Here is a 50,883-nt window from a genome sequence, read left to right on the forward strand (position 1 = left end):
TGTGGTTTTCCAGATTTCTGTTAAAATATTCGGTTTCAAAGTTACGCGATCTTAAAAATTCACATACAAATCTTTGAGCCCCTGTAATTTTAAAACTACATATTTTTAGAAAACTCTAAAACAACACAGACACAGATATTAGTTTCTAGAATATGTCTGCAAAATTTCATGGACTTTAGTTGCTTAATATTCAAATGAAATTGGAACTACGATTGTATGAAGCGAGTGACGGAGAGAGCCCTGTTAATCGAATTCGATTGCGAATGATTATTTTGCGAAATAGGCAATGATGAAAATTTTAAACTTTTATTATAATCATAACGGAGCGACATTAAAATGCCGTCTCGAGCTGCGGACCTCAGACTAATGGAAACATAGACATAAACGGGATACTAAATATATGAAATCCATACTTCATAATCTTATACATATACAAATAATTATGATCAATGGGAAAGTGTGTCTATGATTCTGTCAATTAGGTACCTTTCTACGGCTCAGGCACAAAGTAGATCCACGATAAAAGTATGAAGATCGATATAGGATACTTGTATCGAGGATACAATCTCTCTTCAAAATCTTCAAAACTTTTTTATAATCTACGCTTTCATATGAACCGGTCATAAGGTTGTTATTAAATCATGAGAATCATAAATGTGATATTAGATATAATGTTTTAGGGTCTTATTATTTTATTTTTGACGACCTTACAGCGAAGTATGAAAGTTCAGCTCTCGGCAATTTAAAATTTTGGACTGTCTCAAGCTTATTTTGATAGCAAATTTCAGTCATGTTTCTTCAGCTAACGATTTAATATTGACGTAGAAAATCGAGTAGAAACTAAAAAATTGTCATACCATTTTCAGGTTAATGTATTTCTAACAAGGACTAAAGGAAAACGAATGTGGCCTGCGGCCCTCTGGTTTCGTTTCAAGGGCTTTGCAAAAAAGCCCACTGAATATATTATCATTTTTCTCTCGAAGTCTCCGTCTATCATTTCTTTTAGTCTGCGTGTAAAACATATTTGTACTAATGAACGTTGTTGAAAAATTTCCCATCCTGTTCATGGAGGTATATACCATTTTTGGCACCAATTAAACTTTCGAAATGACTTCTCTTTTATGGTGCGATGACAAAAAACCGGCCAAGTGCGAGTCAGACTCGCGCACTGAGGATTCCGTAGTCGGGTATTTTTTCCAACATTTTGCACGATAAATCAAAAACTATTATGCATAAAAATAAATAAAATCTGCTTTAGAATGTACAGGTAAAGCCGTTTCATATGATACCCCACTTGGTATAGTTATCTTATTTTGAAAATTGAAATCCTATACCCCACTTGGTATAGTTATCTTATTTTGAAAATTGAAACATATTTTTTTTTTTTAAATGATGTAACCACAAATTCGCGGTTTTCAGATTTATTTCTGAATAATATGTGCTATAAGACCTATCTACCTGCCAAATTTTATGATTCTAGGACAACAGGAAGTACCCTATAGGTTTCTTGACAGACAGACAGACAACAAAGTGATCCTATAAGGGTTCCGTTTTTCCTTTTGAGCCACGGAACCCTAAAAATCGGCCAAATGCGAGTCTGACTCGCTCATCGAGGGTTCCGCACCATGGAAGGATACGTGTAATTATTTTGTTGCTTGATTTATCTCTAAAGGTGCCCACGCACTCGAACTGAACTGCAGCTGAACTGCGCGTCGCGGCAGAGCGCCCCGCGCGATATTCTCTCCAGCCGCGCCGCGCGGCAGTGACGTACGCGCGTCGCGGCTGGAGAGAATATGGTGCGGGGTGCTGACGCGACGCGCAGTTCAGCTGCAGTTCAGTTCGAGTGCGTGGCACCTTAACACCAAAAATTAAGTAGGTCTGTAATCAGAAATAATATATTTTTTGTGATATACCTACAAATGAACGATTTTTGGATTTTTTCCTTATTTAAGCTGTTAACCTTGCTTCTTGCCAAATATGATTCTAGGTCAACGGGAAGTACCTAGCTAGGTAGGTACTTTATATTTGTGTTACTATACCTATTTGCAAAAGTCAAAATATGCGACATTTAAATGGTTTTCGATTGCTTTTTTTACACGACTCCCCAAAAAAGCAGTATGTGTGTTCATCATTTTGTGTGTGAGTTTCTTATTCCACCATAACTTCTAAAATCTAAATGCTTGAACAGATTTGTATGCATGGGGTATTGCTATGAATCCTTATAATATCGTCCCTATTGAGACTTGCTATGATTTAAAAAAAAACACTTTTATTCTATTTTTTGACCCCCCCCCCCCCCCTCTCCGACCCAAAAAGAGGGGTGTTATAAGTTTGATGTGTGTATGTGTATCAGCTCTTTCCTAGTTACTGTAACCTTCACTTGTCGGGGGTGTTATAAATTTTTAATTCACACTTGTTGACAGGGCCATCAAGTTTTTAATTTTTTTTTATTACAGCTTGATTCCTTTTGAGGTACGGATCCCTAAAAAGTAAAACCTCTTCGGAGAGTTTACTGCAGAGGTCTATAAAAGACCTGGTGCCCTGCTGCGCATCACGCCTATTACGTCGATGTACAGACGGCGCGTAATGCAGCTGAATAATACATACATAAGGGCGTCTTATATACAGGATGCTAGCAAAAAAATTTTTAATATAGCGTTATTATTATTATTATAGATATAACTTACTCTCACGCCCGGTTACAAAATAGATATATATAAAAGCCAAAGATAATATAATATACTTACATATATAAAAATAAATAAACCTACATACACATTTACATAAATACATATTTGTACCGGGCGGAGGATTACGCCCCGGCAGGGGAGACCAAACGGCCGGGGGTCAGGGCGACAGGTTGAGAAAGCGGCGGACTATCCTAGCCGAGTCTAGCAAGACCGCTTTTTGCATCCTGGCTGCGAGCGAACTGCCACGGAACCCCAGTCGCCTCAGATGGTGAGCGAGGCTGACTGGGATCAACCCGTTTGCAGATATTTATTATTATTATTATTATTATTATTATTAAGCCTTTATTTTCCTTATCAATTACAAGTATTTACATAGTTTATGTTTATAGTAACTAATTTAATCTATTCTAATGTCTATTCTATTTTATTTGTTAGTATGTTAATCGTTGTGTGTGTGTGTGTGTGTGTGTGTGTGTGTGTGTGTGAGTGTGTGTTGTGTAAGCGTATAAGCGTATTGTATAAAAGTATGCGTGTGTATTTATGTGTGTAAGTTATGTTTATTTATGTGTTAGTAAATTAGTAGTTATTTACAAATTTATTTTTTACATATTTACTTATATATAATTGTATTTATAATTCTGTTTTGATAAGGGCCCCTCATTGGGTATAGGCCTCCTCCAGTTCGCGCCATTTCTCTCTGTTTTTTGCTGTTTTAAGCCAATTCTTCCCTGCTATCTGTACTATATCGTTAGACCATCTCGATTTTGGTCTACCTACTTTCCTCTTGCCTTTTGGCCCTGGCCATATAGTTGTTTGTAAAGTCCATCGGTCATCCGTTATTCTCGAGACATGTCCTGCCCACTTCCATTTTAGCTTTAGAGCGTGTGTTAGAGCGTCCGTTAATTTTGTCTTTCTTCTTATTTCTTCACTTTTTACCTTCTGTATTTTCCGTAAATTTAGAATACTTCTTTCCATTGCCCTTTGGCATGTTACGACTTTATTTTTAATATTCTTAGTGAAAACCCACGTTTGACTGGCATAGGTGAGGCAGGGGAGTATACATGTGTCTATAACTGTTCTTTTTAGGTTTAGTGGATATTTCCCTTTCATTATCTCCTTTTGTGTCCAGTATTTATTCCAGCTTATATTTATTCGTCTCTCCACTTCTTCTTCTCCGCCTCTCAGTTTCAAGTTTACAAGTTTCATTCAGCCCTAGGAGCGGAGAAGAAGCGTTATTATTATACCACCTAAACACAATCCAATGCCAGTAACCTTAATAAATAAATTGCCTTATGTTGTAGTTTTCATCATCATCATCAGCCTGTGGATGTCCACTGCTGGACATAGGCCTTCCCTAAAGAGCGCCACCCCACCCGGTCCTCAGCCTTCCTCATCTAGCCACTTCCCGCCAGCCGCTTTATATCGTAGGTTTGTAATTTTAGTAATTTAGTATTTTTCAAACCAGCAATGTATAGCGTGCAAAGTATGAGACAATGCCCCACCTACGAAGTGGCATTGACTCCGAGTGGCCTTACGCAACGTTCGTTGACCTCTAGCGTCAGTCAGATGTTTTATTTGCAATATATTGTGAACTTTTAAAAAACATAGAATTTTTGATTTTTTTCGATTTTTTTGGTAATATCTTATCAGTAATCATCAGTATTATCACCTGTCTTCGTTTTTGCTCGCGTCCTGGTTACACCCTGTATGTTTAAATGTATTACACACTTGCAATAATGCAATTACTTTGTTGTAAGGTAACTTCACATATTATGGACGTAACAAGAGCGGTGTTTGGGTGTCTTTGTTCACACATATATAAATAAATAAACTTTTATTTCAGGCCATTAGACCCATAATTTTGTTAGTATGACAATTCACTTAAACTATGTTAGTAGGTACTTATTACTAGCTTAACAACTAATTCTATAACTAAAACTATAACTAAAAAGCTCGAGGGAGCCTCTTGACGCCTATTTGCGCACCCCCCCAGCACCTCCAGAGAGGACTATCTAGTTTTCTGGCCAATGCGCTGAGAAGAGTGTTGGTACTACTCATTAGCCTGCGCATCATGGACGCGGCACGCTTGCGCATGATCGCGTAGAAATCATCCACGCGAGCATCCGCAAACATTGCCGACGCACTGCAGTGTCGAGGCTTCCTCAACACCGCTCTCAGCACATTGTTATATTGAACACGCAAGGCACTGTAGGTCCGCTGCCTGTAGTCCGTCCACAGACTGCACGTGTAGAATGACTGGCAGTAAGCCCTGAATAAGGTCAGCTTTACCTGCCCAGTACAACGTGCAAATCTGCGAGCTAACATATTGCCTCGGACCGACAGAGCCCGGCGCTCATATACTTAGCCTCATCTTTCTTTTGAGTTTGTTAAGTATTGAGACGTCGGTTCTGTGTTCAGTCCACGATATAGGTATTGAACACGATTACTGTGTATTAAACACATTCGTACAACAATTCCCTTACTTAATTATTCCGAACGATAGCACAAAATAAAAGAGACCTACGCTTATCCCAAACTGGTCGGCCGACGAACGGGCCTTAATTGACTCCCAATTCTAAGAAAGTAATTTCACAAATTACTTTTAGCTACTGGATTTCACGATCGACACCGGACAAGACTTACAACCCTGTCACACTTACCCCTCAACACCAAATGTATAAAAATATAGGGGTATAGGTACACAGTTTAATGTGACAAGGTTGTATGGACACAGGTAGACACAAAAAACGAAGTAGCAAGTTGTCTCCAACCCGATGTTGTGGGTGTGTTTTGTTTCAGCCATTTTAAATAACTTCCCATTGTTCTTATGCTCGATGTTTATATACGGAGAGGGAATGCGTGGAGCGGTAAAATGACAAAAATATATTTTCATTAAATATCTAGACTATAATTTCCAAAAACTGTGAAACATGTGTTTCTTCATCTTTAACCGAAACTCTAAATAGCAAATTTCATCGCTGTAATTTGAAAAATGACGGACTTTTATACAAATTTTCATCTCCTATTTAAGGGGGGCTTAGGGGTGGAATTAGCAAGAAATCCTTTATACGTCATATTAAAAGAAATCTACTGTCAAAAATTCAAGTAAGTTACTAGGTTTACTCTCTAGAGTGAACGTAATAATGTTTCAGGAACTTTTCTAAAATGTCAAACACACGTTTGCGCTACAACATCAAACCTGACCGTATCGGAAAAAGGTATCACTTAAAATTTTGTACCCAAATTAAAATTCGTGAATTCTGTCGTGTCCGAAACGATGGAGAGGCGAGGGGGGAAGGGGGGAAGGGGGGGGGGGGGGCAAAGAATTTTCCAGCGACAGAAACCTGATAATTATACTTAATTTGTATGAATATCGCGGCCCGAAGCACATACCCACTTAAAAGTTAATTATGATATAAAAAATTGCCATTATTCTTCATTATGCATCTGTCCGCATGTCTGTGTAATGATCTTATATGCCTCCTTTTTAAGAGGGGTCTCTCCGTCACTCGCTTCATACAAACGTAGTTCGTCTCTCATTGGAATACTAACCAATCATACTCAATGGAATTTTGTAGAAACGTCCCGGGAACTAATATCTATGCCTGTGGTTTTCCAGATTTCCGTTAAAATATTCCGTTTCAAAGTTACGCGGTCTTAAAAATTCACATACAAATCATTGAGGCCTGTAATTTTAAAACTACATATTTTTAGAAAAATCTAAAACACCACAACAAACATATTAGTTTCTACAATATATCTGCAAAATTTCATGGACTTTGGTTGCTTAATATTCAAATGAAATTGGGGCTACGATTGTATGGAGTAAGTGACGGAGAGAGCCCTGTTAAGTTGGATCAATAAAAGTAGGTAGGTATAAAATGTATTATTCTGTTGGATCTATACTAATAAATAAAATTGGAGTGTCTGTCTGTAATTTCGAAATAACTACCTCATATTAAGCTCATATGGTTATTTGAACGATACCAACACTGAATCACACGTTTTTAAAATTTTTGTCTGTCTGTCTGTCTGTCTGTATGTCTGTCTGTCTGTCTGTCTGTCTGTTTGAAAAGGCTAATCTTTGGAACCGGCTGAACCGATTTTGACGGGATTTTCACAGACAAGTAGAGGATTGACCAGGGCGTAAAATAGGCTACTTTTTTAACCGACTTTCGAAAAGGGAGTTGTGTTTTTCTACCTATGTACACCGAAATCTCCGAGATTTCTGAACCGATTTGCGTAATTTTTTTTTTAATCGATAGAGGAACTTTGTGACATTGTTTCATAAAAAAATTGGATTCCAACTCCTCAATCCTGATGCTGCAGTGGACCCGACTACCAAAACTGATGGGATTTATTTTATCCTGGCAAATCAAAGAGTTCCCACGGGATTTTTAAAAATCTAAATCCACGCGGACGAAGTCGCGGGCATCAGCTAGTACACAATATACTTATTTTCCCTTGAGTGATTGGTTTTTTTAGGGCTCGCCTTAACTCTGTTCTCTATGGAAGCCATAGTTTAGCCATGTCCGCTCCATCTGTACCCACGTCCGCGTCTTAGCCACCTGAGTAAAGAGAAAGAGCACCTGAGCAAAGAAGTAACTTGACTCAATAACTCTTAAGCTGTAATTTGGCATGGGCATACATAATATACACAATATACAAAATATATACAGCTATGTACTTATGCTGTAAGTATATTGTAATCACGCCGACAAAGTGATAAGTGATAGGTGGTGAGGTCGAATTTTCTTTTCTGTCACGGTGTCGAGTGTCACTGGATAGATCTTTCAACAACTGTAAATTAAAAATTTATGTGTGAAGTGAAGGTTACAGTAACTAGAAAAGAGCCGATAACTTTCAAACGGCTAACCCGATTTTCTTGGATTATAGCTAAGAACTCTCTCGATCAAGCCACCTTTTAAACAAAAAAACTAAATTAAAATCGGTTCATTAGTTTAGGAGCTACGATGCCACAGACAGATACGCAGATACACACGTCAAACTTATAACACCCCTCTTTTTGGGTCGGGGGTCAAAAATAAAGCGAGAGTTTAAAGACCATATTTTGATTCCGGGGCCCATTTGATATCAAGCTTTAAATTGCTCGCTAGAACCAAGTCCACGGATCTCCTCCCAGAATGAGAAGGGTTGGGCATAATCTACCACACTGACCAAATGCAGTTGGCAGACTTCACACACCTTTAAGAACGTTATGGAGAACTTTGAGGCATGCCAGTTTCCTCACAATGTTTTCCTTTTTTGCATAAGTATGATGAACTATGAATATTATGTAAGGTGATGCGGGGCTATTCCGTCGGCGGGGTTATTCCAACTTTTGCCTGTAACTTTTATACTTTAATGATTTATCACTAGTGGCATCTATGAACGGATAGCGAAAACTCTTTTTCTAAAATTGACATTTCGATGGCGCTGCTAAAGCGTTAACTGTTTGACCGACAGTCATGTTTGTTTAGGACGCCATTTTTGACAAGTGTAGTGAAAATTAAGCTCCACGGATTTGGTATCAAAAGTGAGTAAAATTTATCATTTTCTATGGTTTCTATGGTTAAGGGACAATTTAAGAAACAGGAAATTATTTTGTGCTATTCAGTTTTATTTTGCGCTTTGTTTTTACGGAGATATTTGATGCGACATAATAACCCCTCAAATTCTAAGATGGGGGCTATTCCAACAAAAATGATATGACATAATAGCCCCACCATTTTAGTACGGTATTAAAAAAAGTCAGTGATGTGCTAGTGTCGATAAAATAATGATGAATGTTTATATGGGGCTCATACAATCTGATTTACAGTTATTAAATATTGCATTTTCTAAAATTTATAAAATATAATGTATTTTTTTTACTTATTTGGGGAGCACTGTAATGTATTAGCGAAATAAAGTGAGTCAGATTAATTTTATTAGACTACCTACTCCTTTACATATTTTTTTACCCGACTAAAAGAAGGGTATTACCCGTATTAGAGTTAGACATTTTCGGTTTATTAGACCACGATTTTTTCTGCAACTACTGATTCGATTTTGATAAATGTGGTGTCATTAGCTTTGTCTTAGCGGCCCGATGGTCCATATCTATATGATGTCATGACGAATTCAATATGACGGATATGACATTCAAAAGTATGACAAGAAAAAAAAAGTGAGAGTCGTTAGCATTGTCTTAGCGCATCTTGAGTGTTTTTTTATCTATATGACGTTACGACGTGTTCAATATGGTGGATATGACATTCAAAAGTATGAGAGCAATAAATTACGTATTTAAAAAAACTAAAAAAATTATTCAAATTATTTTTCTAGTTTAACGAATCCGTTATTATGCAAAAAATTACAAAAATAAGAATAGTAAGTATTTAGTCGGGTTTTAGTTTTTGAACTTTATCTTGTTTACTTACTGCAATCTTAGATACCTACTTACTAACCTATGTTCTCTTATTAAGGTGAACTAAACACCTCGACCTGACCCTTTTAGTTCGCCTTAAACTTAAAATTTAATTAGGTTTTTTATGTCTTAAGTTGGTAGAATTTAAGTAAGTACTTATGCTCAACAAATTAAATATACGAAAATCACTATGACATGGCTGTTAGTTACCTCAAATACTTTAAGATGTTTGTTCATTACTTCATGTCTCATAAAAGGTATAGTGTTATTTCGTTATTAAGAATATTAAATTTAAATTCAGAATATTGTTTTAAAGACTACGTAATTTAAGATAGAAACTATAAAATTAAGACTGTTTAGTAATTTAGTTACTATTTAAGTTACCCTGTTTTAAGCGGTACAGCGATATAAGTTCTGAAGACTACTTGATTTGCCTCATTAGATATTTAATAATAAATATATTAATTTTTACGTAACCTATCTAATTTTTTTTTTTTTTACTATCCTACAAACAATTAACACCGCTTTTTTAATACACTGACTATTGCTACAAGAGTACTTGGTGTTAAAACTCCTACTATCAGCCGTTAAAGTAAGATAAAACTTTAATTCAATAATTTGAAACTGATTAAAATTTATCGAGTTATTCGGCACATCACTAGCATGTATGGAGGCGCGGCGTAATAGCCCCATAATTTACAAAAAAAGATTTTAAAGGAATTTGAAACCTCCTACCTTATTTTAAAACTTAGAATAGTATGTATTCCGCTGTGATTCTTATGTACCACTAAGTATTACCTAAATAGAATCATAGATGGCAGAGACACAATCAAAAGTCGGAAAAGCCCCGCAGCGGGGCTATTCCGCCGTTTTCCAGAATTCAAATAAAAATTCCTGGTTGTTACATATAGGCATTGATTTTCTACAAAAGTAATACAGTGTAATCATTAACAGATAAATGATTTTTATGATGCACTTACTCATTTGTTGTTATTGCTTTCTTTAGTGAAATAGCAAAGATTTGTATTATACACGTCACTTTTTTTAGGCGGAATAGCCCCGCATGACCTTATTAATATATTTTTTAAAGAATATTAGTCATACTATTCATGACTAATACTCCCCTTGCGTAAAGCTTATGTCAGGAGTGGGTACGACAATAGTGCAACGGGTGGAGTTTGAACCGCCGACCTTTCGGAATTCAGTCCGCTCCTCAACTATTGAGCTATCGAGGCATAAAACGCACATAACTACGAAAGTTGGAGGTGCGTGCCCGGAATTGAACACCCGACCTCCGAATTATTAGGAGGCTGACATCTTAGATGTGAGGGCCTGATGCTGGCCAATCAATCTACATTGATTTAACCAATATCTCACATCTTATAGGTAGACTGTGACGAATCACCAGATTCTGTATTGAGCCGCTCAAGAATCCCTTATTAATCTGTACGCATAACGGCAGTAATGCGACCAGTTAGTGTCGGAATACTTCCATCCAATTAACTTGTTACATTCTCGCTTCCGAAAATAGCTACTTGTAAAAAGAAAAAAGAAAAAACCGGTCAAGTGCCAGTCGGAGTCTCTCACGATGGGTTCCGTAATATAGTACCATATAAGATTACGTACTTACTTTTTAATTTACATGGCGGCCATTTTGTAATTGTTATTATTGGTTGTTATAGCGGCGATAGAAATAAACATTCTGTGAAAATTTCAACTCTCTATCTATTACGGAGTATGAGATACGAGGACTTGCAGCAATGAGTATTAGCGAGTGAGCTTTAGTTTCTAGCTGCCAAGGAAGGAGAGGGAGCATAAATGACAAGGAGGAGAGATACCTAGTGCCTAGATAAATTGTAGGGAATCAAGAAAGCGCCCCGGGCGCCGAGAGCTAGTGCCGAACGGGTGCCCTCCCGCGATTCGGCCTATACAACTGAGAGGTTTGTGGGGCCGTGTGAGGTGGAGGGTTCATAAGATACAGCCCGTTGACCGACAGACATACAGACGGATGTATAGACAGATGGACTGACGGATAGACGACCGGACGAACAGGCGGATAGACAGCGAAGGCTTAGTAATAGGGGTCCCTTCGGGTAAGGAACCTTAAAAAAACGAGTAGGGTATATCAAAGCCGCGTTCTCCGAAATTCGGCCATTATCGACCGTTACCTCCCAAATAGAGTGCGATCGAACTCCAAGATAAACTCCTTCACGTTGACTCTACTAATTGGTGCAATAAATTTGGTGAGACGCGACGAGTCTCGTCCATCTTAAACCCTAATAGGGCTTAAAGATTATAATTTTTTTTTCACCGCGTCATTCCCGATCTTGATCTATAGCTTAACAACTATAATGGCCCTTTTTATTCAATACTGGCACAATTTCAGCTAAAGTACCTATTTGAACTTTGGGTAATCTTTTATTTATTTTATTTTCAATCAACTCAAATCAATTTAATCAATTAAATCAATTTTTTTCTTGCCAGATTGTTTTGTTAATTATATCTATATGTTATTTAAAAAAAGAATATTACTCGTGTAAAGTGCCACAACATGAAATCCATAAAATTACGCAATACTACGATAAGCCACTATTCTTCATTGTACTTACATATTATTGGCAATACACTGACTTGAAATAAAATTACTATGGGTATCATCTTTTATATGTTTATATATTTTGGTATAATTAAAAAAAAAGAATATTAGCCATTTTAAACATGACTAACATTCCACTTACCCCTCCAACTAAGCGTAAAGCTTGTGTGCTAGGAGTAGGTACGACAATAGTGCAACGGGTGGGGTTTGAACCGGCGACCTTTCGGATTTCAGTCCGCTCCTCTAACCGTTGAGCTATTGAGGCTTAAATTCAAATGATTTTGATTCATAAAAATATAAGTTATCCTGTTGATAAAATGTAGAGTGTAAGTTATTTTTGAGTTATGACACTTTAATAATTTATTGAACTAACCGCGTTATTAGATAATCTAATGTTACAGTTGTTTTTTCGAGTTGTGACACTGTTTTATTTATGTGACGAAATGTAATAGACAGTGTAGTTCGGACCTGTCAAGCTCACCTTCCAAGAACACGCGATTCTCATCTCTATCGCCTTCAAAATGTCTCCAATTAATGATCCAACGCCGGACAGATGCGTTCGACCTCGACGGACGAAATAAAGAAATGTCGTCTCGTTTAAATTCCATTTCAAGAGCCTTTACACATTACGACTTTTTCACGCGCAGTTGATGTACGCTAGACGCAACGCGTAAAACGGTTTGCGATCGCGTAGTAGAGCAAGCATAGTTTGACATATATAGTGTGACAATTCGATGGTCACATTCGTTTCGATTTGTATACATAGGTATACAAATAGATAGGTATATAAAGATACTAAACTAAAAAAAAAATAGGTATAGACCTATTTTTTTTAGTTCAGTATCTTAGATATTTAAGAGGAATATGCAACATCCACATAAACTCAAGAGATTTTCAGGATGTCAAGTGGAATTATGTACAACTATTCTTTGGTTCAAATAAAGAATTGAAAAAAAATTGCAATCAGCCCTACTTCGTGATTGTAATCCATGGAATTAGGAAGTTTTAATTGTAACTTCGTTACAATCACAACTCACAAGTTTGTATAATTTGTATAAAGTACAGTGGAAAGTGATTTCTTTTATCTAGTACTCATGAATTGTGATCTATCTATAGTTACCACAACATATAACCGCTATAACTCTAACGATTGGTTAAAATGTAGGCTGAAACATCTTCGCTGAAGATCCAGTCCAGCAGTGGACGTCTATTGGGAATAGAATAGAATAGATTATATTTTTATTCAAATCCATACTAATATTATAAATGTGAAAGCGTGTCTGTCTGTCTGTCTGTCTGCTACGTTTTCACGGCCCAACCGCTGAACCGATTTTCATGAAATTTGGTACAGAACTGGGATACATACCGGGGAAGGACATACCTAGGCTACTTTTTATCCCGGAAAATCAAAGAGTTCCTACGGGATTTAACAAAAACCAAAATCCACACGGGCGAAGCCGCGGGCATCCTATAGTATATAATATATATGTATATATTCTTTATATTTTATTTGAATCGTCAAATAATTTACCACTGGTTTGGAATGTGAGAGCCGATGATTCCTCGGCCCTCAAGAGACTTCCACTGCTAGACTGGTCTGTTGTAGAGACTTTCACACGCCACGGCCTCGAACTGCCTAAATACAGGAGTTCCCTATGATTCATGTGTCATCTGTGCAGTGTTACCAATGTTAACGTCAGCGATACCATAAATTCAGCCAATCACAACACCTGCGGTTCTAGCAATGATTTAATCACAACTTTCGAGCTAGATTGTATACGTTAAACGCGCGTCGACTGGAGTACCTAAGCGGATTTGTCGCAATGTGCAAAGGCCTTTTAAGCTAGTTGAGCTCTTGTACTGGACATAACCATCTCTACCGCTAAACTAACTTGAAATTATTTAAGTTTATTTGAAAGACGTTTGCGTAACTGCTTATATCCATTCCATACAATTACATAGAATAGAATAGATTTTTAACCGACTTCCAAAAAAGGAGGAGGTTCTCAATTCGTCGGGATCTTTTTTTTTTTTTTTTTTTTTTTTATTTTTTTTTTTTTTTTATTTTTCCCTATTACTCAAAGACCCCTGGACCGATTTGGAAATTTTTTTTTTTGTTTGAAAAGGTATACTGTGCAGGTGGTCCCATATAAATTTGGTGAAGATCTGATGAATATCTTCGGAGATGGAGAACAGAACTCCTCAATGGATAAGAGCAAATTGCTCGCGATCAGTGTAATAGCTTAGTAAACAGTAGGGTTTTAACTGGGCATAGCATATTATAGTACAGTGGGGCCACTAAAAATTGTGAAATAAAAAATTTTCAAAAGAAAAATAAAACCGACTTCAAAAACCAAAAACACTAAAAAGTAGAAAATAATTTTTGTTTAGCTACACATGTAATGTAAGTACCTAGGTATGAAGTCGGGCGAGCTTCACTCTTGGATTTCTAATTTTGTTTTAATATGCTCGCTCGACTTCATACCTAGGTACATTACATGTGTAGCTAAACAAAAATTATTTTCTACTTTTTAGTGTTTTTGGTTTTTGAAGTCGGTTTTATTTTTCTTTTGAAAATTTTTTATTCAAGTAGACTTTTACAAGTGCTTTTGAATCGTCAAAATTAATTTACCACTGGTTCGGAATGCCGTTCCTACCGAGAAGAATCAGCAAGAAACTCGGCGGTTGCTCTTTTCAACTGATAAATTTACAAAAATATGCATATATACGTCGAACTCTTATTAATATTGTCCGTAAGTTACATAATCGTAAAAAGCAAAGTGGATTTGGGAGAATCAAATTCTCTTGAGTTTTTTTACGATTAAGTCGAAAGAATGTCTATTAAAGGGACATCATAACTTTAAAGGTTTCTCAACGTTGCAATTTTGGATTGTAAAATCAATTCCTTGATGCTCCCAGGTATCAAAGTGAAATGTGCGTGGTTGGAGAATCTGCATAGTGGAATATAATAATGCTTGCTTTTCTTGCATGTGTAGTAGCGGAAGGGCATGTTATGTTATGCAATATATAGACTTATCTGATTTTAGTGGATTAAAGAAAAATTAGTTTTAGTCTCTAGGCGTATGATGGATTTTTGCAAAGTACCTAACTACTTACTGATTTATAGTGTAGTGTATCATTTTAACAAAGGTTTTAAAAAAAAAGGAATTTGGGAGGGCAATTAATTTTTGAAAAAGCCTTTTTTATCAGCCCTCACATTTGTTTTGTCCTTCGCTACCGTGCGTGCATTTTAACGATTGTGGAGATAGGACGGACCCAAATTAGGTCGTGTTTGGGCTCGGATGCAAATGTTGTGAATACGAACAAAAACAACACTGCCATCCGTGAAACGCAGATAAGTGCAGAAATAAACTTTTGAAATAATATTTCCAATACAATGCCTGGCTAAGTCAATAAGTTTCTGATCAGATCAGGGGTCCCTGTGTATTTTTCCAAGTTATAGTTAAGTTAGTGCCTAAAATATATGGGCGGGAAAAGAACAAAAACTTTCTATTTCTAAGTTAATCTTTATTGTACAATGTGCAGCATGCGATATGCACCACCCGTCCTCCTTCTACTAAAGGCGCAGGAAAAGCAAATAATACCTACAGACCACGAACACAACACCATACAACTCTTATAAACACACTCAACATACGTTTCACTCGGACAACGGAAATCTTCAGGAGATATAGACTCTGGTTTCTTGTATTAACTACATATCTTGCAAAACTATCAGTTACAACTTACAAGTATCTAAAAAAACGAAGTAAAGAAATCAATTTCAAAATTAATCGACAGAGAAGTTTTTGCTATATAAATAAGGGTCATAACTCAAAATTGACCAAATGTGGCTTAGCCCGTTTTAAGGTAGCATAGCAAGGAGATGGGCGAATGAAAACATCGTTACGTGATGCAAATCATGAGAAAAGTACAATATTCGCTTGTTATTTCAGAGTTATTGCAGTGGGACAGATGGACTGGCATGCAAAACAGGCGTTTAAAGCTTTATTCCATTTTTTTAAGTTGGTACTTGCTTTTCGTAAGAGCTATTTAAATAACCTCTAACATGTGGCATCGTCGAGTTCAATTTTTTTTCATTAATCGTGTAAAAAAGATTCAAATGAGCCTAAAGATTTGTAATATGTATGTACTTATACACGTAACATGTACGTTTACGTAAGTTTATTATAATATACCTATATTGTGTAATATATTTTCAAGCATTTAGTACCACCTTGTATCTTTGTTGTACCTATTCTTCTTAGTTTACAACCTCTCCAACTGCCAAGGGTCACTGGTGGGGACCTCTTATACAAATCAGATAGGTAACGTAACTACTTCCCTATCCGCTTATTATATTTTTCTAAAATACTGTTACATTTTATTTGGCACGAGTAAATTAAATATATATATATATATATATATTAGCAAGAAAATAATATAAGGACTAAACTTGTAAAATGCTTTTCTGTCACAAATATCAACACAAAACTTGACTAGATAGGTACCCCATACTGCGGCATTGGATTCGACCAAATTACTGAATTAGATGTAATTCTCTGCTGTCAAAAGACACGTGACAATTCAAAATAACTGCGTGTGGGCACTTTATCGTCAAAACATTGGTTAACTTTTACTATTTCTTCGAAATCGTGGAGTTTCTTGGTCCCAACATACTTATTCATTCTCCTCAAAAATATACCTAGAGCGAATGAAATAGTCTTGAGAAGTTTTTTTTATTCACTATAGGTAAGCGCTTGACCACAATCACACCTGATGGAAAGTGATGATGTGGTCTAAGATGGGACGCGTTTACCCAGAAGGTGCCTATTCACTTTTGTTTTAAAGATACACGGATTGTAATTGGTAGGAAACACAGATCGACAGTAAATAAATATAAGTTTATTTGAAACAAAAAGACTCCTAAAGATACCTATATGGTAGGATATTACACTAAATATTTTATAATCCATACTTATTATAATAATGCAAAAGTGTGTCTGTCTGTCTGCTAATTTTTCACAGCCTATCTGTTTAACCAATTTTGATGAAATTTGGCACAGAGATAGCTTGCAACCCAAGAATGGACATTGGGCAGTTTTTATCCCAGAAAATTAAAGGGTATCCATGGGATTTTTAAAAATCTGATTCAACGTGTAGAAGTCGAGGGCAGCAAGTTTTTGGTACAGAGGATAGGTTGCATGATGCATCCCGTATTTAGATGTAGGCAGCATTTTATCCCGAAAAATCGAAAGATTCCTACAGGATTTTTAAAAACCCACTACAGGTATTTAGCTCGCAGACGAAATGACTTACAAACCTGAAATTTTGGTATTTCTTCGATAACTAAACTACTATTATAAAGACCAAGACTACTAGATCCACGTACAACAATAATCCCTCTGACATGAATCAGTGTGCGCATACGCACAATATCTCAGCAGGCAGTTGACGTAGATGAAGTCATTGCATTGAAACGCTCTAATAGAGTCCACAACGATGTTTGCTTCTGAATTATAGCACCACACTCAAACTCAAATCATTTATTCAAAGTAGGCACTATTGTACTACTTTTGATGCTCAGAGTTGTTAGATTTGTAAGATGATATAGTGGTGATAATGACGTAAACGTAAAATTAAAGCTATGAGGGTTGCAAACGCGCCCAGGTCTAAGAAGAGCCCACAACAAACTCAACTCAAACAATATAATAAGCTTTTTTATGCGTAAACGATTATTATAGATAGAGGTGATAGCATAGTGGTTAAGACGATTCGAGAGGTCGGGGGTTCGTTTCCGGACCTCTAACATTTTGGAATGATGTGCGATTTAGGAAATAAAGAACCCTAAAAAGCGATAGATGTTCGGATCCCAAGATGTTAGCATGGCGATTGGAAACCAGAACGCAGCGTTAGAAGTATTATTATAGTACTCCCATTAGGTGGACAGACGACATCAAACGACATGCAAAGAGTCGTAGGGAGCCGCTGGATTTAAGCGGCGCAAGGCTTGAAGCTGCGGCGCAAGACCGTGGCGTGTGGACGCCCCTATAGTCAAGAGACTTATGTCAAACTAGCTGATGCCCGCGACTTCGTTCGCGTGGATGTAGATTTCTTTAAATTCCCGTGGGAACTCTTTGATTTTCCGGGACAAAAAGTAGCCTATGTGCTAATCCAGGGTATAATCTATCTCCATTCTAAATTTCAGCCCAATCCGTCCAGTAGTTTTTGCGTGAAGGAGTAACAAACATACACACACACACACACACACACACACACACATACAAACTTTCGCCTTTATAATATTAGTGTGATGTGATATCAAGTCTCCCCTGTCACATCCATATCCATGTCTCACCACCATGACAGCCTCGTCATATTATACCGCCATGCGTCTGTCACCGTTACAGTCATATTACTTGCGAGCTGAAGGGAACTTGCAGAAAAAGCTCATCGATAACGATTCTCGTTAGCGGATTGCCACCGAGCAGCCGCCATTAACATTCTTGCTGGGAAATTGTTGTTTTTCAGACCTGAGGCTGTGTTAGGGTTGCTGATTGATTAAAATTGATAAAAAAAAATTATGAAACAATGTCGCGAAGTTCTTCTATCGATTAAAAAAGAAATGACGCAAATCGGTTCAGAAATCTCGGAGATTTCGGTGTACATAGGTAGAAAAACACAACTCCCTTTTTGAAAGTCGGTTAAAAAGTAGCCTATGTTACTCCCTGGTCAATTCTCTACTTGTCTGTGAAAACCCCGTCAAAACCGGTCCAGCCGTTCCGAAGATTAGCCTTTTCAAACAGATAGACAGACAGACAGACAAAAATTTTAAAAACGTGTGATTCAGTGTTGGTATCGTTCAAACAACCATATGAGCTTAATATGAGGTAGTTATTTCTAAATTACAGACAGACACTCCAATTTTATTTATTAGTATAGATTGAACAATTGAAAAGGGCAACCGCCGAGTTTCTTGCTGGTTCTTCTCAGTAGGAACGGCATTCCGAACGAGTGGTAAATTATTTGACGATTCAAAAGCACTTGTAAAAATTTATTTGAATAAAAATCTATTCTATTCTATTTTATTATCTTATGGTAAGTCTGTGTGGTTTTTCTAACAGGTTGCAATAGCAGCCTCTGACAAGATTGGATTGCCTGCTACGGATATTATGTACGTAACTGAAAAAAAACCGGCTAAATGCGAGTCGGACTCGTGCACCGAGGGTTTCGTACTTGGGTATTTTTTCCGACATTTTGCACGATAAATCTAAAATTATTATGCATAAAAATAAATAAAAATTTTTTAGAATGTACAGGTAAAGACTTTTCATAATATGATACCCCACTTGGTATAGTTATCTTAATTTGAAAATTGAAATACATTTTAATTTTTTTTAAATGAAGTAACCATAAATTCACGGTTTTCAGATTTATTCCTTTACTTATGCTATAAGACTTACCTAATTGCCAAATTTCATGATTCTAGGTCAACGGGAAGTACCCTATAGGTTTTCTTGACAGACACGGCAGACGGACAGACGGACAAACAGACAGACAACAAAGTGATCCTATAAGGGTTCTGTTTTCCTTTTGAGGTACGGAACCCTAAAAATGCGATAATGGACCATATACAAATACATACCAACCAAACTAACAAACCTTCCGGGATAAAAATCTGAAACATCAGCAGCCCTAAACAGAACAACAGACTAATTAATTTAATAAAACAGAAGCGTTCCCGGCATCTTAATAATAGACGTTGACAAAGAATGCAACCATTAGACAACAATCATACCCCGGTTTTGCTCTACCCAGTTTTAGTGGGTCCAAACGATTAAGTATTATAATTGTTATACCTAACCATTGAGGTACGAATACATAATGTATGCGTACATAACAGGTATGGCTGGACCAAAAGTTATACAAGTGTAAATTAAAAATTTATAACACCCCGACAAATTAAGGTAACAATAACTAGAAAAGAGCTGATAGCTTTCAAACTGCCAATTTTCTTAGATTATAGCTAAGAACACTCTCGATCAAGCCCACCTTTCAAACAAAAAAGAAACTAAATTAAAATCAGTTCATTAGTTTAGGAGCTACGATGCCACAGACAGATACACAGATACACACGTCAAACTTATAACACCCTTCTTTTTGGGGTCGGGGGTTATTAAATATCCGGGACAGGGCATGGAAATGTTTGTTACAACCAGAATTTCATTGTTTAGGCCGAGCCACATTTTAACCTGACTACGGCAAAGCCAAAAGACTTTAGGCGTCTTTGTATGTATGTATGACGTATGTAGGTTTGTATTTATGTGTGTTCCACAGTAGCGCCTAAACTACTGAGTCGATTTTGATGAATGAGGAGTCTATCGATTCGTTCTTATGGTCCGGGTAATATAGGCGATTTTATACGAAAAAAAAATCGGCCTGACGGATGTTACATCCAAAAAGGTGGAGGACTTTAAATTTTTTTTTGCGTTGTATCAAATTAAAGAGGAAAAGTTCTAAGTTCATAAATATAAATACAGTAAGTGTAATGTTAAAATACACCGAGTCACAGAAAAACAATTTTATACTATATCTATTGATATCTACATATAAGCAGTAATTCATTTATTCAATTAGACTTTTACAAGTTCTTTTACATCTTCAAAAGCATCTATCCTTTTGGTTGAAAGTGTGATACTTTCATAATCATCGAAAATGTTAGAATGTACGATAGAGAAGGAAACTAAGACAAAAAGTTTTGAAACAAATTATGTATCTATCTATCCTATCTGAAGTGTGACCTTACTCTAAAATTCTTGGAATATGCACCGTTGACGGAAAATCGATACTGTGAAATTGCTGAGAGTGATTCAAACGTTTTTACATGATTTGTTGTATTGTGTGTGCGCATTGATTTAATTAGTTGGGGAAAACTGTTTTTCTGGCAAAGTCTGTCATTGTTCTGGCAAATAGACGTAATTGTATGTCTATACTCTATAGAGTAATTGAAATACTCTTAGTAGGCATACTAAGTATATACCTACTTAGTATGCCTACTAAGAGTCCCTATTTCAATTTCGGTTGCCATCTCAACCTGTCGCGCACTATACATTATTATTTTACTTATCCGGCTCATAATATCGACCACAAGCAGGCCGTTGACTGCGATATCACCTGATGGTAAGTGATAATGCAGGCTAAGATGGAAGTGGACCAACTTGGAAAGGGTACGGAATTTTTATAAAACCCATACACTCCTCATTGGTTTCTAGTTTCTACACGGCATCGTACCTAAATCTATTATTATAATATTATAATATTATTATAATATTAGCCAAATCCCAAATCAAGACAAAATAGTTTCCAGATGGAATCTCCGATTTTTTTCGGGTTCCGTACCCAAGGGGTGCAAACGGGACCCTATATTGAGCCTCCGCTGTCCGTCAGTCCATCCATCTGTCTGTCAGCGGGCTGTATTTCGTGAACCATCCTAGGTAGAGAGTTAAAATTTTCACAGAACGTGTATTACTATCGCTATAACAATAAATAATAAAAAATTCAAAATTAAAAAAATCCTACGGTCTTTGCCGCTTTTAAGGCGAAAGCAGGCGACTAAAAGCGTAGGTATACAATTATTTATTTCAATCTCAACCGTATGCTGGAAAAGGTGGTGTTGTAGAAAGGTGGTAGGTACTTAGGCCAAATGGCACCACGAGAAAGTATAGGAATTTCAGAAAGTTCCTGCCATTCATCATTTAAGAGGGCTCTCTCCGTCACTCGTTTCATACAATCGTAGTTCCAATTTCATTTGAATATTAAGCAACCAACGTCCATGAAATTTTGCAGACATATTCTTGAAACTAATATCTATGTCTGTGGTTTTCTAGATTTCTGTTAAAATATTCGGTTTCAAAGTTATGCGGTCTTAAAAATTTTCATACAAATCTTTGAGCACCTGTAATTTTAAAACTACATATTTTTAGAAAAATCTAAAACACCACAGACACAGATATTAGTTTCTAGAATATGTCTGCAAAATTTCATGGACTTTGGTTGCTTAATGTTCAAATGAAATTGGAACTACGATTGTATGAAACGAGTGACGGAGAGAGCCCTGTTAACATACCAAAGATGCATAACTAAATGTTATTCCTTACTGTCTTTGTAATTGCGTAAGGACTTTTCAGAAATGAAATGTCGAGGGCATATATGTACCACTTAAGTAGGTACAAGTAATTAGTTTTTGCTTATAATTGCAGTTTTTGCGGCAATCGTAATTATTGCTTGTAGCTTAAATGCCTAATTGTAATTACCTTTATGGAATTATTAAATGGTCGATGTAAGTGGTCGAATGATGAATAGGTGTGTCCGCTGAATATCATAGAAATCTAAATATGCAAGTGTAAATTAAAACTTTATAACACCCCCGACAAGCGAAGGTTACAGTAACTAGAAAAGAGCTGATAACTTTCAAACGGCTGAACCGATTTTCTTGGATTATAGCTAAGAACACTCTCGATTAGCCACCTTTCAAACAAAAGAAACTAAATCAAAATCGGTTCATTAGTTTAGGAGCTACGATGCCACAGACAGATACACAGATACACACGTCAAACTTATGACACCCCTCTTTTTGGGTCGGGAGTTAATAAAAGGAAAAGCTGACTCCCAGCTCAAACTACTGGACCTGGACGGATCGGGCTGGGCATACAGACAGTTAGACATTCGCTTAGAAAGTAATTTAAAATTAAACTCTTTAGGGGGTAAAACAGGGGTTTGAAATTGATATTTTCAATTTTGACTCATTGCCGGCCTACTACTGATCATGGGTCTCCTCTCAGAATGAGAAAGGTTTAGACTTTAGAGGCCATAGTCACTACAATGCCCAGTGTAGATGGCAGACTTTTTAGACCTTTGAATACATTATGGAGAACTCTCAAGCATGAAGGTTTTTCAGGTTGTTTTCCTTCATCATTAAAACAAGTGTATTCACAGTTTTCATAAAAAAAGTACTGGACGGATTTGGCTGAAATTTCGAATGGAGATAGATTATACCCTGGATTATTACATGAGCTAATTTTTATTCCGGAAAATTAAAGACTTCCTATGGGATTTTTAAAAACCCTATATCCACGCGAACAAAGTCACGGTCATCAGTAACTTAGCCATTAAAAAGTTCAATTTCTAATTATATTCTCTAACTAGAGGATGCCCGCGACTTCGCCCGCGTGCATTTAGGTTTTTAAAGATCCCGTGGGAACTGTTTGATTTTCCGGGATAAGAAGTTGCCAATGTCAATTACAGGGACGCAAGCTACCTCGGTACCTTTCATACAAATCGGTTAAACTGATGGGTTTTTGGGAATCCTGTGGGAACTCTTTAATTTTCCGAGATAAAAAAATAGCCTATGTCCGTCCCCGGGATATAACCTAACCCTGTACCCGTCAGAATTGGTTAAACTGTTGGGGCGTGAAAAGGTAGCAAACAGACAGACACACTTTCGCATTTATAATATTAGTATCATGGATTCATGTAACGCTACACCCAAGATGCTTATAAAAAAGTCTATTTATTTTCGATGATCTACGAAAGTTCGCATAAAGGCAAAGATCGACCACTCATTCAGCGTTATGGTTTGTGAAATAACAAATGGCTATGCATCATCGCTGCAATCCCACGGGATGCTGAAATGAAGACGTAATAGATTAACTCTATACAATGTAGCGTAAAGATGCAGCCTCTGACCATTATGATAGCAGATTATAGTATAGCAAAGGCGATGTCTTCATTCGTGTTGTGAAAAATAAGAGAGAGACAGCAATATGTTAAAGTGAATAAGAATTTTACGAGTAGGTAATATTATGACAAATAAGATCCGGGTCTGATGGTGCAAAACATGCTGAGTACTAAAGGCATAATATTATATTCAACAGTGGACCCATTTCCTTAAAATAAGTCTAAAAGTATGTCTTCATGGTTTGTTGGTGGTAAGCTTCACCAAAATCAACGCCCTAATTAGTGAATTTTAGGATTTTTTTACAAACATTTGTATAGATTGTAAGTACCTAATTAATCACACTAATATTATAAAGGCGAAAGTTTGTATGTGTGTGTGTGTGTGTGTGTATGTTTGTTACTCCTTCACGCAAAAACTACTGGACGGATTTGGCTGAAATTCAGAATGGAGATAGATAATATTCTGGATTAGCACATAGGCTACTTTTTATCCCGGAAAACCAAAGAGTTCCCACGGGATTTCAAAAAACCGCGTCAAAAGTCGCGGGCGTCAGCTAGTATCATGCTAAGTTTAAAATTTATAGAAAAACTAACAATATTCAGACTTTATATTTTATAAAATACTTAGTACCTAATATTAATTTCTTTACCTTCAGATAAAATCAAGTGGATACCTACCCAATATAATATATTAAATTTCTTAATATATAAAATTAACAAGAACGAAATCCTTGTCTTATGAGTTTGATGGTTATTGCATCACAAGGTTACAATTTAATAATCGTGTTGTCATAGTATGACAAAACTATAACAAAAATTGAATGACAATCATACGTTTCGCACAAGCCTTGTTATAATAATAAAAATGAATGGTAGTGGTCATTTTTTGCATTTTACAAATGAATGAAAATGAATGGCCTCGCTTGAATGAAATGAATGCACCCACTTGTGCCATAGAGTTCTCAGACGATAAAAATTTGTTTTGTTGAGTGTGTTTATTATTTATGGCTTATGCCTTTTTTTTCTGAGATAGAGGTGCAAAGCCTTGTTGAAAATCAAGAATGATATTTTAATAATAACTCAACATTTAATAAAAAACCCGCGACACAAAAACCTCTATAAGAAAACTAGAAGAGAGCTGATAACTTTCAAACGGCTGAACCTATTTTTTTCGATAATATCTTTGATGTCGATGATTACTTTAACTATTTATTAACAAGATGATCCCACAACTTCCTCCGTGTTGATTTAGGTTTTTAAAAATCTCCTGATTTTTTTTCCGGGATAAAAAGTATCCTATGCCCATTCTCAGGGTGTAACCTATCCCTGTACCAAATTTCCTCCAAATCTGTTAAATGTATGGGCCGTGAAAAGCTAGCAACAGACACACTTTCACATTTATAAAATTACTAGCTGACGCCCGCGACTTCGTCCGCGTGGATTTAGGTTTTTCGAAATCCCGTGGGAACTCTTTGGTTTTCCGGGATAAAAAGTAGCCTATGTGCTAATCCAGGATATTATCTATCTCCATTCCAAATTTCAGCCAAATCCGTCCAGTAGTTTTTGCGTGAAGGAGTAACAAACATACACACACACACACACATACAAACTTTCGCCTTTATAATATTAGTGTGATAGTATGCGACTATAATGGAAATAAAATAAATCAACCGTGAAATATTTCTGCTAAGGTCAATACAGGTGGATTTTGTTAAAGGACAATTTTTTTCATAGCGTGGGAATTGGAAAGGGAATCTGTAACAATTTCTTACGAGCGATTTGATTTTGAATGTAAGTAGTACCTATTTATTTCATTTTTGCGGTCAATTTATTTTTTAAGTATGCATTTAGAATAGGTAGAATGTGTGAAAATCATAAAAACTATCAAGTTATTAGTAATTATAGTGTGTACCTAATACCTACTTACCTAAGTATTGTGAAATGGTGAGAATAAAATATAAACTTATTGAAAAATCCTTTACATTGTAATAATTTTTCAATAAGATTGTCTTTGTATTTTGATAAATTCAGGTAAATCAAGTGAACAATCAATATCTACTATTATTATAAAGAGGTAAAGATTGTAAGTTTGTTTGTTGGAAGTAATCTCTGAAACTGCTGAACTGCTTTTGAAAGTTCTTTCACCAGTAGAAAGTTACATTATTCTTAAGTGATATGGGCTATATTTTATTTTCAAAAATTAGATATCCCTACGAAATTTGTAATAAGGTGAATCGCTAGTAACAAAACAAAAAAGAGCCTCAATAGTTCAACCGGTAAAGGAGTGGACTGAAAACCGAAAGGTCGACGGTTCAAACCCCGCCCGTTGCACTATTGTCGTACCTACTCCTAGCACAAGCCTGACGCTTAGTTGGAGAGGAAAGGGTATTCCCCTTTCCTCTCCAACTTAGTCATTTAACATGGCTAATAAACTTTAAAAAAAAAGCCAAGGGTTTTAGCGTTCCGGTACGATGCCGTGTAGAAGCTAGAAACCAAATGGGTATCGGTTTAATAAAAACTGCCATACCCCGTCCAGGTTAGCTCGCTTTCATCTTAGACTGCATCATCACTTACCACCAGGTGAGATTGCAGTCAAGGGCTAACTTGTATTTACCTAAATTTAAAAATAAACGTAAACCCTAATCCAATAATCATAAAATATATCCCTTCCCGCATTAAAACACTCGTAACCGTTCAAAAATCATCTCCTTTATAGGGGAGGTAATCTCGAACCCTCATGAATAAAACTAGCGTGTATAAATTCAAATTTCCTCTCTTCCACACGCTCATTTCCATATCTCGGCCACCCCCTATGCTTTATTAAAACTCCGGCAAAAACCGACACCCTACTTATTCGCTATCTACTTTCGGAAATGGCATTATCGGGCAAGCGAACGAAATCTCACACGTTTCAGCCAATAGGGCATTCTTATCAGAAAATGACTCATTTCAAATGACAGAGTGTTCTAAAGCGCTCCTCACTTTAAAACGCCCAAACTCAATCGTAAAACACACTGAATTTTCTACTCTATTTCTAAGTTTTTAAAGTTCATTTTACGATGTTAAGATATGAGATAGTTATGTCCTGTGATTTGGAGAACGCTCGTAGCGAGAGGAAATTGGAATAAGAAAATTTGGGGTGTAAAATGAAAGATAGACGAGTACTAATTTCCGGCTATTACTGTGTCTCTTTCTTTCCCGCATTTTCCCGCTTCGTGTTTGTATTGCTGTCCCCTTTACTCGTGAAGGCTTTTGCGGTGAAAAGGGTGCTTTTGGGAAGCGTTCAAAACAAGTTTTTAAATGTGATGCGAATGAGCAAATTGTGATTTTGTTTTAATTCTCGGTCTGTTGTCTTTTACTTTTCTATGTTGCACTACACGCTTTTTGATGTTTCCTTTCCAACTGGAATAACACACTTTCAAATAAGCAAATATTAAAATACTAGCTGATGCCCGCGACTTCGTTTGCGTGGATGTAGGTTTTTTTTTTTTTAAATCCCGTGGGAACTCTTTGATTTTCCGGGATAAAAAGTAGCCTATGTGCGAGGGTATAATCTATCTCCGTTCTAAACAGCCCAATTCGTCCAGTAGTTTATGCGTGAAGGAGTAACAAACATACATACACATTACACACAAACTTTCGCCTTTATAATATTAGTGTGAAGTGTGATTCCCTATGGAATTTTTTTAATATATAATAAGTAGGTACTTGTCGTTGGTAGGAGCTATTGCTAGGTCGATTAGCCATGGTTGACAATATCCCATGAAGAGAAACTGTTAACCTGTTACCAGGGCCCAGCCACAAACTCCCGGCAAAATAGTTGCAGCAGTTCCGAAAATGAAACAAACAGACAAACTGACACACTATAAAAACATGTGATTCAGTTATGGTACGTAGTTATTTCGAATTCTTCGACATCACAGACAGAAACTTCAATTTTATATAATACTAGAAGATGCCCGCGGCTTCGCCCGCGTGGATTTCCGTTTTTTAAAATTCCGTAGGAACTCTTTCATTTTCCGGGATAAAAAGTAGCCTATGTACTAATCCAAGATATTATCTATCTCCATTTCAAATTTCAGCCAAATCCATTCAGTAGTTATTGCGTGAAAGAGTAACAAACATACACACACACACACACACACACACACACACTTACAAACTTTCGCCTTTATAATATTAGTGTGAAGTGTGATTCAGTTAGGCTTTTACTGTTAGACTAGTCTTTGTCCGCGACTTTTTCCGCATGGTAAAATTTATAGCAGTCTATAACACTCAGTGTCCATAATATTCTTTAATGCCCATAACGTTCTCAATGGTGTATAAAGTCTGCCAATCCACACTGGGCCAGCATAGCAGACTATGGTCAAACCCCTTCTCATTCTGAGAGGAGACCCATGCTTAGTAGTGAGCCGACACTGGGTAGATCTTGATCATGATGATGTTTAAATAAACCCAAAATAACCTCTTTGAGTCTTGATCTAAGTAAGTGTTATTGTATGTGTGGTGTAATCGAGCGCGCCATTTGCCGTAACGTGAGCCGCTATTACCCCGCGCGGCTAAATGTAATCACTGCCTGACACCCTCTTTAATTGATGGCCCGTTAAGTTAGCCTTTAATTTTTAGGCTAGTCTTTGCCCGCGACAGTCTCAGTACCTACTCAGTTTCCATAATGTTTAATTAACGTCCATAATGTTCTCAATAGTGTATGAAGCCTGCCAATCTGCACTGGGCCAGCGTGACTTTGGCCTAAAACTTTTCTCATTGCGTAAAGAGACCTGTGCTTAGTAGTGAGCCGACACTGGGTAAATCATGATCATGATGATGTTTAAAGAAACCCAAAATAACCTCTTTGAGTCTTGATCTAAGTAAGTGTTATTGTATGTGTGGTGTAATCGAGAACGCCATTCGCCGGTAACGTGAGCCGCTATTACCCCGCGCGGCCAAATGTAATCACTGTCTTTACCCTCGAATAGTCGACACCCTCTTTAATTGATGGCCCGTTATATTCAGTTAGCCTTTTATTGTTAGACTAGTCTTTGCCCGCGACTTCGTCCGCGTAATAAACGTGGAAACTGACAGTGAGCCATGCCCACAAATTCAAAGTCGACGTTTGACGACCTACCTGGCACAGTGGTGAGCGCTATGATCTGATAAATAGTAGGTCCCGGGTTCGATTCCGCAAGGAACAATTTGAGAATTTATGATTTCTAAATTGGACTCTAGTCTGGTCTGGAGAGACTTAGCCCGCTTCCAACTTAAACTGCATCATCACTTATCACCGGTGAGGTCGCAGTCAAGGACTAACTTCGCAATCAAAAATAAGTGACCTTGGCAGTGAGAGAAGTTGTAAAAGAAGAATTGGTACCGCTAATTGGTAATTAAAAGTACAATGAAAATAGAAGGTGAGACGTTTATGTAGGTACCCAGGTACATTATTAGGTGGAACTTGTGGTCACGTCACAAAAAAAAATATCTCTTCTTTCTTCTTTTCTTGTTTGGTGGCTTTTTCTGGTACCAGACCAGCAAAATGCACTTTGCCAGTGTCGAGTAGCTTGAAGGAGGCACATAGGAGATTGGTCGGTAAAAATGTGCCAATTTTGTGAGTATAACTAGTTCTATAAAGAATGCTTAAAATTATCTCTTGTACGATGCTACGGAACCCTTCGTGTGCAAATCCGACTTGCGCTTGAACAGTTTTTGTTAAACAACGAAACGTTAACCCCGATGTATAGTTATGTACGAAGTATTACATAACAGAGTAAAACAAGCCAGATCAAATTAAAGTTCCTAAGCGACAAAAACCGCGGCTCCCGATTAATTCCAATCGATTTCCACTCGAGCGAGCTGGCTGCGAACGATCAGAATTTCAAATCAGCCCCAACAAGCTCTGCTCATGGCTCCACCGTGTAAATGTTCCTTTTTTCCCTTCTTCAAGAGCTAGTGGGAAATGTAAACTTAGGAAGGTGGTGGGACTCATAACAGGGCATAGCCTATTAAACAAACACCTTCTCGTTATAGGTGTCACTGACAGTCCTCTGTGCAGGGCCTGCATGGAGGTCGATGAAACAGAGGCGTGGCAGAACAATAAGAACGCCATTTGGGATCCCCAACCTCACTTCATGAAGCCCTCGGCAACGTGGGCGGTCTACACGGCTTCTGGAGCGAGCTTGGATGGCTGGAGTGAAGACTTCAGCGGGGAGTGGCAACGCACGCACAATAGACGGAAACTTTTAAGTGCGGAAACCAGCCCAGAAAAGAAAAAAAAACCGGTTACCGGTTTCTACATGGCATTTCGGCTTTGTCTTGTCATTAGGGTTATCAGTTATTTGCTAAATAAAATAGCAACTATGTAGTTTTAATTAAAAACATGACTGTCTTTTTAGTAGCTTTTCACAGCCCATCCATCTTACCGATTTTGACGATATTTGGTATAGATATAGCTTGCATCCTGGGGAAGGACAAAAGTTACTATTTGATCCGTAAAATTAAAAACATCCCACGGGATTTTTGATAAACCAAAATTTGCGCAGATAAAGTTCCTAGCATCGTCCTCAGTCATCATCTCTGCTAAGCTATCTTTGTACCAAATATTATGTTGCCCGCTACTTCTTCGGTGTTCATTTAAGTTTTTTAATGATCCAGTGGAATCAAAAATTTTTAAAAACTAAAACAAAGAGTAATTATTGAATACCTCCTCAAAATGTCCCACCAGCTCCTCGACTAATTCCAATATGCCATTTTAAAAGACGAGCGCCAAAAGAAATAGTAGTTACGAAGTTACGAACGACTCTTGGACCGGGTTATGTTGGCCAGCCTGATGCTATCTAGACAGTTGGCACACCTGACCGACGCTAATTGGACAATAAATCAATTCTTGCCCGCTTCTTATTGGCCGATGGCATTCCAATATTGGAAATTTGGCCGCGCGATATTGACATGATAAAAAACAATAGGGCCCTATCGAGTTCTTTTGTGTTCATCTTGGACCCCGTTCTTGTTATGGACCGTTCGTTTTGTTTGCATTGGATTGGACCATCTTATCGTTTGGACAATTTGTTTTTGGGACTATTTGAATTATTTATATTAATAATGTCTGGTATAAATTTTAAATCGAAATTAGACAATAAGTAGGCGTTTAAAAGGGTATTAGGTACCTACGCGCATTTAGTATCTTGCATTTTTTGCTTCGTCGAATACGTAGCTGCGATTCCTCTTACAGAAGTTAACTGTACCAAAAATAATCTACTGAAGAGATGTGACAAATTTTTTTTAAATTGATTTATTAAATAATAATATCTCATACTTAAATATTACTTACTTAAACAATAAAATATCTCATATTTAAATATTACTGTAAGCATACTTAAATAGAATGCTATTCTAATTTTTTTCACGGCTTCGACTTCTAGTCGTGTATTCTCGGTCATCCACCTGTTTGGAGACGTGTTCGAATTTTGAAACATTCCGAATCTAGCCTTCAGCTTTCTTCTCGCGAAATTAAAAAAAAACTTGTTATTTTTTAATTTTTAATTAAACACAAGTAGAAAATTAAGGGCATAATAAAAGTAAGCGTCATCCATTATTAGAGTTATTAACAAAAGGAACGCGCGCCGGCTAATCTGGGCTCTGTGGGCATAATTAAATTCTGAGAACAAGCGAGCTGTAAGGCATAGTTCACACCTAACGGACTGACCGCTACCAGAGTGAACTATAGAGTAAGGGAATTCACGTTACAAATATTCAATTTACAATATTATGCCTTTTTACAGCATTCACATGGACTTAGGATTTTAAAAATCGTATGGGAACTCTTTAATTTTTCTGTATACAAAGTGGCATCCTTTTCCTACTAAAATAAGAATAAAAAGTTATTTTGCATGCCACCCCGTGGCAGATTGTAGTTACTAATACTAATAAGCATAACATCTATCATCTATTGTACTCTTCAATCTATGCAAATAAATGAAATGAAATGAAAAAAAATCCTTGGAAGGATTCCTGGAACAGAATACGCCCTGGAAATACGGCATACGGCAGCTGACAGAACATTGAGTGTAAACACGGCTTTAAATCGAAACGGTAGCGCGACGCCATTACGAAACGGAACGTGCATAATTATTTCGTTCCCGGTTTTCTTTTTTTTTTTTCTTTTTTCTTTTCCCGCGTTCGATTTTCGAAAGCCCGCGCTAATGTGGCGACGCTGCCCTTTGGCACGAACTGGATGCATTGTAAACAATGTTCTCATAAAATCTTATTCAATTACCTTCAGGTGCTTTACGTTTAATACACTGATAAGTTGCGAACTGTTAATTAATATTATTTTATTAATTTTATTTTTAACGTGATAATTATTTTATTTTATTCATGTATCAAAATAATTGTAGTTACAAAGCATTTACAAAGTTATAATAAAAATGAGTTTACTGAGTGGGAGTTTTCTGTGATATTTATAGGAATTAAGGTCCAAAGATGAGTAGCTAGTGCAGTGAAAAATTTGCTATAGAAGACTGTGTTATGATGGGGAGTGACGAAAGGATTTTTGAGACACAAATATTTGTGTAGCTCTTATTATTTAGTAACTAGTAGGTATTGTACATTTTTTCTTTTTACATTTTTGGAACATTCTACATTGAGTTTGTACATATTTAGTTAGATAGACTATAGATTAACAATGTTTTTAGGGTTCCGTATCTCAAAAGGAAAAAAGAACTCAGATATAGGATCACTACGTTGTCTGTCTGTCTGTCCGTCTGTCCGTCTGTTGAGTCATCATCATCATCAGTCGTTTAGTCAGAACAAGTATGGGTAAGAGTTACAATGTAATAGAAGGAGAAGATTAAGATTAACTCAACCTTTTATTTTTCCTCTAAGTAGTCTGGTAAAATGTCTTTTAACAACAAACAAATGAGCTTCCGTTCAAACAAATATCAAACCAATTTCTTAGCTGCATTGCTTTAACAGGGCTCTCTCTTTCACTTACTCCATACAATCGTAGTCCCAATTTCATTTGAATATTAAGCAACCAAAGTCCATGAAATGCAGACATATTCTAGAAACTAATATCTGTGCCTGTGGTGTTTTAGATTTTTCTAAAAATATGTAGTTTTAAAATTACAGGGGCTCAAAGATTTGTGTGTGAATCTTTAAGACCGCGTAACTTTGAAACCGAATAGTTTAACGGAAATCTGGAAAACCACAGGCATAAATATTAGTTCCCGGAACGTTTCTACAAAATTCCATTGAGTATGATTGGTTAGTATGCAAATGAGAGACGAACTACGTTTGTATGGAGCGAGTAACGGAGAGACCTCTCTTAACGGAGACATCGTTTTTTCTTAACCAGACCACCAACGTATTCAAATGAGCCATACCATTTATACCTTGTACAAACAATATTATGAAATGACAGCTAGCGGTTGTCAAAATCCCATATTATAATATGGTAGGGTGGCCTCTTCAATGATTTATAGAAGCAGGACATGATTTAAATATGACAAAAGGGATAAATTAACTATTTTGGCAACGCCTGCGCAAGACAGGCGTACCTATTTCTACTTAAATACTTGCCTTTACCTCGTCCTATGCTGTATCCAAAATTCAAAGTTCAAATATGACTGGTGAAGCTGGTTTTTGATCTTTGCCTTGCTTTTCACACGACTGCACGATTTCAGAGTTCATAACTTTATTCCAGCATAACTTCTGAATGTCTGAACAGATGTGCATGTATAGGGGGTATCGTTAGAATCGAGTAGCACTAGCTATAAATATTTGGAAAAATACAAGTGTGAATCAGACTCGCGCAGCGAGGGTTCCGTATAGAGGGGTATATTTTCCGATATTTCGCACGATAACTCAAAAACTATTATGCATAAAAATAAAAATAAATCTCTTTTAAAATGTACAAATAAAGCCCTTTGATATGATACCCCACTTAGTATAGTTATCTTACTTTGAAAATTGGAACACATTTCAATTTTTTTGGTGATGAAACCATAAATTCACGGTTGTCGGATTTTTTCCTTTACTTGTGCTATAAGACCTACCTACCTGCCTTTCATGATTCTAGGTCAACGGGAAGTACCCTATAGGTTTTCTTGACAGACACGACGGACGGACGGACGGACGGCTCTATAAGGGTACCGTTTTTCCTTTTGAGGTTCGGAACCCAAAAAATCAAATTGGAGGCTGTAAGGCCCCATTGTTAAATGTGAAATTATTAAGTTCATTTTTTGTAGTAAAGTCGTGTTTTTGAATTTTAGTAATTAGGACTTATTAAACTATGAGGTCTTCTAAAAAAAGTGAGGATGGCGGCGCTACATTCTCGCTATCGGCCGTTGTTATCGCCGTACCACTGTTAACATGTATTTTGACAGATGACATAAGTTTGCGTCATATCTCCGCGTCATCGGAGCGATGATATACAATTTGAAAGCAATAATAAGCTCCTGTCTTACGTCTGATAAAGCGGTAAGGTAAATCATAGCCCCGCTTTAAACATTTTCACTAATTACTGCGAAAGAGAAGCGTATTTTTACTTAGAGGTACTTGCCTTTGCTTTGTCGTATGCTGTGTTCAAAATTTAAAGTTCAAATATGGCTGGTGAAGCTGTATAGTTTTTGATCTTTGCCTTGATTTTTACACGATTTTTTTTACCTTATAATATCACTAGCGACCCGCCCCGGCTTCGCACGGGTGGACATTCAGGCAGCGTTCGCGAGAATCGTTAACGTACGGCAGTTTTTTCGACGCCTTACTCCACAATTTTCACTACCACGAAAAATCCTATCTATTTTCCGGGATAAAATATAGCCTATACGGATTCGGAAGAATCCCTCTAAGTAATGGTAAAAGAAATTTTGAAATCGGTCCAGTAGTTTTTGAGCCTATTCAATACAAAATACAAAAATACAAAGGTTTCCTCTTTATAATATTAGTATAGATTCCGAGGAGCTATAAATATTTGGGAAATATTCAAGTTGGAGGCTGTATGGCGCCTTTTTAAATATAAAATTATTTAGTTCGTTTTTAGCAGGGAAGTCGTGTTTTCGAAAAATGGATGGTGGCTCTACATTCTCGCTATCGGCCGTCGTCATCGCCGTACCACTGTTAACATGTATTTTGACAGATGACATAAGTTTGCGTCATATCTCCGCGTCATCGGAGCGATGATATACAATTTGAAAGCAATAATAAGCTCCTGTCTTACGTCTGATAAAGCGGTAAGGTAAATCAATGTAATGGCCCCGCTTGAAAAAGCGAAACGGGATCTTTTGGGGACTTCATAAAAAATAATTAACTGTGTCATTGTGTCTTATTGTTTTTGTAATAAAGTATTGCTTAGTTAAAGTTATTTTTTAAAATATAAGTAACTAAGTACCTTTTGATTATTTTTCACATGGGATAAATAAAAATTAAAATAGTGAATGAAATAAGTATTATAACTTTTTTTAGATAATTCCCTTGATTTCATCCGGTTTTTAAAAACTCTGCGGGAAATGTTCGTTCAGTACTCAAGCGACTATTAATGCCATCTAGTAGTGACACGTTGCAGTTACCGAAACTACTTTCAAAGGCCCTTTCAATGCGACCTTTGAACGAGAAAATTTATGATGCTCAGGCCACATTAAGGTTATTGTCAATGCCCAACAACGCTTTAAATGTCATTGATTGAATTGGAGTTAAAATTGTCTAACGCCAAACGGCATTGTTAATGCCGTTGTACCTACGTTGATCGTGGCTACATCTACGTCTAATGGAAAACGCCGTTGAACATCGCGTTGCTCTACATTAAGTAGGTATTTAGGTATAATTAAGTAGGTATTATAATAGTGTTTAACTAATATTATAAAAGAGAAAGTTTGTGTGTATGTGTGTATGTGTGTGTGTATGTATGTTTGTTACTGCTTCACGCAAAAACCACTGGACGGATTTGGCTGAAATTCGAAATGGAGATGGATAATATCCTGGATTAGCACATAGGCTACTTTTTATCCCGGAAAATCAAAGAGTTCCCACGGGATTTCGAAAGGCCTAAATCCACGCGGACGAAGTCACGGGCGTCAGCTAGTAACTTATACTTACAAGGTCGAGATTGTACGTGTTTGTTCGTACGTATTCACATCCAAAGTGCGGTCGGCCTAAACGCTAGTAAGAATTCTAACACATAATTAATTGTGTGATGGCCACATGTGGACAGATGTCACGGCGTCATAGATTCATATTTGTCAAATGCTCATTCCTGGCATTCTTGCCCACGCAACTGGACTAAAGGCTTGAATTCAGGGTTGGCTCTTACCACTTGTTAAAAAACCGGCCAAGTGCGAGTCAGACTCGCGCACTGAGGGTTCCGTACTCGGGTATTTTTCCAACATTTTGTACGATAAATCAAAAATTATTATATATAAAAATAAATAAAAATCTGTTTTAGGATGTACAGGTAAAGGCCTTTCATAAGATACCCCACTTGGTATAGTTTATCTTATTTTGAAAATTGAAACACATTTTAATTTTTTTTTAATGATGTGTAACCACAAATTCGCGGTTTTCAGATTTATTCCTGTACTTGTGCTATATACCTACCTACCTACCAAATTTCATGATTCTAGGTCAACGGGAAGTACCCTATAGGTTTCTTGACAGACAGACAGACCGACAACAAAGTGATCCTATGAGGGTTCCGTTTTTCCTTTTGAGGTACAAAACTCTAAAAATTATTTTATTTATGGTGAAAAAACAAGCAAACAAGCCGATCGTTACATATGTACCTATTTGAATAAGTGTGTACTGGACCAGTGTGTCATGGGCTCGACCGTAATACACGACGACATTAGACACTAGATACTCAGCGTGACAATAGAGTCTAGACACTCAGATATCGAGTGTCTACGTCTATTCACCATTGCGACACCTTGTTGCAGTAGTAGTGTCGGTGTCCGACACAAGTGTAGAACGTATTGCGAGTCTGCGTGAAACTTTTTGTTCTTCACCCACGTGGTCTGCAGAGGAAACAGGAAAATCTTCCTCCGAGCTACACGATAGGCAGCACTGTAGTCTGTCTTTACCTTTCTTCAAACTTACTGTACCTTTCGTCAAAATTGGTTAAGCAGATGAACCCAGAAAGGCAACAGACAACACAGACACTTTTTTCGACGGGCAGTTAATTTTTTTTTGACATGACAACGTCTTATAATTCGATAGAGCCGGCTGCACGCACGAAAAAACATGACTCATGCGGCGTTACCTCGCTCTGAGGCGTTCCATGTAAGGCTTGAAGTGCAAGCGAGAGCGCGGAACGAGCGACAAAGAAGCACAATCGGCCTTTGTTGTCACGTTCAACTATCGTCAGTAAACCGACTTTACAGACTACCAATTTTTTCTTTAAATAATAATTGAGGCATCAGGCAGCCCTACCCAGTTATATAACCCAAACGTAGGTAGCTCTACACAAATCCATCATGCTTCGATGTCGTACGGACTCTGGTCTCGTGCTGGAATGATAACATCGAACCAGCTCGGAACATGTAATTAGATGTTCCTTTATTAGTTACCCACTCTTATTATTAGTTGCGCGACTATCTGATTAGTTAAGACTTTGTTCAAAAACTTTTCTGAATCTTTTGTTTACTCTTACCTAGAATAGAATAGAATAGAATAGATTTTTATTCAAATAAACTTTTACAAGTGCTTTTGAATCGTCAAATAATTTACCACTGGTTCGGAATGCCGTTCCTACCGAGAAGAACCAGCAAGAAACTCGGCGGTTGCTCTTTTCAATTGTTCAATTTACAATAATATTCTATTCCTACACTGGTATGGGAGCATCCATATACTAATAAATAAATTTGAAGTGTCGTGTCTGTTTGAACGGGCTAATCTTTAGAATGCCTATACCTATTTTGACGGGACTTTCACAGAAAAGTAAAGGATTAACCAAGGAATAACATAGGCTAGGTACTTTTTTAACCGACTTCGAAAAATGGAGTTGTGTTTTTCTACCTAATACACTGATATCTGCGAGATTTCTGAACCGATTTGCGCAATTTTTGAATCGTTAAGGGAACTTTGCGACATTGTTCTATAAAATAATTGGATTCCAACTCCTCAATCCTGATGCTGCAGGGGATCTGACCAATCCACGCGGGCGAAGCTGCGGGCATCATCTAGTTGTACAATACACTCGTTGTTCCCGTAGATTCGCCTGCCCGTTGATTACCCCACGAAACATCTTACCGGTAGGTACTTAGGCGGTATGCCTTGGACATGGATTTACCGGGAAAATAAGAATTAAAAGCACAAGAATTCAAGAGAAGGCACTTTATTAACGAGCAAAATATCAGAGGAAGAAATGAAACACAGCAGTTACGAATATTTTATTAGAAACAATGGAATACCTACTTACAAGCAACACTGGAATTCATAGTAAACTACATAATCATAGTATTCATAGTATTGCTACTACTTTACTGAAAAGCTTCTGTTATAATTTATAATTACTTATAAGTAAACTGTAATCCTATATTGTAATCCCATTTGGCCTTATTTTTTAACCCCCGACCCAAAAAGAGGGGTGTTATAAGTTTGACGTGTGTATCTGTGTATCTGTGTGTCTGTGTATCTGTGTATCTGTGTATCTGTGTATCTGTGTATCTGTCTGTGGCATCGTAGCGCCTAAACGAATGAACCGATTTTAATTTAGTTTTTTTTGTTTGAAAGGTGGCTTGATCGAGAGTGTTCTTAGCTATAATCTAAAAAAATCGGTTCAGCTGTTTAAGAGTTATCAGCTCTTTTATAGTTTTCTTGTAGAAAAGAAGGTTAGATAACCGTTAGGTTCATAATATTATGTCAATAGACAAATGTCAAGCTGTCAAGATGGACGTTGCCTAAATACATAATTATTTATTTGAAAATGATGTTTCGGAAAACTCAAATACTTTGGATCGTTGGGGGTGTTATAAATTTTTAATTTACACTTGTATATGTAGTCTAAAATGTAAAATTATATTAGCTGTAACGCTGTTGATTATAAATAAATGAATAAAATAAAATAAAATAAAAAAGTAAAGATAGGGACTTCTTTAGGGCGTTTCTTTCACCCTTAAAGCAAGTGATATTTAATTAGGTAACTCTGAAAATTTAGAGGTGCATGCCCGGCACTGAGCCGCCGACCTCTGATTAGGAGTAGGACGTCCTAACCGATGACTAACTAGGCTATCACAGCTTTTTTTAGACCTAATAAAGATACTTAATAACTTTTATACGGAAGGCCTGCTAAATTATATTTGCAATCTCTCATTAAATGACAATTGCGAGTAAAATAAAATTTTAGACGTTCATTATTATATCTAACGGTGTAAATCTAAATATTGATAGTTAAAAATCAGCATTTTAATCCTGGTAGATTTAAAAAATTTCACTAAGCGCCGATTTTTCAGTTATCGAAATAACTTTAATCTGAGGAATAAACTGTCAAACCCCCAAAGTTTCCCAGATAAAAGTTATTTGTCGATTGAAAAATCGGCCCTAAGTTCAAATTCAAATTCAAAATATTTTTTTTATTCAATTAGACTTTTACAAATAATTTTGAATCGTCAAAAGCTAGCCACTGGTTCGGAATGCCTTTTCTACCGAGAAGAACCAGCAAGAAACCCGGTGATTAGAAAAAGAAATAACATAAACGAAAACCTTACGAGCCACATGCTTTTGATACCTACCATATTAATTTGTACCTACATTCTTCATTCATAAAGTATCAAATATTTTTATTTCTTTTGTTGAATTATATTATGCGAAGAACGCTTTTGTTATTTTAAAATTAATTTTTGCAGGTAATTTATAATTTTTATACCATTTTTGACGTGACAACGTCTTATAATTCGATAGAGCCGCCTGCACGCACGAAAAAACATGACTCATGCGGCGTTACCGAGGTAACGCCGCATGGAACGCCTCAGAGCGAGCTCTGAGGCGTTCCATGTAAGGCTTGAAGTGCAAGCGAGAGCGCGGAACGAGCGACAAAGAAGCACAATCGGCCTTTGTTGTCACGTTCAACTATCGTCAGCAAACCGACTTTACAGACAACCCATTTTTTTTTTTTTATTTCCATTCAGCCTTCGAATCGCGTTCGTCGCGTTAACTCACCATGTTTGACATGTGTACAATGTTACCCGTGAGGACTGTACGAGAATACCGATTTTTGGAGGACAATTTATCCATAGAGTAACAAATCTACCGATTCGCCATTTTATCAGTCTGCTGACCTCAGGCCTGTCAGTTATAAACAGTGCTGCCATTGATACGACTATTGCCATAATGTACGGTAATTCGACCACATAATTTCAGATGATACGGCATAGGTTTAATTACATTTATTATATTTTATTACATTACGGCGTGGGTTTTTCATAGCTATATGATGATATGGTAATTCAATATCGCTTTGAATGGATTCACAAGGATACAGCTTTAAGTTAATAACGATACAATCAAGTGAAATTTCCCTTAGACGTTTTATGTTTAAGCACACAGCAATGCTGATTGTGAAAACTTGTTACTGCAACTGTAAATAAGATTCTTTTGGCAAAGCAAGTCATCAGGAATCAAGCATACTGTACGAAATTTAATATAATCTATTTTTTTTAATAATATGTATTTTTAATCAATAAAAAATAAAAATAAGTAATACAGCAATTTCATGACTTTTATTAATAAACTAGATGATGCCCGCAGTTTCACCCGTGTGGATTGGTCAGATCCCCTGCAGCATTAAGATTGAGGAATTGAGATCCAATTTTTTTATGGAACAATATCGCAAAATTCCTCTATCGATTAAAAAAAAATACGCAAATCGGTTCAGAAATCTCGAAGATATCAGTGCATAGGTAGAAAAACACTTTTAAAGTCGGTTAAAAACATTGTTACTCCTTGGTTAATCCTTTACTTGCCTGTGGAAGTACCGTAAAAATAGGTTCAGCCATTCCGAAGATTAGCCCGTTCAAACAGACAATAACTTCAATTTTATTTATTAGTATAGATACGGCAATCTGTAGTGTCGAATACGGCAACTCTATCTAACTTGATGACAACACTGGTTAGTCTATGGGCCTGATTTTCGAGAACAACGCAACGGTGGTGGAGTAGAGGAGAACAAGATTTTGGAATAAAAGTTTTGTTGATTGCAAAGGTTGATTGATTGTTCGTTCCAGTGATCGTGAATCGTGATGTTATCCATAATCCTATATAAAATCACTATGTGCACCATATTCTTGATTTAACCTAGACAAAAATCAAGGGCATTTTGATGGTAAAAACTAAAAAATTCAAGTCAAAAACAAAGACCAAACAACCAACAAACACAAACCAATCAACATGAGTGATGAAAACAGTGAGTTTAGTAGCGAAGAAAGCGAAGATTTAGAAAATAGCACTGCAATAACAGAAATAGATATTGAGGAACACAAACCCGGCACGAGTGCTTTCGTATCTCATGAAGCCTCTACACCTGTGGCGACTTCGAGTCACGGGGAGAACGCCAAACTATCCAAAATCGAAACCGCCTTAATATGTAATAGAATATTGGATGTAAAATTGCGAAAACTTGAAGAATTACTGCAAACTCGATTACTCGAATGCCGCCGGAGACTAACTGAAGTTCAAGGTGGCCAAGTCCCCGAGGCGAACGCGTCGGAGCCGCGAAAACGAAAATTTACCTATGCCATCTTTGGGAAGCCATACTTTAAAGACAGGCGAGGATTTCCCGCCCCCGACAACGAGGACACCATATTGATGAATAAATCTGAGATGTTCAACTTCTCGAACACATGCTCTGCTCCTGGATGGACTGTGAAGGACAAGTGCGAAGTTTCCAAGCTCATACACAAGATGTCGAAAGAAATTAAGAAGGAACAATTAAGTTCACAAATTCTATCCTTACAACGTGAAAATAAAAGATTGAAATCAACAAAAAATAATAGAAAAATATCCATCCTCAAAAAAGAGCTCGTTGGTGTTAATAGAGAGTCTCTCCAAACATTAGCTCTTCCGATAGATGAGGAGTACGACTGGCATCACATCGCTAACCAGATGAACAGCAGGCACACCGCTAATGAATATAGAGCTCTATGGAAACTTTTCCTACATCCATCTATAAATAAAAATACTTGGTCCAAATCGGAACACGTTTCTTTGCAAAAAATTGCCTCCGAAAAGGAGTTGCAAGACTGGGATGCTATAGCTCAGGAGCTGGGCACCGGCAGAACCAGCTACCAGTGCTTTGTTTACTTCCGCACTAACATGAACAACAACTTTACAAAACGGACTTGGACAAAAGAGGAGGAAAATCACCTCTTGCTGTTAATCCAATATCATAGGGAGGGCAACTATATTCCTTGGGGCAAAGTTGCAGCCTCAATGGAAAATAGGACTAACATACAGGTTTATAACAAGTACGCTCGCCTCTTAGAATCCAGAAAAGGCAAATTTCTTCCTGAGGAAGATTCTGTTATACTAACGTGTGTCAATAAATTTGGGCCAAAGTACAGAAAGATAACTGAATATCTCCAGGGTCGTTCCATAACTCAGGTCCGGGAAAGACACCACCTCTTAACCAAAAGACAATATTCAACAGTTTGGACAATTGAGGAAGATAGGAGATTAGTTCGGTTGCTAGCCAACCAAGATGGATCTACTAATTTTTCAAATGTGTCACAATATTTTCCAGGAAAAGATAGAGTACACGTTAGAACTAGATACACAACATTATGTAGATGGATGAGAAGAAATCCTAATGTGGACCTCAAGCATGCACCGAGGCGTGGCCCAAGGCGTCTAGAACAGGGAAGGTCTACTGATGATCTCAATAAAGCTATAGAGAATTTAAAAAAACGTGTAGAAGAAGATGCTTTAGAAGGCAGAAAGGAAGCTAAGGACATAATTATTAAGAAGAAATCACAAATAAGTAAAGACTCACCAGAAGATGATATCGATGAAGCAATAGTAGCCCTTATCACTAAGGAGGAGGCGAGAAAAATAGACGCACGAAATTTACAAGCATCCCAAGAGGGACAAGAAAAAGATTCTGTAATTGATGAAGAGAACAAGAGTTGTAATATTACAGTTCTTCGAAATATACTGATTTTATTGAAAGCAAAATTGAATAAGCAAAAGTTTAAAGATAGTCCGTTATGTAATACATACAAAGGCCTACTAGATTGCAAACCTGGGCAGAACACAGTTAGAATCAGCACATATTCTAGAAAAGATTCATTCAAAAAGACTGTAATGGCAGAAAAAGTAGACATTTGGGGAAATACCTTAAAAAAGCCATTGTCATGTGTGCTTCCACCACATTACGCAACAATTACTGGTTGCAAACAATTGATGAAACATTTTGTCAGCCCTGAAGCAGAAATGAAAGATTCCAAACATATGAATTTCTTTATCAAAAATGTTAAGGTTAAGGAGGAAATTGATCTTCTCATGGAACGCTTTAATTCCTTATTCCTCTGGCCGATGCTTCTATCGAGTGTATCGCCAGAAGATTGTAAAATGACAAATGCAGAATTAACATCAAAAACTGTCACAAAATATGTTGATTGTAAAAAAGAAGACTACGGTCTTGCATTGCCACGACCTAGATACAAGCAAACATATGTTGATCTTACGTTGCCAGCAGAAACGATTGTGCCATCGACATCAAAATCTGCCGGACAAAATGTTGTCTCTGATAAACCAGACTACGGTTTAGCATTGCCACCGCCTAAATACAAGCAAAATAGAAACATTGAATATGAAACTATTATAGACTTGAAGGCATCAAAACCCGCCGACAAAATTAATATTGATGAAAGTTATTTTGTGGATCACTTTATGCCATGAAATTTGTAACTTCAATAGCAAGGACGGAACAGAAATTTGAAGATTGTTAAAACATTAGCAGTTGCACTATTGTTACACCTACCCCAAACCCGTATAATGCATATATTTTCAGAACTTGCTGGCCATACTCGCTCTGTCCCAACTGTCATGTCAAATGTATGACCCTTGGCCCTAATTTGCACGAGCGTTAAAAAAGCGTTGCGTTAAAACCCGGCGTTGCGCTGATAATACAAAGTGCGCGTTAAAAAGCGTTGACGTGTGAACAGATACTTGGGAGTGCATTTGTTCTATTTGAACGCTTTTTTAACGGACGTTAAAAAAGCTCTCGTGCGAATGAGGCCTGAGTGACTGTGACTCGCTTCGTTATCATTTAGTTTAAGACCTCATTCGCACGAGAGCTTTTTAAACTCCGTTATAAGAGCGTTCAAAATAGAGCAAATGCATTCCCAAGTATCTGTTCACACATCAACGCTTTTTTAACGCGCACTTTGTATTATCAGCGTAACGCCGGGTTTTAACGCAACGCTTTTTTAACGCTCGTGCGAACTAGGGCTCAGTGACTAAGCTTCTAAATAAAGGGGAAAAAAGGACTGAAGAGTTTGACATGACTGTTGACACAAGCAAATATGGAGAATGAGTTCTCGAAATGTATGCACTATACAGCATAACACGTGTCCAAACTAACAAAGGGAAATAGGTTTCCACTGTGTTGTGAATTGTGATGTCATAGCTAAAAATATATTATTTTGATATTTTGTAGGACAAAGTTCACTGTAAAGATGCCCACGCACTCGAACTGAACTCCAAGATAAACTCCTTCACGTTGACTCTACTAATTGGTGCAATAAATTTGGTGAGACGCGACGAGTCTCGTCCATCTTAAACCCTAATAGGGCTTAAAGATTATAATTTTTTTTTCACCGCGTCATTCCCAATCTTGATCTATAGCTTAACAACTATAATGGTCCTTTTTATTCAATACTGGCACAATTTCAGCTAAAGTACCTATTTGAACTTTAGGTAATCTTTTATTTATTTTATTTTCAATCAACTCAAATCAATTTAATCAATTTTTTTTAATCAACAAGTACATAATCAATTTTTTTCTTGCCAGATTGTTTTGTTAATTATATCTATATGTTATTCAAAAAAAGAATATTACTCGTGTAAAGTGCCACAACATGAAATCCATAAAATTACGCAGTACTACGATAAGCCACTATTCTTTATTGTACTTACATATTATTGGCAATACACTGACTTGAAATTAAATTACTATGGGTATCATCTTTTTTATGTTTATATATTTTGGTATAAATAATTAAAAAAAAAAAGAATATTAGCCATTTTAATCATGACTAACATTCCACTTACCCCTCCAACTAAGCGTAAAGCTTGTGTGCTAGGAGTAGGTACGACAATAGTGCAACGGGTGGGGTTTGAACCGGCGACCTTTCGGATTTCAGTCCGCTCCTCTAACCGTTGAGCTATTGAGGCTTAAATTCAAATGATTTTGATTCATAAAAATATAAGTTATCCTGTTGATAAAATGTAGAGTGTAAGTTATTTTTGAGTTATGACACTTTAATAATTTATTGAACTAACCGCGTTATTAGATAATCTAATGTTACAGTTGTTTTTCGAGTTGTGACACTGTTTTATTTATGTGACGAAATGTAATAGACAGTGTAGTTCGGACCTGTCAAGCTCACCTTCCAAGAACACGCGATTCTCATCTCTATCGCCTTCAAAATGTCTCCAATTAATGATCCAACGCCGGACAGATGCGTTCGACCTCGACGGACGAAATAAAGAAATGTCGTCTCGTTTAAATTCCATTTCAAGGGCCTTTACACGTTACGACTTTTTCACGCGCAGTTGATGTACGCTAGACGCAACGCGTAAAACGATTTGCGATCGCATAGTAGAGCAAGCATAGTTTGACAGATATAGTGTGACAATTCGATTGTAACCTTCGTTTCGATTTGTATACAGATATAGTTACTTCCCTATTTTTTTTTTAGTTCGGTATATCTTAGATATTTAAGAGGAATATGCAACATCCACATAAACTCAAGAGTTTCAGGATGTCAAGTGGAATTATGTACAACTATTCTTTGGTTCAAATAAAGAATTTAAAAAAAAATTGCAATCAGCCCTACTTCGTGATTGTAATCTATGGAATAAGGAAGTTTTAATTGTAACTTCGTTACAATCACAACTCACAAGTGTGTATAATTTGTATAAAGTACAGTGGAAAGTGATTTCTTTTATCTAGTACTCATGAATTGTGATCTATCTATAGTTACCACAACATATAACCGCTATTACTCTCACGACTGGTTAAAATGTAGGCTGAAACATCTTCGCCGAAGATCCAGTCCAGCTGTGGACGTCTATTGGGAATAGAATAGAATAGATTATGTTTTTATTCAAATCTATACTAATAAATAAAATTGGAGTGTCTGTCTGTAATTTCGAAATAACTACCTCATATTAAGCTCATATGGTTATTTGAACGATACCATAACTGAATCACACGTTTTTAAAATTTTTGTCCGTCTGTCTGTCTGTCTGTCTGTCTGTCTGTCTGTCTGTCTGTCTGTCTGTCTGTTTGAAAAGGCTAATCTTCGGAACGGCTGAACCGATTTTGACGGGATTTTCACAGACAAGTAGAGGATTGGCCAGGGAGTAACATAGGCTACTTTTTTAACCGACTTTCAAAAAGGGAGTTGTGTTTTTCTACCTATCTACACCGAAATCTCCGAGATTTCTGAACCGATTTGCGTAATTTTTTTTTAATCCCACGGGAAAGTTCCCACGGGATTTCAGACCCTAAATCCACGCGGGCGAAGCTGCGGGCATCAGCTAGTATATAATATATATGTATATATTCTTTATATTTTATTTGAATCGTCAAATAATTTACCACTGGTTTGGAATGTGGGAGCCGAAGATTCCTCGGCCCTCAAGAGACTTCCACTGCTAGACTGGTCTGTTGTAGAGACTTCCACACGCCACGGCCTTGAACCGCCTAAATACAGGAGTTCCCTATGATTCATGTGTCATCTGTGCAGTGTTACCAATGTTAACGTCAACGATACCATAAATTCAGCCAATCACAACACCTGCGGTTCTAGCAATGCTTAAATCACAACTTTCGAGCTAGGTTGTATACGTTAAACGCGCGTCGACTGGAGTACCTAAGCGGATTTGTCGCAATGTGCAAAGGCCTTTAAAGCTAGTTGAGCTCTTGTACATTATCCAGGACATAACCATCTCTACCGCTAAACTAGCTTGAAATTACTTACGTTTATTTGAAAGACGTTTGCGTAACTGCTTATATCCATTCCATACAATTACATAGAATAGAATAAATTTTTAGTCAAGTAGAATTTTACAAGTGCTTTTGAATCGTCAAAATTAATTTACCAACCACTGTTTCGAAATGCTGTTCCTACCGAGAAGAACCAGCAAGAAACTCGGCGGTTGCTCTTTTCAACTGTTAAATTTACAAAAATATGCATATACATTGAACTCTTATTAATATTGTCCGTAAGTTACATAATCGTAAAAAGCAAAGTGGATTTGGGAGAAGCAAATTCACTCGGGTTTTTACGATTTAAGTCGAAAGAATGTCTATTAAAGGGACATCATAACTTTAAAGGTTTCTCAACGTTGCAATTTTGGATTGTAAAATCAATTCCTTGATGCTCCCAGGTATCAAAGTGAAATGTGCGTGGTTGGAGAATCTGCATAGTGGAATATAATAATGCTTGCTTTTCTTGCATGTGTAGTAGCGGAAGGGCATGTTATGTTATGCAATATATAGACTTATCTGATTTTAGTGGATTAAAGCAAAATTAGTTTTTGTCCTTAGGCGTATGATGGATTTTTGCAAAGTACCTAACTATACTTTCTGATTTATAGTGTAGTATATCATTTTAACAAAGGTTTTAAAAAAAAGGAATTTTGGAGGGCAATCAATTTTTGAAAAAGCCTTTTTTATCGGTCCTCACATTTGTTTTGTCCTTCGCTACCGTGCGTGCATTTTAACGATTGTGGAGATAGGACGGACCCAAATTAGGTCGTGTTTGGGCTCGGATGCAAATGTTGTGAATACGAACAAAAACAACACTGCCAGCCGTGAAACGCAGATAAGTACAGAAATAAACTTTTGAAATAATATTTCCAATACAATCCCTGGCTAAGTCAATAGTTTCTGATCAGATAAGAGGTCCCAGTGTATTTTTTCAAGTTATAGTTAAGTTAGTGCCTAAATATGGACGGGAAAAGAACAAAAACTTTCTATTTCTAAGTTAATCTGTATTGTTTAATGTGCAGCATGCGATATGCACCACCCGTCCTCCTTCTACTAAAGGCGCAGGAAAAGCAAATAATACCTACAGACCACGAGCACAACACCATACAACTCTTATAAACACACTCAACATACGTTTCACTCGGACAACGGAAATCTTCAGGAAATATAGACTCTGGTTCCTTGTATTAACTAGATATCTTGCAAAACTATCAGGTACAACTTACAAGTATGTAAAAAAACTAAGTAAAGAAATCAATTTCAAAATTGGTTGACAGAGAAGTTTTTGCTATATAAAAAAGGGTCATAACTCAAAATTGGCCATATCTGGCTTAGCAGGTAATAACTCAAAATTGACCAAATGTGGCTTAGCCTGTTTTAAGGTAGCATAGCAAGGAGATGGGCGAATGAAAACATCGTTACGTGATGCAAATCATGAGAAAAGTACAATATTCGCTTGTTATTTCAGAGTTATTGCAGTGGGACAGATGGACTGGCATGCAAAACAGGCGTTTAAAGCTTTATTCCATTTTTTTAAGTTGGTACCTACTTGCTTTTCGTAAGAGCTATTTAAATGACTTCAAACATGTGGCGTCGTAGTCCCCGATTTCAATTTTTTTTCATTAATCGTGTAAAAAGAATAATATGTATGTATGTAATTATGTTTATTTACATAATTATTATAATTATATTGTGTAATATATTTTTTAAAGCATTTTAGTACCACTAATTAACCCCCGACCCAATAAGAGGGGTGTTATAAGTTTGACGTGTGTATCTGTGTATCTGTCTGTGGCATCGTAGCTCCTAAACTAATGAACCGATCTTAATTTAGTTTTTTTGTTTGAAAGGTGGCTCGATCGAAAGTGTTCTTAGCTATCATCCAAGAAAATCGGTTCAGCCGTTTAAAAGTTATTATCAGCTCTTTTCTAGTTACTGTAACCTTCACTTGTCGGGGGTGTTATAAATTTTTAATTTACAACTGTTAGGTACCTACAATGTTTTTGGTACGAATGCATTCAAGAAAAAATTTATATAATAGCTAAAAAATAATATAAGGACTAAACTTGTAAAATGCTTTTCTGTCACAAATATCAACACAAAACTTGACTAGATAGGTACCCCATACTGCGGCATTGGATTCGACCAATTACTGAATTAGAAGTAATTCTCTGCTGTCAAAAGACACGTGATAATTCAAAATAACTGCGTGTGGGCACTTATCGTCAAAACATTGGTTAACTTTTACTATTTCTTCGGAATTGGTTTCTTGGTCCCTACTTACTCATTCTCCTCAAAATTATAGTGCGATTGAAATAGTCTTGAGAAATAAATATACCTATAGATAGAAGTTCATTTCAAGCAAAAAGGCTCATATACATAGGTAGGACATTACGCTAAATATTTTATGACCCATACTAATATTGTGTCTATATGTCTGTCTGCAAATTTTTCACAGCCCATCCGTTTAATCAATTTTAATGTAGAAATACGAGTAGCTGGAATCCCAAGAATGGACACTGCCTACTTTTTGCACCAGGAGTTTTAAAAACCTGATTCCACGTGTAGAAGTCATGAGTGTCATATTTTTAACCCCCGACCCAAAAAGAGTGGTGTTACAAGTTTGACGTGTGTATCTGTGTATCTGTGCTTCACAGATCAAGATAAGTTTGACGTGTGTCAAACTTATAACACTTGATCTTATCTAAAAAACTTATAACACCCCTCTTTTTGGGTCGGGGTTTAAAAATATCAAGAGTACTCGATCCACGTACAACAATGATCCCTCAGCCATGAATGAGTGTGCGCATACGCATAATATCTCAGCAGGCAGTTGACACAGATGAAGTCATTGCATTGAAACGCTGTAAAAGAGTCCACAATGATGTTTGCTTCTGAATTATAGCATCATACTCAAACTCAAATCATTTATTCAAAAGTCAAAACTAGAGGATGCCCGCGACTTCGTCCGCGTGGATGTAGATTTTTGAAGATCCCGTGGGAACTGTTTGGTTTTCCGGGATAAAAAGTTGTCTATGTCAATAACATGGACTCAAGCTACCTCGGTACCAAAATTCATACAAATCAGTTGAGCGGATGGGTCTTTAAGAATCCCGTGAGAACTCTTTGATTTTCCGGGATAAAAAGTAGCCTATGTCCGTCCCCGGGATATAAGCTAACCCTGTACCAAATTTCGTCAGAATCGGTTAAACTGCTGGGCCGTGAAAAGGCAGCAGACAGACAGACAGACACACTTTTGCATTTTTAATATTAGTATGGAGGATAGGTACTATTGTACTCCTTTTGATGCTCAGAGTTGTTAGATTTATAAGATGATAGAGTGGAGATAATTACGTAAACGTAAAATTAAAGCTATGAGGGTTGTAAACGCGCCCAGGTCTAAGAAGAGCCCACAACAAACTCAACTCAAACAATAAGCCTTTTTTATGCGTAAACGATTATTATGATAGAGGTAGCATAGTGGTTAAGACGATTCGGGAGATCGGGGGTTCGTTTCCGGGCACGCATCTCTAACATTTTGGAATGATGTGCGATTTAGGAAATAAGGAACCCTAAAAAACGATTGACGTTCGGATCCCAAGATCAGTGACGGATTAACCCTTAATCAAATTAAGCAATTGCCTAGGGCATCACGTCTGAGGGGGCACCAGAAGAAGCACAAAAAAAATCCGCCCTTAGGGCATCACGTCTCACTCACGTCACCAAAAACCACACCAAAAAGAGTTTCTAGGACTAATTTGAAAATTCGCGCGTTTTAAGTTGACATAGAATCCGATCTAGAATCATAACCCCACTCCCGCTTGCCCACTCGCTGCCCGCTTGTGCATTCGACAATTCGAATGTCCCCGAAAGCCGCAAGGCGCATTTCAATAAATAAATAAATTATGCTTTGGTATTTTTTGTTGTTGCACCTACTCCACTTCTAAAGTACTTTACATCTCATCATCTCATTTTACAAAAAACTGATGTTTTTAGGCGGTAAAGGTTTAAAGACCGATTCTAGTTGACATACGGATATGGGGGCCCATAGGCATGGATTGCTTAGGGCACCAAATATTCCTAATCCGTCACTGCCCAAGATGCTAGCATGGCGATTGGAAACCAGAACGCAGCGTTAGAAGTATTATTATAGTACTCCCATTAGGTGGACAGACGACATCAAACGACATGAAAAGAGTCGTAGGGAGCCGCTGGATTTAAGCGACGCAAGGCTTGAAGCGGCGGCGCAAGACCG

General features: G+C 37.0%; 1 protein-coding gene and 2 long non-coding RNA genes across 6 annotated transcripts; 2 read left to right on the forward strand and 1 right to left on the reverse strand.

The window, feature by feature from the left end:
- Positions 1 to 3,028: 3,028 nt before the first annotated feature.
- Positions 3,029 to 20,963, reverse strand: LOC123877665. Its single transcript, XR_006798640.1, has 3 exons — positions 20,951 to 20,963; positions 20,736 to 20,738; positions 3,029 to 3,862 (listed from the first exon to the last, which is right to left on the reverse strand). It is a non-coding gene; the product is annotated as an uncharacterized LOC123877665 (long non-coding RNA).
- A 7,957-nt stretch (positions 20,964 to 28,920) lies between these two features.
- LOC123877661 lies at positions 28,921 to 47,480 on the forward strand. The gene is made up of 3 exons (XR_006798637.1): positions 28,921 to 29,037; positions 34,274 to 34,278; positions 47,469 to 47,480. It is a non-coding gene; the product is annotated as an uncharacterized LOC123877661 (long non-coding RNA).
- LOC123877633 (snRNA-activating protein complex subunit 4-like) lies at positions 40,547 to 43,555 on the forward strand. Of its 4 annotated transcripts, none has more exons than XM_045924462.1 (2): positions 40,547 to 42,996; positions 43,111 to 43,555. In XM_045924462.1, exons 1-2 carry the CDS (start codon positions 40,799 to 40,801, stop codon positions 43,304 to 43,306), a joined length of 2,394 nt encoding a protein of 797 aa, XP_045780418.1. In that variant the 5' UTR covers positions 40,547 to 40,798; the 3' UTR covers positions 43,307 to 43,555. The 4 variants fall into 4 exon arrangements, with proteins under 4 accessions (XP_045780418.1, XP_045780416.1, XP_045780417.1 ...); XM_045924460.1 differs by having other exon boundaries at positions 40,547 to 42,991; positions 43,103 to 43,554; XM_045924461.1 differs by having other exon boundaries at positions 40,547 to 42,985; positions 43,100 to 43,554.
- Positions 47,481 to 50,883: the final 3,403 nt, after the last annotated feature.

The sequence above is a fragment of the Maniola jurtina genome, chromosome 24, assembly GCF_905333055.1.
Source record: "Maniola jurtina chromosome 24, ilManJurt1.1, whole genome shotgun sequence".
Classification (NCBI taxonomy): Eukaryota; Metazoa; Arthropoda; class Insecta; order Lepidoptera; family Nymphalidae; genus Maniola; species Maniola jurtina.

What these genes read in the sequence shown, in the direction of transcription:
- LOC123877633 (XM_045924459.1), top strand. Translation starts at nt 40,799, where the DNA reads ATGAGTGATGAAAACAGTGAGTTTAGTAGCGAAGAAAGCGAAGATTTA.